The sequence below is a fragment of the Alligator mississippiensis genome, chromosome 15 (genome assembly GCF_030867095.1).
Source record: "Alligator mississippiensis isolate rAllMis1 chromosome 15, rAllMis1, whole genome shotgun sequence".
Lineage (NCBI taxonomy): Eukaryota > Metazoa > Chordata > Crocodylia > Alligatoridae > Alligator > Alligator mississippiensis.
The window spans coordinates 27,216,491-27,287,669 of NC_081838.1; the positions used below are offsets into that span (position 1 = coordinate 27,216,491).

The following is a 71,179-nucleotide window of genomic DNA, read 5'->3' on the forward strand; positions in this document are numbered from 1 at the left end:
ATGGAGTCTTTATTAGTTTGAAGAGAAAGAGAGAAAAAGAATGACTGCATATAAAAAACAATCTAGCAATACAAAGTACTAATTAGGGAGAGTGAGAGGGAAGAGGAAAGAGAGGTGAGGGGTAAGCAGGGAAGGAAGGGAGCAAAGGAAAAAGCACTGTCATAAGCCAGACCCAAGATCATTTTCTTCCTGTCCATTTCTCCAAGAGCGGTGAGAAGCTCCAGCAGAAAATGTGAGAGCCCTGCAGTAGGCGCTGTGGGATAATCTGCTGCTCCCCTTGGCATTAGAAGTGATTCTTGGTCTCTGCTAACTAGAGAGCAGTTTGAGCCCTAACTCATGAGCTTCAGTGCTCCTTCCACAAGATTTCTGCTATTATTATGTATAACCTGGCTCTTCCTGCTAACCATATAGATACCTATTGTGGGGATGTTACTATATTCTTGGACTTCATGGGGTCCTGTACTTTAATACTATGGGTGAACAATTATTTTACTTTATATGTTTTGCATTTTTTAACTTTGAATGTAATTCAATGCCTTCCTTTTCTTGCTTCTTGAACCAGAGAATATATGCAGAGAAAGAGATACAAAGACAGGGCAACAGAGAGGGAGAGACAGAATTTTATTTTTTTTTCTATCATTTTTTTGCTGTGTAAGAAGAAAAACATTTTTATGTTAAATATCTCTAGAGCCTAAGGCTTTGTGTAATTTAAAGATTAGTATATTCATGAAGCAAATACTTCATTTAAAAATAATGTTATCCACTCATGATCAATGCTGGCAGATCAGCTCCTTAGATATTTTTTGTCAAATCAAATACCTTTCCAGTTCAAGATATTACGGCGGGGCAGCAAACCCATCCAAATGTGAGTATGCTCTCTTAGAAATCAGTTTACTTCCCACGCAGTGTCTATTTCTACTAGAGGAAATGGACTCATAACATGACTGCACTTTTTAAATTAGTGATAGTACCACTAAAGTACTTGCTTGGTTCATTAATAGTACAGGGTTGCAGATAAAATGTTAGCAGTCCTAACCAAGTAAGGGATCTTTTCAAGCAGTGAGGATATAAATCATTCCCCTCTCCTTCCCCATATTTGCTCTCCATAGCTAGTCAGATTCACAAGTGAGAAATTAAGGATGAAAAAGAGTTCACAAATTGTCATTTCTCTTGGCCCTAGGAACTCAGTAAAGGACAGGCAGTGTGGGTGGACTATGCTCCATGCTTCAACCAATTATACAGGCAGAATATAGTGGGCTTGTAATAGTGGCATGAGATCTTAATCTGAAAACAGCGGATTGACATATAGTCTAATGACATAACGACTGTAAATTATTTCCCTGCTGATTAATTCACTAGGTTAAAACAGCAACTGATAATTCTGTGTCTCAACAACATTTGGGCTGAGGTATTTTGTCCCTTGCTGCATTATATATACTGAAACAAACTTTCACTCTTGTAGGACACTATTTATGCTTTCAGAACATGGAAAACCCAGCCATGGCACAAAGCAAATATAAAAATAATAGCACATTTCTTCTAGATCTTACGCTGCAAGTCAGGCTTCCTAGGTTCCACTCTCCATTCTGTAAATAGACTCTAGGGGCATTTGTACGTGGCATGGGGGGTTAATTCTCCCTAAATTGAAGCAGTGGTTCTTTAAAAACACCACTTCAATTTAGGGCAAAGTAAACCCTGTCTTGTGTACACCCATGTCAGAGCCCGACCCTTACCTGCCTTTCCAACAGCAGGGAGGGGAAAGCAAGCTGCTGGCAGGCATAGCAGTCCCTGAGCTGCGGGGGGTGGGGGGCTGGTGCTTTCCTCTGTGGCAGCGGCAGCCTCCCACCCCAGACAATCCCCTCCCACAGGCATGCAGCTCAGACACTCCTGGGGGGCACCACAGCTGCGGAGGGAAGCACCAGGCCCCCATGCAACTCAGGCAGGCAGGCTCCAGGTGGGGTGGAAATCAGACTCACTGCTTTTTTCTTTTTCCATCTGTGAAGCCTACCTTCCCAGGTTGCTGCCAGGCTGCCTGCATGGTCTGCTTGCACAGCCCCTGAGCCACAGTGCCCCAAAGTCATTTGCTGCATCTCAAAGTCATTTAAGGCACATTATGCACCCAGTGTGCTACAGCAGCTGGAATTAACGTGCAATATGCCGCCAAATGTGCAAACAGCAATGCCATTAAAGCAGTGCAAAAGGCATTTAACCCACTTCAAAGCCTCTTTAAAGTGTCATCTACAAATGGCCTAGCTGTTCTTAATGATGTGACTGTGAAATGACTTTTAGAAAATTCCCAACCCCTCCTCCTAGCACAAAGGAACTAGACACATAATTAAGTATGCTTGTTTGAAAATTCCAGTCCAGGACTCTATTTCCTTGCCACAGGGAGTAGTTTCTAATCTTTTAACCAGGAAAGTAGGAGTATGAATTTCTGGTTTCTACTCTCAGCATTGTGGAAACTGACTTACTATATAAGGTAGAACAAAGCAGATTCAAGGGGTGCATGAATGGAAAGCAAGAGCATTTTTAATTAGCATTCTATTTCCTTCCTGACTCTGCATACAGCCATTGTTTTGATCACCATTTACATGCCCAGAGGAATTATGTTTCTGGACACACGGTTCGTCACATGTTGACAACTATGTATGCAGACACTCATGGAGTAAACTATGAATCTGGGTTTCAGTCCCCAACATACCAAGCAGAGACTAGGATTTAGGTTTTCACTCATTTCCTGGAGCAGGGCTCTAGCCACTACAACACAGGTCAGCAGTTGTGCCCTTTTCCTGGCACTCCTTCTAAAGCTGGTCCACTAGCTAGCCCTGGGTACAAGATAACTGGGAGATAGGGGGCTGGGAAGAAGGCGCAAAGTCAGGGCAAGTCTACACATGTTGCTATGTTGCTGTAGCAATGCACTAAAGCAACATAGAATCAGAGTAAAAACCATGATGCCACTGCTAAGTAGCAACAGCAATGTTCTCCCTCGTTATAGTGCATTGCTATAGTGAACAGTGGTTAAAAAAAACTGTATGCCAGTGGCATGGTGCAGTACAGGCTGCTACTGTGCCATCATTTAGTAGCTCCAAAAGAAAGTACTAAATGACAGTACTAAAGTTCTAAAGTACTAAAAGAGAGTACTAAATGTAGGGCCACGTGTAGACGATCCCAAGGAATGCATGGCTCAGCAGAATGACTGCAGGCCTTGAAGGAATGCCCAGGTTCTGATTTGTTCTTAGTACGCTGTGCTTGGAAGTCAAAGAGGCCCAAATCCAATCTTCTCTAAATGGGGAGGCCTAAGACCAAAGGTCCTATTGCTTCCAAGATGAGTATCCAAAACAGTCACCTGCATGTGACAAAAAAGAAAAATGAATACTGAGTCTCCCAAAAGATCCTCTCCCTCATTATTTGCTGGTTTGCATTCATATCAATTGGTACTAGTTCTCTAAGGAAAGAATTCCTGTGGAATGTAAATGCCAGAAATGACCCCTTAGTTGACCAGTAAACAATAACTTGTAATTTCTCTTTCTTTACTTTATGGGCTTCAGCAGGTAAAAGGACCAAATGGGAAAACAAAATGATACCACTGTGATGGAATTCATTCTCTTGGGCTTCCCTGGATCCCTCTATTTGAAGGTCTCCATCTTTATCCTCTTCCTTCTCATGTACATCCTGACAGTGATTGGAAATGTCGCTATCGTAGCCCTTGTAATGGCCAACCACCACCTCCACACCCCCATGTACTTTCTTCTCTGCAATCTGTCTTTCCTAGAAATATGGTACACAACGACTTCTATTCCCAAGACCCTTGCAATTTTCCTAGGGAAAAGCAGAACTATCTCCTTCCACAGCTGCCTCGTGCAGATGTACTTCATTTTCTCCTTTGGCTGCACAGAATATTTCCTCTTGGCTGTCATGGCCTATGATCGCTATTTGGCCATATGTTACCCATTGCGCTATAGCTCTATTATGAGCAATACCGTGTCTATACAGCTGGCCATTGCATGTTGGGTGTGTGGTTTCCTGGTTATCTCAATACCAGCATCTCTGATCAGTAGGTTGTCCTTCTGTGGTCCTAATGTCATTAACCATTTCCTTTGCAACATAGATTCCTGGATAATCCTGTCTTGCACAGACACACACACAGTTGAGACAACAGCGTTCATCATCTCAGTGGTTGTCATCCTTGGCTCATGTATAATTACTCTACTTTCATACATCTATATCATCTCTACCATACTGAGAATCCCATCAGCCAAAGGACAACAGAAAGCCTTCTCCACTTGTTCTTCTCACCTTGCTGTTGTGATTATATGGTATGGCTCGACCATTTTTCTTTTTGTTAAGCCATCTGCCCGGAGCTCATTGGAGCTGACCAAAATAGTTACCATCCTGAACACTATTGTGACACCCTTGCTAAATCCTTTCATTTATGCTCTGAGAAACAGGGAGGTGAAGGAAACCTTGTACAATGTATTCCATGGGACATGAAGTTCTTTCATGTAAGTCAAGACGGTTGTGTTAACCGATCAAGCTGCAGCTATATGAAAGACCAAATATTAATCTCTGAACCACCATGACAGCTGCATTTCTCTGTGATAATGGAGTTCAAAAAGATCAGGGCAAAGTGTGTAAATAGGAACCAAGATCTTTTTGTAGGGAATTTTTATCTATGGAAAAAATCCAAAAGGATAATAAGTGAACATAGAGCCTGACCATTTGTAGGAAATATTATGAAATCTGCTTTGCGGGGGGAGGGGAGGGTTGTAAAAATCAGATTCCCTGCTCTGATATCCCTTCTATTATGAAAAAAAATCTAATAATAACAATCTAAAAAAAATCTAGAGGTGCACCAATATATCAGCTTTCTATCAGACTGGCACTGATAAAAGGAAAATTAACATCATTGGCTTTTTTGGCTGGTGCAGCTGATATTGTCACTGATAAACACCACATGCATGTGCACAGACATGGCATGCATGCAGCCCAGCAACTTGAAGAACAACATCCGGCCAGTAAGTCTGTTGGGGGGAAAAGGCGTGGGGGAGGGAAGGGGTGTGGGAGGGCAGATCCAGGCCCCATGGTAAGGGAGGGAGAGGGGCAGGGGCAGGAGTTTCCCAGACAGGGCAGTGAATGCAACCCTGGGAGTGGAACAGAGCCATGGCTTGTGGCTCATCTGAAGGGTGTGGATGGGTGGAGGTGGGGTGGCTCCCTGCTGCTGCATGCACCCCCAGGGGAGGCATGGTGAGCATGTGCCCCCCCCCCAGATTTGTGTGTGGGGCAAGGGTGGGCTGCCCACTGTGGTGTCAAAACCAGGGGCTCTTTCCAGCTGGGGGTGCTGAGCAGGGGCTGCACTTTGGGTGGGAAGGGTTGGGGCAGACGGCAGTGGTACTGGGATGGGTGGCTGGCTGGCTATGGGGTGGGCTATAGCCACCCAGAAATTCCCTGTATCCTCTCCATAACCACCCCTCCCAGTGCCACCACCACCCACCCCACCCCAAGTGCAGCCCTGGCTCAGCCCTCCACTGCAAAGAGGCCAGCACAGCCCCTGACCCAAAGCCCGCCCTCACCCCATGCACAAATCTGGAGGAGCACATGCTCCCCATGCCTCCTCTGGGGGGGTATGCAGTGGTGGGGAGCCACTCCCCCTCCCTACCACCCTCCGCTGCCCTCAGACGAGCTGCCAATGGGGTCACATTCACGATCATGGCTGGGCAGTGCCTGCCTCTGTCCATGCCCCACTCCCACCCTCATGGTGGGGTTGCAATATGCCCCCCATGCCTCTTCCATCCCCCCAGCCCCTTCCTCTCACAGACTTACTGGCAGAAGGTTGCTCTCCAAGCTTCCAAGCTGCATTCCTATAAATCGGCTATCAGATCAGTATCAGCTGATGTGGCTCGTTAATAATCAGCCATTGGTACTGGCCAAGAAAATCTTTATTGATGCATCCCTATTAAAATCCATAAGTTATCTCAAACAAAGTTAAACTGACAAAAGACAGACGTTCCAGAAACTCCATGAAATACATTAGTAACTTCTCTATTGCTACCCATTTTTACATGGGATCTGGCACCAAAATGATAGTTGGTGGGCACATCTACACAAGATGCTTTCTATGCAGTAGATTAGTTGACTGCACAGTAAAGCATCACCATCTGCAAGTGCAGGGGCTGCTCAGTAAGTTAGTCTACCACACAGTTAATTTTCTACCTGGAAATACAGGTAGCAAATTAACGGTGCCATTACTGTGCATTAGTGCATGTGTAGATGCCAGCTGAGAGCAATTTTGTTCCTAGTCAGCCCCACCACCAGGGAGCTACCCTCAGGCTATCCAAGGAGCCATGGGGCTCAGAGCTTCTCAAGCCCTAGGCTGGGGTGGCTCTTTGCCTGCCCCAGCCAGGTCTTTAAAACACTGTAGTGACCCCTGGAGCCTGTGTCGCCTGCTGCCTTCATTCAGCCAGTGGGTCCTGAAGCAATGGCTCCAGGCCTGTTGCAGCAGCCTGCATGGACTCTGGCAACAGCACCCCACCTAGCCCCACCCACCAGGTGCCTGTCTTATGCCATGACCCTGTGCCATGACCCTGTGCCCTGTGCCTGTGCACTGCAGGCACCTGCCTAGGCCCAGCAGACCCAAACTCTCACTGCAGCCCCTAAAGGTCATCGAGGGATGCATGCTGGCATCATCCCCAACACCATGTACTGCCTCCCAGGAAGCTAACTGGTCACCTCTTGCCCTCACAAGCTCCAGCTCCTCCCCAGAGGTGGCCCCTGCCTGGCCCCAGGAAGCCTGGTAGTATAGAATTATAACTTATGAAATACATCACAAAAAGAATTTAAATCCGTTAGAGGAAAGTCTCCCTGGATCTCTCATGTTCGTTTTTAACAGAAGTTGTAATACAGGGAGCTTCCAGAGGATTGGATGACAGATATTTTTGTGCCAGTATTTGAAAAGGCAGTAAAAAGCGACCTGAGAACAGTTAGTTTGTTTAGCTTGATATTCATGATAGTCACAAAAGTGGAATATGTAATATGGGACACTACTGATAATGAAACTATAAAAATAGAAATGTTCAAGTCCCCCCCCAAAATGTCAATGCAAAATGTTGGTGGTTCCTGGCACATTTTGGTGATTTAGTCTTAGTAGAATAGTTTTTGTAAACCTATTGAGCATGTCAGTGAACATGAGCAAGAATTTTTCTCACCTCGCCCAAGTCCTGAAAAATCAACTAATAAATCTACTTCTGTGATAGTCTTACTGGTAAGATCATAGTGTGAGTCATTAAAAAGTAGTAAGACAACATCTCACCCCCCACATCCCTTTTGCATTAACTGTATTCCAAAGTTTCAAGCAGCGTAGAACAGAATGACACTTATTAGAAATCTAAATTTATTTTCAAACATAATAGATGGAATGGATTTTAGCCCTATGCTTGTATGCCCTATAGACATGATCCACAGACATGACAGGTAAAACACTGACTCCGAAAGCCTCCAACATTGTCCATAGCTACAGTTAAATCAGAAAGTTAAAACTTAGTTGAATAGGAAGAACAAAATATGGTGCCAACAATTTTTAATTTGTTCAGGATTGTTGTCAATGGCCAATGAAGTACAAGGCCACTGGCCTATAAGATGAAGGACTGCATCCTCCAACCCAATGGATGTGTCTACACATGCATTTGATCTGGGAGCAGTTTAGTCATAAGAAAACTGCTCATGAGAAAATGCTCCTAGGCGGGCATCTACACATGAAGAAACTCGGAAGAAGATTTGGTGTTCATGACAGCAATCTCGTCCCACTGCTGCCAGCCCTGCAGTGGCCCCCTGCAGTAGCCAAGGGGAGCTCTCGGCTGCCCACTGGGTGCTAGCCCAGGGGCTGGCAGGGAGCATGGAGCCAGCTGTCCCAGCCACCGCCAGTAGACATTTCTCTCTGCCTCTGGGGGGGTTGCCTGGTGCTAATGTGGGCTCTGCCACTGGAACCCAGGTGGTGGACAATGTACCCTGCCTTGGCAGCAGGGAGCTCCTGGCCCCAGCTCCCCAATTATGGGTAGGGGACTTGGGAAGAGCTGCAGGGGAGGGGGAGGTCCCAGCCCCCTGCACTGATCCACTAATGTGGCAGCTAGCCGAGAGGCCCCAGCTGGATGGAGATTCCAAACCCAGCTGCAGGCCATAGGCAAGGCATGGGAGGGGGGGCATGTGCCCGCCCCCCCCCCCCCCCCGGAAATTGGCCACCTCCAAAGCTGCTGCTGGCTTCTGCGGGCGGTTGCCACCCCCCCACCCCCTGCCGCCAACACCACCATGGTCACCTGCAGGAGGTCCCCACTTGCCGCCACCATGCACCTGCCTCCTGCAGGTGGTCACCATGCCCCCCCAGCCACAGGAAGCATGTGTCATTCATGCTGGGGGCTTTCTACTAGCTGCACCACCAGTGGATTGGGGCGGAGGGATGGGACCTGCCCCACCTCTGAATCTCTTTCCAAGCCCCATGCTTCAATCACCCAATCAGGGCCTGAGGCTGGAACCTGCCCTTGACTAGGCCAGTTTACAGCCTTCACTCCATAATTGTGGGGTGGTAGAATACAGAATCTGTGCCTTGCCCAGGTCTGTGCCAGTTACCCACCCAGCTCCGTGATTTTGGAGCTGGGTAGGGAACAAGCTCCCCAGCCCCCATCGCACGATTGGGACGTTGGGGCTGAGAGATCCTCGTCTCCCAATGCCAATTCCACAGTCAGGAAGCTGGTGCTGGGAGATCCTTATCTCCCAAGTGAATTCAATTAATTGATGGTCACTAGGTTACCTTGTGTCTGTAGATTCCCTGTAGCCAATACCAAGTCCAGTAAGGTGTTTTCACTAGTGGGACTGCATACCTCTTGTGTTCGGTGAAGGTCCCATATGGAGCATAAGAACCTATGTGAATGGTTGGATCTAGCTGACTACTCCCCGCAGAGAAGCAGTCAGCTATTTTCTATTCTATTCTATTTTTAGAATATAATTTGGTATTTTTCTGGTTCTGAGATGGCAAAACCCCTTCCTGAAAGAAGTACTTCTGGGGGCAAGAGGAGGAACTTCTGGTGTCAAAGGTCAGCTGTTAGGGGGCAGAACTTCCAGTCACAAGATGGCAACCAGGGATCAGGGCATCCTCCATCCTTTGTAAGTCTGTCTTTTTAGATGAAGGAGGTCCGCTAGTTCCCTGCATAGCCAAGGGGACTGTTGTGCCCTTTTGCTGCCTTTCCTCTGAGATGAAATAGACTTCGCTTCTGCTTCCAGGATCACTCTCTTGAGGAGCAACCACTCATCCTAAACTCCCCTCTCCTTGGGGATGTAGCCCTTTTGGGCCTCCCTGACAAGCATCCTGAGCTTGTCAAAGTCAGCTTTCCTGAAGTCGAGGACTTCTGTATTACTGACTGACTTGCCAGCTTTACACCAGATGGTGAAGGTGATTAGCTCATGGTCACTGTCACCCAGCTTCCCTTCAATCATTAGGTTGCTGATTAGGTTGTCCCCCGTTTCCAGAACCAGGTCAAGCAGCACTTTACCTCTCATCAGCCCGTCGACTTATTGTGTCAGATAGAGCTCATCCATGCATGAGAGAAAGCTTTGTGACCACTTGGATTTGGTCAAGCGCTCTTCCCATGAAATGTCTAGGTAGTTGAAGTCTCCCATGACAACCATGCACTGGGAGCGCGCAGCCTCAGCCAATTCCCTGGTGAACTCCTGGTCAAGCTCTTGATCCTGGGTCGGAGGTCTGTAGTAGACTCCCACCATTGTGTCCCCTGTGCCATGTTCCCCATGGATTTTAACCCAGAGGATCTCTAGTCATCATAGGGGGTTAGGGGCTTACAGGACAAGCCCTGTGAGGAGAGACTGAGGGACCTGGACCTTTTCAGCCTCTGCAAGAGATGGCTGAGAGGTGATCTTGTGGCTGCCTACAAATTCATCAGGGGAATACAGCAAGGGATTGGAGATGCTCTGTTCACCAGGGCCCCTCTTGAGGTAACAAGGAATCAATGTCACAAACTGACAGAGAGCAGATTTAGGCTGGACGTCAGGAAAAACTTCTTCACAGTAAGGGTGGCCAAAATTTGGAATGGGCTCCCAAGGGAGGTGGTGCTCTCCCCTACCTTGGGGTCTTTAAGAGAAGGCTGGATAGGCATCTGGCTGGGGTCAGCTGAACCCAGCACTCTTTCCTGCTTAGGCAGGGAGTCAGACTCGACGATCTGTTTAGTGGCCTTCTGACCCTAGCATCTATGAATCTATGAACCCAGACATTAGTTTAGGCAATTAATGATTATTCAAGTACTAAATAAATGCACAGTAATCACTGTGCAGTAGTGTCTCATGTAGACATGCCCTGAGAGTGGTAATCCTGGTTCTCATACAACTATGTCCAATCAGTCCTTAGTTTCATAGTTTCTAGGGTCAGAAGGGATCTGAACAGATCATCAAGTCCGACCCCCTGCCCTGGGCAGGAATGAGTGTTGGTATCATACTACCTCAGCCAGATATCTCCTCTTGAAGACCCCCAAGGTAGGGAAGAGCACCATCTCCCTTGGGAGGCCATTCCAGAGCCTGGAGGCCTAACCGTAAAGTAGTGCCTCCTGATACCAAGCCTGAACCAGCTCTCAATCAATTTGTGGCCATTATTCCTTGTTATCCCAGGTGGTACCCAGGGGAACAGAGCCTCACCTATTTTCCGCTTGTCCTGCCTGGTAAGTTTATAGATGGCCACCAGATCCCCTCTCAGTCTTGTCTTGTGGAGGCTGAAATGATTCAGGTCCTTTAGTCTATCTTCGTAGGGCCTGGCCTTCTGCCCCCTGACCGTACTAGTGGCCCTCCTCTGGACCCTCTCAAGGTTTTCATAGATTTCATAGACATTTGGGCTGGAAGGGACACCGGAGGATCATTGAGTCCAGCCCCCTGCCCCAGGGGCAGGAAGTCAGCAGGGATCATAGGATCCCCGCAAGATAAGCATCCAAATGTGTCTTGAAGGCATTCAAAGTGGGTGCTTGAACCACCACTGGTGGCAGTCTATTCCAAACCTTGGGGGCTTGGACAGTGAAGGAGTTCTTTCTTATGTCCAGCCTGAATCAGTCATGGCGGAGTTTGTGACTGTTCGACCTTGTCACAAACTACTACAAGATCGTTTCAGGCTGGACATAAGGAAGAATTTCTTTACTGTCCAAGCCCCCAAGGTCTGGAACAGCCTGCCACCGGAGGTTGTTCAAGCGCCTTCATTGAACACCTTCAAGATGAAACTGGATGCTCATCTTGCTGGGATCCTATGACCCCAGCTGACTTCCTGCCCTTTGGGCGGGGGGCTGGACTCGATGATCTTCCAAGGTCCCTTCCAGCCCTAATGTCTATGAAATCCCTTGGGGCACTCTGGTGAACAGACGTTTCCCCAGATCCCCAGTGGCTAATCCCCCAGGTTAGCCACATCCCTCTTGAAGTGCGGCTCCCAGAACTGGAAATGGTACTCCAACTGTGGCCTGACCAGCGCCGCATAGAGGGGAAGGATCACCTTCCTGGACCTGCTTGTGGTGCATCTGTAGATGCACAACAAGGTGTGGTTAACCTTACTGACTGCTTCCTCGCATTGGTGGCTCACGTCCATCTTGGAGTCAACAACGACTCCAAGTTCCCTTTCCACCACTGTGTTGTTGAGAAGGGTGTTCCCCAGCCTATAGGTGTGTTGCTGGTTCCTTCTCCCTAGATGCAGCACCTTGCACTTTGTCTGCACTGATTTCCATTCTATTCTATTCTCATCTGCCCACCTCTGTAACCTGTCTAGATCTAGCTGGATTCTGTCCCTCCCCTCCAGTGTGCCCACTTCTCCCCACATCTTTGTGTCTTCAGCGAATTTAGACAGCGTGCTTTCCATACCCACTTCCAAGTTGCTGATAAAGATATTGAATAGCACAGGCCCAAGGATCGAGCCCCAGAGAACTCCACTGCCCACATCCCTCCAGGTTGAAAATGACCCATCTACCACCACTCTCTTGGTGTGATCATCGAGCCAATTTGCCACCCATCTGACTGTGTAGGCATCAATGCCGCAGTCGCCTAGTTTTTTTTGTGAAAATGGGATGAGAAACAGTGTCAAAGGCCTTCTTCATGTCTACGTAGATGACATCCACCTCAACACCCACATCCAAGGACTTTGTGACCTGGTCGTAAAAGGAAACAAGGTCAGTCCGGCAGGATCAGCCCGCAGTGACCCCGTGTTGGTTGCCCCTGAGCATTACCTCCCATGCTGGACCCCCACAAATGTGCTTCTTGATAATTTTCTCAAAGGTCTTCCCAAGGACTGAGGTGAGCCTAACTGGCCCATAGCTACCCGGGTCCCCCTTTCTCCCCTTCTTGTAAATGGGGACCACATTGGCCCTTTTCCAGTCCTCTGGGACCTGGCCAGAGCCCCACGAGCGCTCATACAGCCGTGCCAGGGGCTCTGCTATGACCTCTGCCAATTCCCTCAGTACCCTCGCATGAAGAGCATCTGGACCTGCTGATTTAAACACGTCCAGCCCCTCCAAGAGTTTCATAGTTTCATAATAGTTTAGGGTCAGAAGGGACCTGAACAGATCATCTAGTCTGACCCCCTGCCACTGGCAGGAGTACACGCTGGGATCACATGACCCCAGACAGGTGTTTGTCCAACTTCTTTTTGAATTTACCCAAGGTAGGAGAGTGAGGACCACTTCCCTAGAAAGTTGTTTCCAGATCTTAGCCACCTTAACAGTGAAATAGTGCCTCCTAATCTCCAACCTGAACCTCTTCTCCAGCAGCTTCTGGCCATTGTTCCTCGTCACCCCAGGTGGTGCTGGGGGGAATAGGGCCCTTCCTATTTGCTGCTGATCTCCCCTGACAAGTTTGTAGGCAGCCTCCAAATCCCCCCTCAGCCTCCTCTTGCTGAGGCTGAACAGGTTCAGGTCCCTCAGCCTCTCCTTATAGGGCCTGCCCTGTTGCCCTCCAACCAAACGGGTGGCGCTCCTCTGAACCCTCTCGAGGCAGGCCACATCCTTCTTAAAGTGTGGTGCCTGGAACTGGACGCAGTACTCCAATTGTGGCCTGACCAATGTCACGTAGAGGGGGAGTATCACCTCTCTGGACCAGCTTGAGATGCACGACAAGGTGCGGTGGGCTTTGCTAGCTGCGGTCTGGCATTGGCAGCTCATGTTCATCTTGGAGTCAATAATAATCCAAGATCCCTTTCCGCCTCTGTGCTCACAAGGGGGGAGCTCCCCAACTTGTATGTATGCTGTGGATTCCTTCTCCCCAGGTGCAGCACCCTGCATTTGTCTACATTGAACCCCATCCTATTACCATCCACCCACTTCTGAAGTCTGTCTAAATCTAATTGCAATCTCTCTCCCTTCAAGTGTGCCTAACTACGTAGGGATGATCTAGTAAGGCCTAACTAGATCATCCCTGACCCTAGGAATGGTGTCGTGTCCCCTGAACCTGTCCATAATCCTAGTGGGGGAGTTGTACCTGTCCCTGCTCAGAAATATGGAGCCAAAGAACTCACTGAAGAGATCAGCTTTTTCCTTTGCTGCAATCACCAGATTGCCAAGCCTGTCCTGTAGGGGCCCCACATTACCTGGTGCCTTCTTCTTACTCCCTATGTATTTGAAAAGGACTTTTTGTTATCCTTAATTCTGGTCGCTAGCCCTAGCTCCATCGCTGTCTTGGCCTTCCTAACCATCTCCCTGCAATCACAAGCAACGGAGGTGTAATCTTCATAAAGAAGCAAAAGAATGGTAGTCAATATTTATTTGAGCTTAGTACAGTACTGCCTTCATCCCACCACACAGAACAGCACCAGACTTCCTAGGTTCTCCCTCACAATATTGCTTAAAGGTCACTCTACTCCAGCACCTTGGTCTCTGGACCATCCTTCAGTGCTCACCAGCCCCCTATTATAAACCACCTAAATAGCATCCCTTCTAGAACAAAATGAAGCATTTCAGTTATGAATGGCCTGTATTGTACAAAAGCACTACAGATTCATGCAGGAACTAATACAATTCATGTGAATAGTTGTCCATACCCAACTTTATTTTTCAAAAAATTGGGATGTTCTTTGCCAAAACAGTGAATTTGTCTCAAATTGAACTAAATGAAACATGTTTCCATATTAAAATATATTCCTTTGCTGCCTGCTCTAGTTCTTCCACTGTCTTTTGTAGACAAGTCTGGAATTGGGAATATAGCCCATGGGAGATTTCAGCCCACAAGAGATGTTAGACTGACTCCATAATAATGCTAAGTTGTTGAAGTGTTCATTACTTCATAATCAGTGACACTATGCCCATCCTAATGAGAGTAGAGGTATTTCCTTTTTCCCTTTTTTATTTATTTCATCCTAATATTTCAATCTGAAACCTCTCTCTCTCTCTCTCTCTCTCATTTTTGGGGGTTGTTTACTTGCTTCTATTTATATTATGGCTTTGCCTGCACAGTTATGATTTCACATGCCATCAGCAGAAATGTCTGTTATATTATCAGCTTCTCCAAGGCAGGATAAATAATGATTTCAGGTAGAGACTGACATTGTGTAATGCCTATTCTGTGCATATGGACAAGAACATGGGTGAAGAACCACATGATCTTTCTGAGAATATGTGGGTCTCCTAAGTGGAAGAAACGATGCATCTGAAATGCATCAGGATAGAAAGTTGATGACAAAAGCAATACTTTGGTCTCCAGAATGAACATTGAAGGGACCACATCAGAGATTTAAGTTTTTCTTCACCCTTGCAAGGTAAATTTACATTTTTCTCTTCATTTCTTCAAATAATATATCATAGTATCATAGAATCATAGAAAATTAGGGTGGGAAGGGACCTCAGGAGGTCACATCTAGTCCAACCCCTTCTCAAAACAGGACCAGCCCCAACTAGATCATCCCAGCCAAAACTTTGTCTTTCCAGGTCTAAAAAACCTCCATGGATGGAGATGCCATCACTTCTCTGGGTAACTGTTTCCAGGATTTTACTACCCTCCTAGTGAGAATTTTTTTTTCCTAATATCTAACCTAAACTTCCCTTGCTGCAACTTGTGACCATTGCTCCTTGTTCTGTCATCTGCCACCACTAAGAACAGTCCAGCTCCATCCTCTCTGCAATCCCCTTTCAGGTAGTTGAAGACTACTATTAAATCCACGGTCACATTAAATAAGCCCACGTCCTCCAGTCTTTCCTCATATGTCATGTCTCCCAGTCACCTCACCATTTTTGTCGCCTTCCACTGGACTCTTTTCAATTTTTCCACGTCCTTTCTGTGGTGGAGGGCCCAAAACTGAACACACGACTCCAGAGGTGGCCTTACCAGTGCTGAATAGAGGGAAATAAATTCCCTTGGCCAGCTGGCAACATTCCTACCGATATAGTCCACTGTGCCATCAACCTTCTTTGCAACAAGGGCACACTGTTGGCCCACATTCAGCTTATTTTCTACTGTAACCCCCAGATCCTTTTCTACAGAGCTGCTGCCCAGCCAGTCAGCCCCCAGGCTGTACCAGTGCATGGGACTGTTCCATCCCAAGTGCAGGACTTTGCACTTGTCTGTGTTGAACCTCATGAGATTTTTTTTGGTCCAGTCCTCCTATTTGTCCAGGTCACTCTGAATCCAAGCCCTACGCTCCAGGGTATCTACTACTCCCCCCAGCTTGCTATCATCTGCACACTTGTTGAGGGTGCACTCTATGCTATCTTCCAGGTCATTGATAAAGACATTGAACAAAACCAGCCCCAGGACTGACCCTTGGGGTACTCCACTTGATACTGGCTGCCAGCTAGACATTGAGCCATTGATTGCTGTTCTCTGAGTCTAATGGTCCAGTCAGTTTTCTATCTTACAGCCCATTCATCCATCCCATACTTCTTTATCTTGCCTGTGAGAATGTTGTGGGAAACGGTATCAAAAGCCTTGCTGAAATCAAAGTATGCCACATCCACTGGTCTCCCCACATCCACAGAGCCCATCATCTCATCATAGAAGACAATCAGGTTGGTCAGGCATGACTTGCCCTTGGTGAATCCATGCTGACTGTTCCTAATCACCTTCTTCTCCTCCAAGTGCTTAGAAATGGATTCCTTGAGGATCTGCTTCATGATTTTTCCAGGGACTCAGGTGAGACTGACTGATCTGTAGATTTAAGGTGGGAGGTAGGGAGGTAGGTAAAGATTTGGATAGAAAAATAGAACTAATTTGTCCACTCATTAATGGAAATGCTATAATCAAACCAGTTCCATATAAATAATATTCTGAATGGATCTACAATTTATCAAACTATAATCAATATGGAAATGTAACATAGGCATTTGGACATTTTTATACATGTTATTTAACTTATATGAACAAAAAAATATTTTTTTTACATTTTACCCATAGTCCAAGACTCAGAGATGATGGAGAAGTGAAATATATAACCTGAATACTTCAACAGTAATATAGAATAGTACATCCAAAAAAGGAAAGACATTTTGTGTGTACATAAAAATAGTCATCCTTCAATTTCTGTTTTCTTTAATCCTATTTGTTAATTTCAGAACAGTTTAATCATATGTGATGTGATACAGGTTAAATAAGTTTTATAATAGTATGACATTTATTAAGCATCCAGGAATGTCAGCATCAATATGTAATCCCAGACAGTAAAAGAAATATAATTTCATGATATAATTGTAAGTGTTTAAAGGAATAAATCTTTCACACTAACTTAATTTGTGAGTTAAGAAAAAAGCAACTCGGAATAAAAAAAAGAGTCTCTCACAATAATGTTGGAATAATCCTAATGCTCTCTTGTTAGGAATTATGTGGATTCCAATATTGAATTATGTCCCCTTAATGCACCTTCAGTCACTTAAGTTCTAGATCTATCAGGCTTATATGATTGACAATAATAGTATTTCTTTTTACACTGAACTTTGAAAAGAGCTGAACAATTTTTTTTTCCCATTTGATTAGTTTCTAACAGAAAATGGCCCTTGTAAAATTTCCACTTAATTGAAATGGGCCATGATAGATTCACAGAATTGGAAGGGGCCTCAAAAGTTGTTCCCCTTCCAATTCTGTGAATCTATCACATGTCCATTTCAATTAAGTAGAATTTTTATGAGGGCCATTTTCTGTTAGATAATATTTTTTTCCCCATTGCCCTGGAGTTACCCCAACCTGATCATTATCTGGCATTCTAAATGGCTGTCATAGGGTGCACTGCACATTTTTGACCCAACCGAATATCTGTGTTTTAAGATAGCCATGTCCCCTTTCATTACTTTAGTTTGATCCTTGGCAACAGCTTAGAGGTCAAGGCTATTCGGTTAACATATGTTTTTGTACTTTCAGGGCAATTACCACTGTCATGCCAGGTGGATCCAGAGGTTGTCAAAGAGGTGTCTGCCATAGAGCTTCATTAACCAGGGTAAGAGTGCATAGGTTGGGACCAAAAGTTTTTAATGCCAGACATGGCAGCCCTTTATCATGCATGGATAATGATCCAGTTGGGGTAATTGGAAATCAGCCCCGCCATTTTAGCACCAGGCACTGATAGTGTTTTGTCTACTGCTGTAATTCAGGATGCACAAGGGTCCAGTTGCATCGCTGTCTTTGACAGCAGAGTACAGAACTAAACTAATGAACTTTCTACATTCAGTTCTCAGCATTATTTCAAAATACCTAGTCTGAATTACAGCAGTGACAGATGTACGTATTTTGTGTTTTTCTATAACAAGCTTCATTTGTAGGGAGAAAAACAAAGTTACTTCTTTTGTCAAGTGGACTGCTTTTTCAGTTAAGTCTCTGTCATGATTCGTGGAACCTGAGAAATACTTTACAAACCCGTGGGGTGGGCAGTACTTTGTAAAGCAGTAAGAGAGCATCCTAACAACCAGAAAAGCACAAAAGTCTGCCTTCTGTCTGCTTATGGGGAGAGAATGGGATTTTATTCTGACCCAGAATATATTCTTTAGTCTTTATCATGTACTAATTCTGGATTCAGAGAGATTACAGTGATCTAATATGACAAACCAAATTTATGTCATCAGCATTTATAGAAATGGATACATTGTTACTGTATCATGTATGGAGTGATTGGAATTTTTACCTGGAGTTCATGAAATTTAAACTTAAAACAGTATAATGGTTTGACAGCCATATTCTATAGCAGCACAAATGTAGAAACAATGAGAATACTATGAATGGGATTAATATTATGAGCTGTGTAACATTAAAACATACTTCATAACTATGCTGGACTATTCACCAACTATAGGGAACTTTGTAAGGCCAACCTCAATGGGTCATTTTCAGGGAACAGTAATCTCTTCAAAACTCAGGAGATGGGCTGATGCCATGGCATTCAAAGGTGCTTGTTTTCCTCTCATTATTTTGCAGAGCTGTATGGAATTCCTCCGATGCCATGGCAGATGCAGAAGTAGGAAATCAAACTTCCATCGCTGAATTTATTCTCCTGGGTTTTGAAATTCTGCCAGAGTTGCAAATGCTTCTCTTCCTGCTATTTTTCATACTCTACATTGCAACCATGGCTGGGAATGTCCTCATCATTGTGCTCATCATAGCTGTGCGGCATCTGCACACCCCCATGTACTTCTTCCTGGGGAACTTGTCCTGCTTGGAGACCTGCTATACCTGCACTATCCTTCCCAGAATGCTGGCCAGCTTCCTCACTGGGGACAGAACAATTTCATTATCTGGCTGCTTCATCCAATTCTTTTTCTTTGGTATGCTGGCAAGTACAGAGTGTTGTCTCTTATCTGTGATGTCTTATGATCGGTACTTAGCCATATGTAAACCATTGCATTATGCAGCCCTGATGAGTGACCGATTGTGTTTCAAACTTGCTGCTGGCTCATGGATCAGTGGATTTACAGCTGTCTCTATTATATCACTCTTATTCTTACAATTAACCTTTTGTGGACCCAATGAAGTTGACCATTTCTTTTGTGACTATGTTCCAGTGATTAAACTCTCCTGCAGTGACACCTATCAGATTGAGCTTGCAGCTTACAGTCTTGACTGCATAGTGCTTCTGCCCCCATTCCTTTTGACTCTTCTGTCCTATATCTGCATTATCACCACCATACTGAGAATCCCATCCACTAGCGGGAGACAAAAAGCCTTTTCCACCTGTTCCTCTCATATTACTGTTGTGACAATTTTCTACGGGATGCTGGTCATTGTCTATATGTTCCCAAGAACCAACAGTCTTAGAGCCCTCTACAAAATATTCTCTCTTTTCTACACTGTCCTGACCCCACTGGCCAACCCTCTTATTTACAGCCTGAGAAACAAAGATGTCAAGGAGGCTCTAATGACAGTTTTCTATATGTTTATGAATTGGAAAAGAAAGCACGCATCGCCAGAACTCTGTTAGCAACATCGGTGATGCATAGGGAGTGCATGCGGGTGCACATGCATCCCCTGAGATCGGCCATGCACCCCCTGGAAGCGCCAGCTGTGAAACCAGGAGTGCCACTGGAAGTGCACTTCTGGCTTCACCACTGGCTCAGCAATTGGCCACTGGGACACCGCCCTCCCCCTCCCCATCAGCAATCTGGTACCCCCCCCAGACACGGGAGGCACCAGTCACCCATGATTAGCAAGTTAAAGCAAAACAGAATTCAGAGCTGTGGAAAATAAATGGCTCTTGGCCCAGATGTTTTGGGGAAATCCTCACCTTATTCTAATGAAAGGATTGTCTTGACAACATATTGTTCATTTTAAAATTATTCCCAATAAGAATTGTAAATGGATTTACTCATATGAACGCTCTGTGGTTTAAGCCAGTATACATGCATTTTCTACAACTGGAGGCTTCCTACACTTAGACTCAGCTATACATTTGCTGTTAGGTTGTTCATAGTGGATTTATGCATGAGCAGTTACTGAGGAATGGCTAATGTGGTAAAAACCTAAACGCTTTTACTTATTGTTCATACACATGTATCCTAACCCTCGCACGGTTTAGTCTGTCCAGAAGAAGGTCCAGAACTGATTTGAACAGAGTATACAAGAGCCTGACTCCATCCCCATCTCACTGTCAAATAGTTCGTTTGTAAATATTTGTTTCACTTAATTCAGAAATGAACTTGTGTCAGTTTATACTGTGCTTTGGTGAACGAATGACAGAATCACCAGACTGGAAGCTTTGTGTATGAACACTGCCAGCCAGGAAATTGTGACTGATGTAGCTGTCATTCCATGAATAAATACTACATCTCTCTCTCTCTCTCAAAATGGAAATCATACTGCTGAACAAATAGGGGAATTTAAGTAGCTTAATTATCTGAAGTTGCATCTCAATCCACATAAGAAAAGTGGAAATGATGGGCTTGCCTGACTATCCTTTATCGTTTTGGAAGTGGTCTTTGCCAGACGTGGTAAATATCTTCTGTGTTATTTGCTTGCTTGTTGTAGTCTTGGCTAATATATTTGTGCTTAGATGTTAACCAAACTTTAGGAGTGTTGATCTCAGATCCTATTGGCATGGGCGACTAGTGCTTCCCGAGTCGGGGAGCAGGGACACCAGTGGGGCACGATTGGGGGGGAGGGGCGCTCACTGCTAGCTGCCCCACTGGTGGATCAGGGCAGGGGGCTGGAACCTACCCCACCCTTTGAAGTCGTTCCAAGCTCCATTCTTTGATTGCACCCAATCAGGGCACAGGGCGGGGACACAAGACTGTCCCAGGTAGAGGCAGTTACCAGCCCCTGGCTCTGCAATCATGGGGTGGAGGCTAGTTCCCTGCCCAGCTCCATGAGCATGGAGCTGGGCAGGCGACGGGTTAGAGAGATTGTTCCCCACTCAGTTCCACAAACTAAACATGCTCATGTCTCTGACACTCTTCTCATATGGGCTCCTTCCAAATGCTTTATCATATGTATCTCCCACCTTTGAACCTTCTAGCATTTTTCCATGTCCTTTCTAAAATGGACAGCTGATAACTGCACACAATACTCTAGATGAAGCTTAACAGCACTAAATACAGTGGCACTATCACCTCCTGTGTCTTACATCTAATATCTTATTTAATCACCTACTACATGTACCTTTTCCCCCCAAAAAATAGCCATCCAAAATTGAGGTGTCCATCTTAAGTGGGGAAGCTGATATGTGTGCTGGAATGGAAACATGGGGGTGTTGAAATGGTTGCCAAAGGCTATGCTTCTCTCTTAGACACAAGCAGCAAATTTAGAGTCCACTCTGGCATAACAGCTAGATTTTGAATCTTCTCACAGCTACTGCCTAATTGACTGTTCAGCCAAAAAATACTGATGATTTGGCAGTGGCTATGGGAGGGTTAAAAGTCTAGCTTTTTGCTGACAAACAGGGGAAGGATGAGTGGCGTTTAAAGAGGGGACTCTAACACTTAGCCTTCCTGATTTTTTCCCCTTCATGTCCAAGCAACAGTCATATTCATCACTAATGAGGAACAAAGTCTGCACTCTTTTAGATTTCTTTTCGATGTTCAACTCGTGGAAGAATTTGCTGTTAAGTCAGGCTGGTCCTCTGCTGCTCTTCTTACCCTTCCTTTGCATCAGGATAGCCTACCCTTCTGTCCATAATCTGCTCTATTTAAAGTAAAACCAGCTTTCCTGCACTTATTTTTCCATCAGATTACCTTCCATTGAATCCTGTTTACCAATTCCCTGAGTTTGTTATAATCTGATTATCTGAAAGAATATCTTTTTGCTGCTTCAGGTCCTCCTGAGAGAATAAAACAATCTCTGGTCTTAACCCCCATGATAAATTGTCAAGGAGTTGAGTTATAGTCAGCTTTGAGCTAGAGAGAATTAGCCGTCACTGGAGATAAAATATGAAGCATATGTTTTAATTTTGTCTTTTGTGTTCAAATCCGCTGTGGTGGTCCTGCACCTCTTCATTGGGAACCCTGCCTACCTGCTCCTGTCCTGGCTCATGTGGCCCTGCACTGGCCAGGTGGGTTCCCCCCAGGCCCACTTAAACTGCTGCCTGGGCCTGACCCACACCCTGGTGGAGCATTCCTTTGGTCATCTGAAGGGCCAAGGACAACCTCCCCCAGCTCATTGTTGCAGCCTGTGTGCTGCATAACATCTGCAAGGCCCGGGGGATCTCTTCCATGAGGCCCAGGTGGAGGAGGCATGGTGAGCAGAGACTACTTAGCAGTGGGAGCACCACCTGTGGTGGCAGCAGCAGCCACCCCAGCTAAGGCCCCAGGAGATCTGCACCCCTGGCAATGGGGGCCAGGGCGCCAGATGCAGGAGGTACTGGCTGCCCAGCTCCTTCAGCACTCCCTACTCTAGCCCACCTGAACTGATGCCCATGGACCTGGCACCCCCACCCCACCCCCAACCCCTAGCAACACACTCACTACAGACACGTCTCATAAGAACAAGTCTTTATTCCCCTCACATGAAACAGAGCAAGCCTCCCCCCTCCATCCCCCACAAACAGAGACAACCTCCCCTCTCCCTGCCCCACAAACAGAGTCCCTCTCTCCCCTCTCCCCAACAAATAGAGCCCCTCCACTACCCACACCACCCACCAACAATAAAACAACTTCTTCCCCATGAAAACTTTGTACAATGTCCTTTGTGTGCCAACCAAAGGTAGAGGGCCAAGGGATAGGGGTGCCTAGGGGACAGATCCCAGGGACAGGTGGCTAGCACCCCAGCCTTTGGCCATTTCTCCATGGGTACACATACTACAATGAGTGCAGCAGGTGAAGGGCTTGTCCAGGGGCAATGGCAGCTGCTTCTCCACCTCTGGCAGACAGCGTCCAGGCCAAGCAGGACCAGTGTGAGGTCCTGGCTCCAGTGCAGGCAGCTCTGACTCTGTGCCCATGTGCAGCTGGGATGAGTGGTGGGGCTGGGCCAAGGTGGGGTGGGGAGGGGACAAGTGGTGCCAGACCGAGAGTGGGGTCCTAGGCAAATGCTCCTGGCTGCTGGAGGTAGCACAAGACCTCGTTCCAGGCACAGATGGGGACCCACTGCTGGAGGGTGGGTGGCTGTCAGGGGGCAGGCAGGGCTGGGGTTGGGTTGGGTGGCAGGGCAGCAGGCAGCATGAAGATGACCATCGGGGCCAGAATAGTGTCCAGTGTACATGGCCTTCATGGCCCAGGCCAGGATGGCATTCTGTTCCTGCAGTGCCTCCACCTGCCTGTGCTCCAGGGCCAGAAGCTATGCCCAGAACTCCCTGTCTGCCTGATCCCATGCCTCCTTGCTCTGGTCCTGTGACTCCTCATACTGATCCCATATGTCCTTGTGGGCAATGTCCTCCACCTGCCACCTACCCTGGTGGGCCATATCTTTGGCCCACCAGGCCCAAGCATCCACCAGCTGTTTCTCCAATGCTGTGACCAGGCAGTCCAGGAGGAGGGTCTTGCTCAGTGTCCTTTGGAAGAGGTGGCACATCTGCTGAGCCTCAGCTGTAGGTGGTGGCAACCCTGAGGCTGCATCCCAACTTCCAAGTGCAGCCTCTCCCCCATGTGCAGCTGCAGGCCCTTTAGATCCATGTGAAAGAAGCTGTTTGTATGTGTTTGCAACATTTAAGAGATAAGATGCCCTGCACTAGGAGCCATGCAGAGCCCAGCCTCAGATCATTGGTCGGACGTGCATAGGTGCCGAGAGACCATGATAAGTCAGGTGGGTAGGCAGGTCTGGGCCCAGGCAGCCACCAGCAGATTCCCCTGTCCCCACTTGCTCCCCTGGGGCTGTTGAGTCAGTGGGTGCTGGCCACAGGCAGCCTGCCTCCACCCCACTCCCAGGGTGAGACAGGCTTCTGGGATCATCTGCTGCTGCAGCTCCAGACCCCGTTCCCCACCCCTTCCCATTTAAGCCAACCACTCTGCTATGCAACAGCCCAGCCCATGGCCCCTGGGCTCAAGGGCATGGTGCTCCCAGACAATTGGGACAAGGAGCTGCCTGTGCTCCCACACTCCCTGCAATGGGTCTCTCTGAGGAGGCATCCCAGGGCCAAGCCCTGCCCAGCCCCCACCCCCACATCACCACTGCTCTCCTGGGTCTGGGGCATGAGGATGTCCATTACTTGCCATATAAAGGGCAAGGACTTGCAGGCACTCCCTGACTGATGATTGTGGTCGGTGATGGCAACCCACTGTGCCTGCAAGGCCTTGGCCTTTATGTGGCACTGCCACACCCACCAGTTGTGGACATGCTCCTGCATCAGGCCTGACAGCCCTTCGTAGACATAGCTGTTGGAGCGGCCACACTGCTTGAACTGGTGCTGCACCTCTGCCGTGCCCCACAGCACCATAATGTCATTAGTCTCCTCCACAGACCAGGTGGGGCCCCATGTGATGTGCATGTCGTCAGTGATGACAAGGACCTCATGAGTCCCAAACCAGCTCTCTGGGCCTCTATGTGACTGTCCCTGTGCTGTCGGGCCTGGGCAGTCATCTGCAGTACCCAGAACAAGGGCCTGGCATGGGACTGGCAGCTACCCAGCAGAGGCAATGCCACACAGAACCTGCAAGCTCAGGGCAGGCTGCTGGGGATGGGCTGTGGGTTGGTGGAGCTGGCCCCAGCAGCCAGAAGCTGCCTGTAGCTGGGCCTGGGTGCTGGCAAGCCTGGCTGGAGCCTGCAGCAGTCTGCAGGCCTGAACAGCATGGGCCTGGCAGTGGCAGTGGGGTGCAGGCAAGCTGGGATATCTGGCCTGTGGCCTGCCCAGGGGGACATAGGGGCCTGGAGTGACCTCCAGCTCCCTGCTGGTTTGCCTCAGGGCTTAACATACCTGCAGGCTTTTAAAGGCCTGAGGCAGGGGCCCTGTGGCAGGAGAGGCTCCCAGCCCAGAGCCCTGGGGCTAGCCTCAGGCCGGTCCCCTAGTGGCAGGGCTGATATGGGAGCAAATTTGCTTTCAGGTCACATCTACGCGTGCATTACTGTGCAGTAACTAATTATAACAACGTTCCTGACTGAAACCCTGTTACTTGAGAGATCCTGCAGCTGAAAGCGATAATGGCCTGGCAGGGTGAGGAGACGTCCCACACCCACTAAGAGCCAATGGGACTCAGCGCCTAGAGATATGAAGAGGAGGACGCCTGGGGAAGGGCACCTTCAGGCACCACAGAGAGAAGAGGAGCCGCTGAAGACTCCTGAGAGAGAGAGGATCTGGTGAAGGGATCCATAACACGAGGCAAGTGTTGACCGAGGGACCCCGGAACCCGGGGCCGGCACCCCTGGTACTACTTACCAGGACCCTACAGGAGTTGTGGTGAGTCCGGAAAAGCCAAGACACTGAGCGGGGATGAGCTGTGGTTCCGTGCTAGGACACAGCTGAGTAATACTAAAGTGAAAAGGGGTCACAAGGCTAGACTCCGGAAGGGACACTGCCCATCACCCCACAACCGGAAGGGAGAGGGGAGCCAGGTCTGAGTTCCATGAGCCCGATGGCAGGAAGGATCCCAGAGTCGTGCTGGCAAAGGAGACTGGACAGCACCCGTAACAAGCAGCTAATGAGTTAATTGGCGGCAGGAAATCGAGACGCTCACCCTCACCATTTTAATTGAGTTGGCAGGGATCCTCTTCAGAGCACGTGGCTGATCCGAGGGACACTCTGACAAGCTGCTGCATTACGCTGGGTTCTCTGTAAAAAACAGAATAAAGCACCTGGATTGTAAATTAGACCAAGCGTGGTCCTTCCCCGAGTACTAATCATGGTAACATCTCTCCCCTCCCTATCTCTTTAATAAGATCGAAGTCGTGGCAGGAGCGAATCCAGGGATTATGCGGTACCCAGCACGGACATGCTAACAAACTGATGCATTGGCCGGGAACGTGGAGGGCATGATGGAAGTCATGGATACGCAGGTGCCCACATACTGGCAGCAAGCACATAATCTCACATTAAGACTCATCCAGGGCCAGCAGGCTCAGCTGGAAGAGATGGTGAGGATGCAGACCCAAGAGGCAGAAGCAAGGATCCAGCTGTTTGCACGCCAACAGGATCTCTGTGAAAAGATTGAATCGCAACAGATATCTCTGGTAAGAGAAGAGGGTGGCCTGGGACTGCCTTGGATATCAGTTGAAGATGATGTTGAAATCAACCTTTAAGCAGGCAGCGACGGCCGCAAAATGGGACCCAGGAAGCTAGGTGGCCAAGTTGGGGCCTCTCCTTATTGGGCCAGCCCAGGCCGCCTACCACGCCCTCAGTAGGGTGGAGGCATGGGACTATAAGAAGGTGAGGGCAGTGATTTTATATCAGATGGAGATTTCACCGGAGACATACTGACACAAATTTCGGGCCAAGAAGGGACCCGAGATGGGACGGCCTCGATTGCTAGCACAGGCCCTCCGGGACCTAGCCGAGTGATGGTTAGGCTGGAAGTGCACACCACCCAAGAGATAGTGGATCTGATAGTCTTGGAACAATTTCTGACAGACCTCACAGGGAGCGCCCAGAGATGAGTCCAGCGCCACCAACCAAAGACGATGGATGAGGCACTTCGCTTAGCTGAAGACTACACAGCAGCCGAAGGGGAGGGGGAGGCACCCAAGAAGGAGTGGGCTGGTGGCCCTACTCTCACTCCTCGACAGATCACCACGGCAACCCCTAGACGAGGACAGGCCATACGGAGGGAGGGACACGCAGGGGGCTACCAGAAAGTGGTCTGTTAGCAGTGTAGTGAGAAGGGCCATATATCCTGGTTTTGCCCTAGGCCACCCCACAGCCCCAGTCCCATGGCCAAGACGCATGACAAGAAGATGGATTGCAGCTTTGGATGTCACCGAGATCCAGGCCAGAAGAGCAAGCCCGTGGTGGAAGTTCGTATAGGTGACAAGATCATCGGCAGTTGTGGATACGGGCTGTTCCCAATCAATGGTGCATAGTGACTTGCTGCCCCTGCATCTAAGTAGCACAGGAACCCCAATCTCCATGATTTGCATGTCTACACATACCCACAAAGAAAGGTGGAACTCTCGGTGCTAGGGCAAACAGAAGAGATCCCAGTGGGGTTAGCCGAAACGTTACCCTGACTTATGCTGTTGGGTCTGGATTGGCCACACCTGAAAGAGGTCCTTCGCCAGATAATGGCGGACGTGCCACAGGGAGGCAAAAAGAGGCCCCAGACCCTTTTCTTCGGGGACTTGAAAGAAAGCCTGTATATCGATCAGATGACAGAAGAAGGAGATTTCCACCAAGAACAATGCCAGGAGCCATTGTTCAAGACCCTATGAAGATCCCAGCTCGAGGAACACGAGGGAGTGGCTGTAGCAGCCCCGAGACCCTCCCCCGCTGGACCCTGCACTATGAGGTAAGGAGGGGCCTGCTCTACAGGGTAGAAGACCTGGAGGAGGGAGGAGAGACAGCCCAAATCCTGGTACCCTGGAGATATTGGGAAGGCTTGTTATGGGTTGCCCATACCCTGCCCATGGGAGGACACCTCGGGAGAGATAAAATGAAGGCAAGGCTTAAACGCAAGGTCTTCTGGCCTGGCATATATAAGATGACAGAGAAATTCTATGTGGAGTGTCTGAAATGCCAGAAGACAGGAAGAGCAAAACCGGCTAGGGCCCCCTTAATACCCATGCCCCTGATTGAAAGGCCTTTTGACCATATTGCCTTGGACATAGCCGGGCCCTTCCCACATAGTAGGGCGGGATACCACTTTATCCTTGTAATCATTGATGATGCCACTCAGTTCCCCGAAGCTGTACCACTGAGGTACGTGATAGCCCCAGCTATAGTAATGGCATTACTACAGTGGATCGCCTGGGTGGGGATACCCCAGGAAATCTTGACAGACCAAGGGAAAAATGTTATGTCTAAGTTTCTAAAGGGGGTCTGTCAGGTGCTGAAGATTGAACAACTGTGCACCTCTGTGTATCATCCCCAGACTGACAGCCTGGTGGAACGGTTCAACCACACCCTTAAGGGAATGCTTAGGGCATGCATACAGGGGGATCCTCAGGAGTGGGATGCCATGCTACCCCCATTATTCTTTGCTATAAGGGAGGCCCCCCAGGCCTCAACAGGGTATGCCCCATTCGAATTAATTTATGGGCATAATACTCAAGCGTTATTAGACCTAATATGTGAAGAATGGATGCCAGCCGGGACTGACCCATCCCAACCCCAGGTGGTGGGGGAGTTCCAAGAGCAACTGCAGAAAGCTCAAGAAATAGTACAGAGGAACCTTAGTCAAAGCCAGAGAAGCAAAAACTCCTGATCTGCAGAAAGAGAACTTCAGGTAGGGGGCTGGGTGGTGGTATTGCTCCCCGACAATACCCGCAAGGTCATGGTCCGGTGCCAAGGGCTCTTTTGTGAGACATGACGCACAGGGCCTGTAAATTATGAGGTCTTACAAAGAACACCAACATGAAGGAGGCAGATATACCACATCAATACCACATCAATCTGCTGTGGAAGTGGCATCAGGGGGACAGGTGGCTGGTAAAGCCGGTGGATGAGATTGAGGAAGAGAATGGACCCACCCACCGTGCAAGACTTGACAGGAGCCCCAGAGAAGCCCCGAGTAGATGACCAACTAGACCCCAGCCGACAGCTAAAATGAAAACCCTGATTACTGAATTTCAGGATGTTTTCAGGGAAATACCTGGGGAAGCAAAGGGAGTCCACCACCATATTGTGACCCCACCAGGATGCATAATTAGGGATCATTGGAGGAGGCTACCACACCACCTGTGGCCTGTTGTCTGGCAAGAAATTGAACAAATGAAGAGACGAGGGATTATCGAAGAATCCAGAAGTCCTGGAGGAGCCCCATAGTGGTGAAGCCAAAACCAGATGGGTCAATCCACTTATGTATCGATTATTGGAAGCTAAACAAAGTTGCCACATTTGACGCTTTTCCGATGCCCCAGATTGATGACATGATACAGAAGGTAGGTCAGGCCTGATTTATATCCATGCTAGATTTCATCAAAGGGTACTGGCAAATCCCGATGGCAGAAGAAGATAAAGAAAAAACAGCTTTTAGAACCCCATGGGGGCTCTTCCAATTTAAGAGAATGCCATTTGGGCTACACGAGACCGTTGCCTCTTTCCAACGGTTAATGGAGCACCTGCTTGCCCCACATCAAGACTCCGTGGCGGCCTACATAGACGACATTATCATCTTTTCTCCCAATTGGGAAGCCCATTGCAAACATCTATGACAAGTACTGGGAAGCCTCTGACGAGCGGGGCTCACTGTGAACCCAAAAAATTGCGCCCTCGGGAAGAGGGAGCCGCAGTACTTAGGATTTTTAGTAGGCCAGGGAGTCATAAAGCCAATAACTGATAAAGTGGCAGCCATAAGACGACACCTCCTACCGAGAATGTTGAGGCGGCTCCGGTCCTTCCTAGGGTTCACCAACTACTACTGTCGGTTCATCCCCAACTTCTCAGAAAAAGCAGCCCCACTGATGGAATTAACTAAGGGGCACCACAGCCCAGTTTCATGGAACCCAGAGGCCCTCCAGGCCTTCGACCAACTGAAAGAGGCCTTATGTCATCACCCAGTCCTGTACACACTGGACTTTCAGAAAACCTTTTTGCAAACAGACGCCTCGGCTGTAGCACTGGGAGCAATACTATTCCAAAAAGAGCAGGGAACCGAAAGACCAGTGGCTTTTGCCAGTAGAAAGCTTAAACCCATGGAGATCTGTTATTCCACCATAGAGAGGGAATGTCTAGCAATGCGATGGGGCATAGAGCTCTTCCAATATTACCTGTTGGGCAGGGAGTTCATGCTCATCACAGACCACGTGCCCCTGCGATGGTTAAGAACGGCTAGATAGAATAACGCCAGGCTTATGAGATGGTCCCTGGCTTTACAATCCTTCTGTTTTTCAGTGGAACACCGAGCAGGATGAAGGAACAGGTAAGTAGATTTCTTATCCCATCTGGAAGATGCCCCTACCAAGGACACAAGACCCGTTGAAGACATGTCGGAAGGTCAAGTACCAAGCTAGGACCTTCTAACTCAAGCAAGAGTTGTCAAGGAGAGATTCTTTTCTCCTTTCTTTTGTTTGGGGTCAGTGCCTTTTCCCCATTTTTTTTTGTTTCCCACACAGAGCGCGGCAAAGGAGACTGGGCGGCGCCCATAACAAGCCGCTAATGAGTTAATTGGAGACGGGAAGTAGAGACGCTCCCCCTTACTTACCGTTTTAAATTGAGTTGGTGGGGATCCTCTTCAGAGCACGTGGGTGATCCCAGGGACACTCTGACAAGCTGCTGCATTACGCTGGGTTCTCTGTAAAAGACAGAATAAAGCACCTGGATTGTAAATTAGACCAAGCGTGGTCCTTCCCCGAGTACTAATCATGGTAACATCTCTCCCCTCCCTATCTCTTTAATAAGATCAAAGTCGTGGCAGGAGAGAATCCGGGGATTAGGCGGTACCCAGCATGGACATGCTAACACTAATCATGAGTAAATTTCATACTTGCATTTGCAGGTATCAAATTTACTCATAATTAGGGGGTTTTACTGAACTTAAGTATGTGCACATGTAGATGCACACACTTACTGCACAGTAAACTATGCTGCTGAGCAGTTAAGCATCTTGTGTAGATGTGCCCACTGATAACCACCTTGGTGCAGGGTCTTACCCCACTGTAGGTGAAACCTGAAACATAGCAGTTTACCCTTTTTTTAGAGAGGGTATAAATGATGACCTAGTGTCAGGACCAAGGTTCCATAGGCATTGAGGTGCTAAAATATTTAGGTAATCAGCTAGTGGGATTTAAACCAGCTCCTAAGCAAAGGGTACTAGCCAACCATCTTATGTAGCTTTTTAAATTCAACTGAGCATCTGTCTGTATCTGTGGGTGCCTTAAAACCTTTGTCAGTCTGTTCCACAGGTTACATACAGCTAGAAGCAGGGAACCCTGGGTGAAGCTTATGACCTGTGCCTTCTGGTAGGTCAAGCAAGAAATCTAAATATGTCCCTTTGCCTTTAAAAACTTTGAGTTCGAGGTTGTTTGCGTCTTGGCCTAGGCTTCTGAGCTATGCAGAGCTCTAGGGAATGAGTCCCACAATCCCTTAGAAGAGTGACACAAATAAGCCTGCTTACTTCAGCTTCGATTCTTTCACACCAGGAAGGCTCACTCTGCTACAGCTAGTTTATTTGTGCAGAGAAATAGGATTAAATCAAATAATCAGTGTCTTTGTCATCTAGAAATTACAGTAGTGGAGGAAAGAGAGATTAGATAAATTGAGAGTTGGGTGATGAGCAAAGAATCCAGTCAGTGGAAGATCAAATGCAGCAGAAGACTGTGAAGAAGACCCACAAAGAACAGCACAGTAAGTTGCTTGAAGTGTGAATACTAAGAAAGAAAAGCTAAGGGCATAAAGAAAGTCAGTGAGATTAGAACTCTGTGTTCTTGGCACCATTGCTGCAAAGCTGAATTGAAATGCTGCGAACAAATGAGCGTAGCATTGAAGTAATACAGTAGACTCCCTCCAGAACTCGGCTTCTGGTCCAGGTGCCAGTGTAACAAATGTGGTTACACAGAGCAGAAGTAACAGAGAGATAGTAGTATGCCCTTTTCACATAGAGATGACTATCCAACTGGTATGAGGCACCATATGTTAATTTGCAAGCAGGTGGCAGTCAGTCTATGTGCAAACCTTGGGTGTGGAATTATTACATCCAGGATGTGTCTACACATCACCATATGGTATGCGGAAGTACTAAAACACGGCACAGTAACCACCATACTGCAGCGAATGGGTGACACATGCTTAGATTTACCAGCTATGTTGCTGTAGTGGGGCACTAACTGGGGAGCACGCCACTACAGTGACATAGCTGGTGATCACGTGTAGACCCACGTGAACACTATGCTGCCGTAGCATACCATATGGCAATGTACCGCATTGCTACGTCACTGTAGGCTGATGTGTAGCCGCACCTACAAGCAGGGCAGGTCTAACCATTAGGTGAACTAGGAGGTCACCTAGGGTGCCAAAATTTTGGGGGGAGCCAAAATTATATGCAGAACAAAATAACAGAAACATCATTCTAAATAACAGCCCTGGCCAACTGTGGCTCCACCTTGGTCTAAGACCTTTGATCTGGTAAGGGGAGAAAGACCTCGGAAAAGATCTCAGGAAAGATCACTAGAATCGGGACTCCTACCTTTTCCACTCTCAAGTGGACTTATGACAAGAGCATACCACTGGCAACAGCATCCTAAAAGATGAACCCCTACTCCTATATCATTTTACAGCTCATGACACTGATTTCTTTCACTAAAATTTTTTGTTTTTATTGTTTTATTGTTCATTTTGAATATCAAATAAGTACATGTTCATTCTAGACTTCTTCTTTTCCTCTATATTGGAAGTGGTGGGGGCACTGAGGTACACAGTTTGCCTAGGGAGTCAATTATCCTTGACCAGCCCTGCCAAGCTGGTACTATGTGGTATATCCCCTGGAAGAAGGAAGGATGCTATATTGAAATATTAGTGTTACAGTTTTCTGCACAAGCTGTAAGTATGTTTTTCACGGTGGGGTTGAGACCTCCCTCCTATGACAGTAAAACTCAAGGTAGTTGTATTTTTCTCTTTTTTTTTTCTAGCTGAGTTTTGGTGTTCTCCTTGACTCAGCCTTGTGACCTCTACAGTCATTCTACCAAGTAACCCTTCTTTAATAATGAACCTGACTATGGCACTTATTTTCAAAGTGTGGAGAGTTTACACCTCCTAGGTGATAGCAATCATTTGATCTGTCTAGCAGTGCCTGCTGAATAATACTGTCTTTCAGCTTGGTGTACAAATCAGAACATGTCTTCAAAAGCAAACATTTCCCCTAGAAAAGGTTTTTCAAAAGTCAGTTTTTCAAAAGTCAAAATTTAAATAAAAAATGAACGTCGATTGAATATCTGGCAGCAGACAGACAGACAGTGTGTTTGAAAGCGAGTTTGTGAGATGCTTTTGACAGGAGAATCACAGCCACTCATATTTGTTTGTCTGATTGTGACTGCTGCTCCTGTTCTTTCCTCCACAGGCATCCCCCAAGGCACGGAAAAGGGCAATGGCCAACCAAACCACCGTCACTGGCTTTCTCCTCCTGAACTTTTCTGACAGCCAGGAGCTGCAGCTTTTATATTTTGCCATCTTTCTGGCAGCGTACCTGGCAGCTCTGGTAGGTAATCTCCTCGTTATCATGGTGGTAGCCCTTGACCACCACCTTCACACTCCCATGTACTTTTTCCTGATGAATTTGTCCATCCTAGACCTTGGAACCATCTCTGTCACTGTTCCCAAATCCATGGCTAATTCCCTGTGGAACACCAGGTCCATTCCCTACGCTGGATGTGTTGCCCAAGTTTTCTTCTTTTTTTTCTTTGCTACAGCCAACTTTGCCTTCCTCACCATCATGGCATATGATCGATACACTGCAATTTGCAAACCACTGTACTATGAGACCATAATGAGCAGGAAAGTATGTGTCCAGCTGACCATCAGTGTGTGGGTCACCTCCATTCTCTACTCCGCACTGCACACTGGTAACACTTTTCGGTTACCTTTCTGCCACTCCAATGTTGTCAACAAGTTTTTCTGTGATGTCCCCCAGCTGCTCCAGCTCTCCTGCTCTGACTCATATCTCAGTGAGGCAGGGATACTTGTCTTTAGTGCGTGTTTATTTTTTACCTGTTTTGTTTTCATTGTTGTATCATATGTTCAGATCTTCGGTGTGGTACTGAGAATCCCTTCCAAGCAGGGCCGCCATAAAGCTTTCTCCACCTGTACTCCTCACCTCATTGTGGTCTCTCTGTTTATTCTCAGTGGCATTTGTGCCTATTTAATACCTACTTCCAGCACCCCATCAGCTCTGGATTTCATAGTAGCTGTTCTATATGCCATATGGCCTCCAACGGTCAATCCCATCATCTACAGCATAAGAAATAAGGAGATCAAAGGTGCCCTTGGTAAAATTCTTGTCTGGAAATAATTAACTTGGAAGAAAGTGTCCATTTTTTTTTCATAAGTGTCATTTAATTATCTTTTTCTTCATAGATAAATATAACTGGTAGAAATGTTCACCACAGTAAGGCAGTGTTCAATCCATACCATTACCACTGAAATCAGTAAAATTCCTGTAGATTTAAATCATCTTAATTGCAATTAGATCTTCTATACTTAGAAATTTATACTATCTTCTTTCCCAGCCCAAAGGGGCTTGGTGACAAAGTGTTCAATATATTCTCCTATAGCTCCCATGAGTTAAGATGAAACTTTGTTCTGCACTTGTAAGCAATGTACTTGGTAAATAATCCTCCACAGTCAAAGCAGGGCAGCATACATGGTGGCAGTGCATGCCGCCCAAACCAGAGCCTGGCTTGCTGGAGACGTGCTCCAGCTGCTGGCCAGGCTTCCTGCCATGGCTGCTGCCCTAGGAGGCCCCCAGGATCCCATGTAAGGTTTCTGGGGCCAGCACAGGTGCTGACCCCAGCCTCCCCTATCCAACACAAGGTGTGCCACTGCTACTTGTCCCTGCGGAAACAAACATCCTCACTCATCTGGACATGCCCAGTTAGTCAGTCAGTGGGCTTTTTTTCTTCTGAACAGATACTTGGGAGTGATTGGGAAAATGAATGCATGGAGGGAGAAAATAGGGAATGTTTGCTTAAATGGACCTGTACATGAGTTCTCAGCTATTTTTTACACATATCTTTTTTTTTTCTTTTTAAATGGGGCATCCTGAGAGAGAGGAGTACTTTCTCTCCACAGTGATGTAGAATAGAAAGTGTCGGTGTTACTGAGCTCTTGTTGAAATGAATATTTTACTGCTGCTGGTATTACTCAGTTATTAAAACTGAGTGTTGCCATGTATAACCTCGACTAAGGGTTCTTTTATACCATGTTAAATAAAGAAATATATTATTCATGCAATGGAATTTCTGTACAGCTGAAGTCAGAATCCACTGGTAAGAAGCAGTTCACCCTATTATGCATTCCCCAGAGGGGCTCACTCTTGAGACCATACAACCTGAATGAATTTTCTCTGTGTACTGCTTGAAACTAACCCCAGGTATAGTTTATAGAGAGGTGACCATGTGGTTTTTCAAACTTTGAGACAAGGCTTTCCAGTTCCTACACTACCTGGCAATCTGCATAACCTCCACAAAAGGCAGAGTTGACTTTGCTCCTGGAGAGGCACTTTACCTCTTAAAGGGCAAAGAGTGCATATGCAGAAAGCAGGCATCCCTTCTTAAGCAATACACCGTTTATTGCTTAACTGCAATATAGCAGGTGGAGTCCTTTTCTCCATTGTGTAGATCATGCCAGCAGAAGACTTCCAGTCCGTCAGAAGGCCATGCTTTCTTTTCCTGGGAGACTCTGTCCTGCTTTCCTTCCATTTCTTCATCTTGGAGTCTGTGTTTCAAGGTATCTCTCACATTAGGGCTTTTATGGTGTCACCTTGGGTGCTAGAGACAGCAGGGAGACTTCTGGTGCTGGGGCCTGAATCCAGTGGTACCCCAGTTGTCTCTATATGTCAATACTCTATTATATTCTTGATTAGACACATTTGTGGAGGACAGGTTCATCGGGAGCTACTAAGTGAACAGTCACAGATATATTCTCTGACATCCATAAACCGGTGATTGTCAATTCCAGGAAAGGTATGAGACATGCCCAAACATGCCTGTTAAACCTCAACCCCACGTGAGGCCCAATGACTAGGGGAGCCAACGAATCAATTGCCCATGGGATCATGAGCATGACCACTTGTGGGGCAAACACAAGCACACAAGTTCAACAGCTTTATTGAAGTGGAGGCAACTTCGGGTGGGTCCCCACCAAACTGAGGAGCGACCCAGAACATCTTTGCGTTCATACATTTATACTTTCCAGTCCACACTCATTAGCATTAAACCATGTCCAGTTCCCCCCTACGACACCCACGGCTCCGCCCCTGCATTTACATGGAATTGGCTATGCATTAGCCCATTACCATGAAACTTTCCACTCTGCCTGCATGAGATCGTCACCCCTGCTGCCTTCAGTCACTTGCAGTTAACCATCTTAAAAGCCTACTTTTACATTTTCCCTCTTGATATACCACTGGTTTCCTCCCCTGTCTGGTTTGAGTTCCTCTATTCCACAACTAAACAAACAGTCAAATGATTAGACAAATGATTAACCATTTAAAGCCCTACATTCCCCTAAGTAAACAAACATGTAAAACAAACATAACTTTCTGCTAACTTTAGCATCTTGAGTGTTATGCCTGGTCAAATCTCCAACTTGGGCATAGGTAAGCAATGTAAGTATCAGCTGCAAGACTAAGACCTTTCAGTGTTCAGGCTCAGCACAAATCAAGGGAAAAGAGCGGGAGAAATAGCAGATTGCAAACAACAGGGGAAAAGGAGCAGGAAAAAAGGGCAGGAAAAAGCAAGCATAAATAAGCAGTGCATCAGCTTCAAGACCAATTCAAGGGCTTACCATAAATCAGCAAGAAAAAAGGGTGGGAAAATGCACAAGACACAGGGCAGGAAAATGCAAGGGTTTACCATCCTAACAATGCCCTTTCCAAATACTGTTTAACACATCTACTGCTTGATACTAGACAGACCGTTGGTTTGCCCTTGTAAGACACTTTTTATCTTCTCAACAAAAAAAATGTTGAGCGATGCCATTAAAATCTCCTCTGGTGATTATCCCAGCCTGGGCCCAGCTCAGCCAACCAGCCATGGCACAGATGTCCCTGCCCAGATCCATCCTGAAATGGCCATTTTTCCCTACATGGACCTGAGGGGCCTTGGGAACTCTTGCCTCTCCTGGCCAACCTCTCACCTATTATTGTTTAACTCAGAATATGGAGGAGTTACAGGCAGCTGTGGGAGGTAAACTGTCCTATTTATTGGTCATGAGCATCTTCAGTTCCTCCCACCCCCCACCACTAATACCCTGTTTTCTTCTGACTCAGTATCTTTATTAGTCAGTGCCTCAACACAGAAGGATTCCACAGGTCCACTGGGGAGTAAACCAAATAATTATGTACATAACACATCACTTTTTTTTAAAAAGAGTAATTCTTTCAGAACAATGTTGAAAGATCCTCAGAGGCTAAGCCTTGTCAACATGGCCATTCTTATCTAGGTAATGTCCTAACAGGCCATCTATTTTTGCCCCGTGAGCAAATGGTTCCACATGATGTTGGCATTTGGTGCCGAACATGATGCCTATTTTATATTTGAATGAAGAAAAGCCATAACAGATCTTCCCAGCACTAGCAATTTCTACCATGCAACTTTCCTAAGGGAAATGTAGATAAGACATTGTGAGTTTCCTGTCCTGCTGATTTCAATTTAGGGACTTCCAACACCATGACAGAAGTGACTGCTCCATCAGCTCATGCCCCCAACCCTTCCACCCTTCCATGCAGCTGGCAGGCTCCACTGAAGGAAAAAAAAAAGGGTGCCATAACTCAATCTGCACCTACCATGGGGTAAGACTATCCACACAGGTAGTAACAAGTACTCCTCCTATTTACTTCTGGGTAACTTACTTGTTTTCCTATGCTTTTATTTGTTTTCCAATGCTTTTAGAATTATAGTATAACTTGATAGCAAGACCCACCCCCCCAGGCACTGAAGAGAAGAAGTTAAGATAATTAGGACTTTGGAGATCTAAACCCAATGCTGCAATGAAGGCCAGAACAAGTTTTCCTACAATGATTCCTAAACACCTAAAATTCAGCTTCTGTACATGATCAAAAGCAATGCATTTTAATTGGCTAAGTAGGTGTTTCCTTTCTAGGTTCCACTAGGCACATCCACATGTGCATATTAATGCAACATAATAAACACCAGCTCTTATTGTGCCAAATTATTGCTCCCAGGTGACACGTTTACCCATGTGCCCAGGACCATAGTATGTTGAGCCTGGTTGGAGCAGTTCTGGCTGGCAGATAGTATTGGGGGGTCAACCTGCCAGATCAGGGCTGTTCTGACATGGATAAACTTGCTGTGGAGAGGCTGGCTGGAGCACGAGCGTGATCTAGTGTGAAGCTAGCTGGTAGACAGACCCCGTGCTGAAGCACCATCATGCCCCAGCCAGCCAGCTCAGCATATACACATGCACTATTTACAAGTCCCACTTTGCTCCAGATTTATTAGTTTACTCCAGCCTAATAGTTCTGCATGTGTAGACACCAAGGGTATGTGTAGATGACATGGGCATTAATGTAGAGCACCTGAAAATTTTAATGCACCTTTTTTGGTGTAGTACATTTTTGTTTGCACGACACAGCGTTCGTGTTCACATGAACAGTGCTTTCAAATGAGTTAAGACTCGTGTGTCATTCCCCGCAGACTTCTGTAGGGGGAGTCAAATACCAACTTACCTCCTAGAATGTCTTTTCTAATGTGTTACAGCAGGAGGCACATGTAAGCCACCCCGGCTCCCCAGTACCTGCCCCTGGACTCTCAGGGCACATCCGCACAAGCAACCATGTGAACTTGCAGCAGCTCAAATAGAAGCGGTGCAAATTTGAGCCAGGGCTTTTTGCCTTGGCGCACATGCTCAGACATGCACTTTGTTGTGGAGCAAATTGTGTCACTTGGGGCAAAATAACCCTGCCTGGCTCCTCCCGGATCTGCAGCCAGGGGGACCCAGCACCTGTGCTGTCCCCAGCAGTATAAAAGTCTGCTGCAGGGTTGGCCTGTGTGCGGCACTACTGCCATATGTGCCCCCTGCCTGGCCACCTGGGCAGCTACCGCCCAGAAGATGTTCCAGGTGTGGTGCCCTCTTTGAACTGTCAAAGCATGTCCTTCTGGCCCCATTTGGCCAGGAGGTCAATCATAGTCAGCTGGGTCCAAGGTGCCAGCTCTGAGCAGGCAGGGTCCTGCCACTGGCCTCCCTAGCAGGAATTCTGGTGTTCCCTATTGGAAAACTGAAAAATCCCTGATAAAAAAAAAATCCAAAAGTCACTGTGTAAAATACCCCAAAATTCATGTTCCTCCACAAGTAAAAGACTACTATAAAGAGAGAGAGTAAGACAGAGACACCAATCAGTTGGGCAATGTTTTATTGATGTATGTACAATGTTAAAGCACTGGCTGTTGCGGGGCTACGGCCACACAGTGGTTATGGCCCCCACACAGGGGTTATGGCCCCCAAACAAGGACTAAATGGCCCCCACAGGGGTTACTACCCCCATGCAAGGCCCACATGCCCCACACCAGCCCCCCAAGTGCTGCCCCACCTGGCCCCATCCCCTGCCAGCTGCTCCAGCCCCCCGATGGCTGCCCCACCAAGCCCAACCCCCGCCCTCTCCCAGACCCCAAAATGGCTGCCCCGCCTGACCCCATCCCCAGGGCCCCCAGGCCCCCATGGCTGCCCCTGCAACCCTAGGCACTGTCACTTAAAAAAAACCCAGAAAAAACCAGGAAAAATATGGGAAAAAAGCCCCTCCTTACCTTAGAAGCAGTGGCTGGGGGGCCTCCAGGGCCTCCTGGTAGAGCCCCCCAGGCAGCACAGGGCAGGAGGGCTGAGGCTGGGGCTGCTGGGGCAGTCACCCTGCCTCGCACTGTGTGGGTGGGGCCCCAGTGAGCCAGACAGCAGCTCCAACTGCCGGTAAGTGGTGGCAGGGGGGGTTCCTTTGTTTTTTACTTTGCCAATTCTGGGATGTGGGGAGCAGGGAGCGGGGGCCTCGGGGAGCTGGGGCCAAGCACGGCAGGGATCGGGGAGTTTGGGGGGCAAGCAGGGGGTAGGGTCAGGAAGAGCGGGGGTGGCAGGGGCTGGGGGAGCAAGCGGAGCTGGCGGGAGTAGTCATAGTCCCCTCTGCCCTCCTCCAGCCCCTCCAACCCCTTACTCACGGCACTGGAGCCCTGGTGCTGAACACGCAGCCTGGAGCCACGTGTTCAGCACCAGGACGAGGGGCCAACTATAGAGACACTCTGGCAGCCAGTGCATCTCCATAGAGGACCCAGCCTCCAGTTGCCTCCAGTCATGGTCCAGGATTATGCCCTGTCCCGCTTCTTTTAACTTCATTTTTTTTAGACTCCTTTAGACCCATGTTCCTGCACATGCCTCTTGCCCTGCCTCAGAGGGTTTTGAGACAGGGAGGGAGGCATGTACACACTCGTTTGGATGCACCCTCACTGGGTGGTCCTGAGTCTCACTGAGTCTCCCCAGGGCACGGTCATGGTCGCCCCAATATCCTTGTCACTTGCACCTGCCTATGCTCAATCAGTCTGGTCTCTCTCCATCAGTACATGATTCCAAAGACCCCATCCCGATCCCAAGGACAAGCCACATGGTAAGTAGTCTACTCCATGGTAAGCACCTTGTGTAAATGCACTGACTGTAATCCAGATTAATGCTGGAGGGGTGCCCAACCTTTTAAAGAAATTCAATCCAGTATGTGTACTCCAAGCATGGCTATGTAACTGTGGCAGTTCTGAACTTAGAGCAGCCTCTCTTGGCAGAAAAGCTTAGTGTCTGGAGCACGCACCCACAGGGTGGGAGACTTGAGTTACAGACCTTTCTGTAGTGGTGTCTGAGGAATCTGCAGAGGGCTTGAGTCAATGGTTTTGAGACAGAGGAACTCTCTTTGGCATCTGAATAGGATTCTACTCTTCAAACCTACTTCTTTGTGGCACTCGAGGAACCCACCCTCCAGTTTCATAGATTTCATAGATTTCATAGACATTTGGGCTGGAAGAGACCCCGGAGGATCATCGAGTCCAGTCCCCTGCCCCACGACAAGGAAGTCAGCAGGGATCATAGGATCCCAGCAAGATAAACATCCAAATGTGCCTTTAGGGCATTCAAAGTAGGTGCTTGAACCACCTCCGGCAGCAGTCTATTCCAAACCTTGGGGGCTCGGACAGTGAAGAAGTTCTTTCTTATGTCCAGCCTGAATTGGTCGCAGCAGAGTTTGTGACCATTCGATCTTGTCATCCTTTGGGGCACTCTGGTGAACAGACGTTCCCCCATATCCTGGCAAGCACCCCTGATAAACTTATAGGTGGCCACCAGACCACCCCTGAGCCTGCACTTTTTCAGGCTCAAGAGTCCCATGACTCTCAGCGTCTTATCATAAGGACTGTTTTCCTGACCTCTGATCATTAGCATGGCTCTCCTCTGCACCCTCTCAAGCTTCTCCACATCCTTTTTGAATTGTGGAGCCCAAAACTGGACGCAGTACTCCAGCTGCAGCCTCACCAAGGCCAAGCACAACGGGAGAATGACGTCCCAGGATTTGCTTGAGAAGCATCTGTAGATGCAAGCCAGCATTGTGCTTGCTTTACTAGCCACAGCATCACATTGAAGGTTCATGTTCATCTTGTGGTCAATCATGACCCCCAAGTCCCTTTCGTCCATGGTACTAACCAGTGTAGCCCTGCTGAGCCTATAAGCATGCTGCAGGTTTTTCCTCCCAAAGTGGAGAACCTTGCATGTTTTGGTGTTAAACACCATCAGGTTCTCATCTGCCCATTTCATGAGCCTGTCAAGATCTGCCTGGATCATCCTGCTGTCCTCAGATGTGGATGCTTTACCCCAGAGTTTGGTGTCATCAGTAAACTTGGCTAGTCCACTTCTGACACCAATGTCTATATCATTGATGAACATGTTGAAAAGTATAGGCCCTAGCACAGAGCCTTGAGGGATCCCACTGGTCACAGCACACCACGACGATTGACTTTTTGTCAACCACTACCCTCTGGGTCCTACTGCGGAGCCAATTCCCCAGCCAGCAGTTTGTGGTGAGGTCAAGGTCGCAGTTGGCCAGTTTTGCCAAGAGGCGATCATGGGATACCAGATCAAAGGCTTTTTTAAAGTCAAGATATATGACATCAATCTCTTCCCCCTTGTCCAGCTGATACATCACCTGGTCATAAAAGGAAATGAGATCAGTCAAGGAAGACCTACCCGCAATAAACCCATGCTGGGTATCCCTCAGGATATTGCCGTCAGCTAGTCTATTAAGGATTGCCTCTTTGATAATCTTTTCCAAGACCTTCCCCAGGATAGAGGTCAGGCTGATGGACCTGTAGTTTGCTGGATCTACTTTCCATCCTTTCTTGAAGATAGGCACTACATTGGCCCTCTTCCAATCTTTGGGCACTTCACCACAGCGCCAGGAGTTCTCAAAGATCCCTGCCAGGGGCTGAGCTATGGTGTTTGCCAGCTCTTTGAGTACCCTTGGGTGTAAACCATCAGGGCTGGCTGACTTGAAAGTATCCAGCCTGTCAAGGTGTTCCTTCATGAGGTCAGCATTGATGGAGGGTAAGGAATCTCCCTCACCCAGGCCTTCCTGTCCAGCAGTGGGCAGAGGCGTCCCATGGGACTGGTGAAAAACTGACACAAAGTACCCATTTAGCAAGTTTGTTTTTTCCTGGGCACCGGTTGTCAGCTGTCCCATCTGGTTTACCAGGTGTCCAATGTTGCCCTTGCTTTTCCACCGGCTCCCCACATATCTAAAAAAGGACTTTTTATTGTCCTCGATATTTGTAGCTAGCTAGAGTTCAGTTGCAGCCTTGGCTTTCCTGGTTTGCTCTCTGCAGGTCCGGACCAGAGCAGAGTATTCCTCCTTGGTGGTGGTTCCAGTCCTCCATCCTTTGTAGATCTTCCTTTTAAGATGCAGGAGGTCTGCTAGTTCCCTGGAGAGCCATGGGGGCTGCTGTGCCCTTTCACTGCCTTTCCTCTGAGATGGGATAGACTTTGCTTGCACATCCACTCCCTACAAGCACTCCCTCCTCTGCTCGTGCTTGTAGGGAGGCAGTTAGGCGGGCCAAAGCTACCATGGAGCTGAGGATGGCAACCCAAGTAAAGGACAACAAGAAATTGTTTTTTAGATATATTGGGAGTAAAAGGAAGGCCCAGGGAGGAATAGGACCCCTGCTAAATGGGCAGAAACAATTGGTGACAGACAGGGGGGACAAGGCTGAACTCCTCAACGAGTTCTTTGCCTCAGTGTTCCTAAGCGAGGGGCACGACAAGTCTCTCACTGGGGTTGTAGAGAGGCAGCAGCAAGGCGCCAGACTTCCATACGTAGATCCTGAGGTGGTGCAGAGTCACTTGGAAGAACTGGATGCCTTTAAGTCGGCAGGCCCGGATGGGCTCCATCCGAGGGTGCTGAAGGCACTGGCCGACATCATTGCACAGCCACTGGCGGGAATATTCGAATGCTCATGGCGCACGGGCCAAGTCCCGGAGGACTGGAAAAGGGCTAACGTGGTCCCCATTTTCAAAAAGGGGAGGAAGGAGGACCCGGGCAACTATAGGCCGATCAGTCTCACCTCCATCCTTGGTAAAGTCTTTGAAAAAATTATCAAGGCTCACATTTGTGAGAGCCCGGCAGGGCAAATTATGCTGAGGGGAAACCAGCATGGGTTTGTGGTGGGCAGATCGTGCCTGACCAACCTAGTCTCTTTCTATGACCAGGTTACGAAACGCCTGGACACAGGAGGAGGGGTGGATGTCGTATACTTAGACTTCAGGAAGGCCTTCGATACGGTATCCCACCCCATACTGGTGAACAAGTTAAGAGGCTGTGATGTGGATGACTGCACAGTCCGGTGGGTGGCGAATTGGCTAGAGGGTCGCACCCAAAGAGTCATGGTAGATGGGTCGGTCTTGACCTGGAAGGGTGTGGGCAGTGGGGTCCCGCAGGGTTCGGTCCTTGGACCGATACTCTTTAATGTCTTCATCAGCGACTTGGACGTGGGAGTGAAATGTACTCTGTCCAAGTTTGCAGATGACACAAAGCTATGGGGAGAAGTGGACACGCCGGAGGGCAGGGAACAGCTGCAGGCAGACCTGGATAGGTTGGACAAGTGGGCAGAAAACAACAGGATGCAGTTCAACAAGGAGAAATGCAAAGTGCTGCACCTAGGGAGGAAAAATGTCCAGCACACCTACAGCCTAGGGAATGACCTGCTGGGTGGCACAGAGGTGGAAAGGGATCTTGGAGTCCTAGTGGACTCCAAGATGAACATGAGTCGGCAGTGTGACGAAGCCATCAAAAAAGCCAATGGCACTTTATCGTGCATCAGCAGATGCATGACAAATAGGTCCAAGGAGGTGATACTTCCCCTCTATAGGGCGTTGGTCAGACCGCAGTTGGAGTACTGCGTGCAATTCTGGGCGCCACACTTCAAGAAGGATGCGGATAACCTGGAGAGGGTACAGCGAAGGGCAACTCGTATGGTCAAGGGCCTGCAGACCAAGCCCTACGAGGAGAGACTAGAGAAACTGGACCTTTTCAGCCTCCGCAAGAGAAGGTTGAGAGGCGACCTTGTAGCTGCCTATAAGTTCATCACGGGGGCACAGAAGGGAATTGGTGAGTATTTATTCACCAAGGCACCCCCGGGGGTTACAAGAAACAATGGCCACAAGCTAGTAGAGAGCAGATTTAGACGGGACATAAGGAAGAACTTCTTCACAGTTCGAGTGGCCAAGGTCTGGAACAGGCTCCCAAGGGAGGTGGTGCTCTCCCCTACCCTGGGGGTCTTCAAGAGGAGGTTAGACGAGTATCTAGCTGGGGTCATCTAGACCCAGCACTCTTTCCTGCTTATGCAGGGGGTCGGACTTGATGATCTATTGAGGTCCCTTCCGACCCTAACATCTATGAATCTATGAATCCAGGATTGCTCCGTTGAGGAGCAATCACTCGTCCTGAACTCCCCTCTCCATTGGGTTGTGGCCCTTTAGGACCTCACCAACAAGCCTCCTGAGTTTTTCAAAGTCAGCTTTCCTGAAATCGAGGACTTCTGTATTACTGACTGACTTGCCAGCTTTATGGCGGATGGTGAAGGTGATCAGCTAGTGGTCACTGTCACCCAGCTTCCCTTCAATCGTTAGGTCACTGATTAGGTCATCCCTGGTTGCCAGAACCAGGTCAAGCAATTCTTTACCTCTCGTCAGCCCACAGACTTCCTGCATCAGATAGAGGTCATCCACACATGAGAGAAAGCTTTGCGACTGCTCAGGTTTGGCTGAGCGCTCCTCCCAGGAGATGTCTGAGTAGATAAAATCTCCCATGACAAACATACACTGGGAGAGCGCATCTTCAGCCAATTCCCTGGCAAACTCCTGGTCAAGGTGTTGACCCTGGGTAGGGGGTCTGTAGTAGACTCCCACCATAGCATCCCCTGTGCCATGTTCCCCATGGATTTTAACCCAGAGGGTCTCAAGTCTTCCACCGTGGGTGCCAATGTCAGCTTCCAGGGACACGTAGCTTTCCTTGACATAGACAGCAACACCCCCACCCCTTTTCTCTACTCAATCTATCCTGTACAGCGTATAGCCGTCTATACCTGTGGTCCAGTCATGGGTAGAGTCCCACCAGGTCTCCGTTATCCCTATGACATCATAGTTATTAGCATTTAGCAGGAGGACAAGTTCCTCCTGTTTATTCTTCAAGCTCCTCGCATTTGTGTATAGGCACACAAGTGTCCCCTTGGGGGCCTTTGCCTTGCCTACAGTTCGTTCCAGGGCTGGGGCAGGGGTGGGCTCCCTTAAGTGCCATGGCCTGCTGGCTTTGCACGGGTTGCTCAGCAGGCCAGAAGTGGCGGTAGTCCCACCATACCCATAGTGGCAGGCCAAAGTGTCAGGGCAAAGTGTTTCAGTTCTCCCCTTGTCCTCACCTAAGCAGAGCCATTTTGGATGGTGGTTAGAACTGGGGGGGTCCATAATGCCCTCTGATTTCTGTTAGTACCTTACTGTTCCCAAGAGGTTTGCAACCTCCCCTGAGAGAGGAAAGGGCCCAATGCTAGTGTCAGAGCTTCTCTGGGAGGAGCACTACACTGCTGTCAGTTCATTTGAAGGTTAGTGGCGGGGCAAAGTGTTTCAGTGTATGTCCCCGCATTGTCTTCATGAAGCCTTAATGGTCACGAGAAGAAATGTTCATCTTTTCCAGAACGCCATGGGAACTGCCCTGTTCCACAGCTGGATCACTAGACAAAGAAGCACCAGCTGTTTACAGGAACCACTGTAAACAGTAAAGTGTACATTGCTAACATTTTACTACCTCATTGCTGAGCTGCCATTTTTTTGTGATGCAGTTCACAAAACTGAAGGCATCGGGGACAATGTACAGAGCACTGGAAGCTTAGGCGCGCTTGGGGAAGCTCAGGCTTGGCAGGCTTCCAGTGCCCCTTGCACTGTCTCTGACACCTCATCCAGCTGCCAGAACACCCACATGCCCTCCTTCCACCACCCAGGTGGCAGGGATTATGCATGAGGTGCTGGAAGCTGCCAAGCCCGAGCTTCCCTGAGCATGCCCAGGCTTCCAGCACCCCATGCACCCTTGGATCAGGTGGCTGCTGCCTCCAAGCTGGGGCAACAGCCACATAGCTAGAAGCTGCCCGGGGTGGCCCTGGGGGGCACTACCACTGTGGAGGGAAGCACTGGGCCCTCTCACAGCTCAGGGGCTGCACGACCTGGTGGCAGCTCATGAAACCATGCTCCACCAAGGAAAAAAAATAAAAAAAACAGTGCATTAAAAGCCATTCGGTGATGCTACTTGTGTAGCATCTTGTGTAGACATGGCCAATGAGATGCCTAAAGATTTGGGTAAGCAGATAGTGGGATTTAAAATAGCCCCTAAGAAAAGAGAACTATCCAACCAGTTCATATAGCTTTCTAAATTCAACTGAGCATCTGTCTGCATCTGCGGCTGCCGAAAAACCATTGCCACTCTGTCCCCCAGGTTGCATAGAACTAGAAACAGGGAATCCTGGATGAAACTATGACCTGTGCTGTACACAAGGTCAAACTAGAGAGCCACGATTGTCTCCTTAGCTTGAAAAGCTATTAATTCAGGATTGTTTTCCTCTGGGCCTCTGCTTCTGAGCTATGCAGAGCTCTAGGGAATGAGTCCCACAAGCCCGTAGACTACTGACACTGATAAATCACCTTACTGCAGCTTGTGATCTTTCATACCAGGGAGCTCAACGTCAGCTACGGCCAGTTCATCTGTAGACAGAAATAGGCTTGAATCCAATCATTGGTGTCTTTGTCATCTAGAAGGTACAGTGGCAAAGGAAAGAGAGATTAAATAGATTGAGGGCTGTGTAATGAGCAACGAATCCTAGCACGGGAAGATCAAATGCAACAAAAGCTTGTGGAAAAGACGAAACAAAACCCACACCAGTGCAGTAAGTTGCTTCAAGTCTGAATACATTAAATGGGAAGCCAAAGGCCTAAAGAAAGTCAATGAGATTGAAATTCTGTGTTTTTGCCATGCTGTTGCAAACTTAATCGAAGTGTGGTGAACAAATGAGCAGAGCACTGAAGTAGTTAACACTCTGCTTTTCGTCCTGGTGGCTATGAGACAGAGCTTGATTACACAGAGCACAAGCAATAGAGAGGTAGTAGTAGCACGCCCTTTTCACGTCGAGCTGACTATCCAGCTGGTATGAGGCACCGTATATTAGTTCGCAAGTAGGTGGCCGTCAGGCTGTGGGCAAACCTTGGGTGTGGGATTGGTACATACAACCTGGCACTATGTGGTATATCCCCTGGAAGAAGGAAGGATGCCTTGTTGAAATATTAGTGCTACAGAATGTGTTCACAGTGGCGTTGAGACCTCCTTTCTATGACTGTAAAACTAAAGGTTGTATTTTGCTCTATTTTTTTTTCTAGCTGAATTTTGGGACAGATGTTGTCCTTGACTCAGCCCCATGACCTCTGCACAAATTCTACTAAGTAACACTAGTTTAATAATGAACTATTGACAGACTATGACAATAGTCTAGACTATGACACTTATTTTCAAAAGTGTGGAGAGTCTACCCCTCCTAGCTGCTAGCAAGAATATGATGTGTCTAGCAGTGCCTGCTGAATAACACTCTTGTTCAGGTTGCTGCACCGATCAAAATATGCCTTCAAAAGCAAACACTTACCATAGAAGAAGTCATTATTTAAAATGCAAACATTTCAATCAGAAAAGATTTTTGACTCAAAATCTGGCACCAGTCAGATGCTGTGTGTGTTTGAAAGTGAGTTTGTGCGATGTTTTTGACAGGAGAATCCAAGATTTTATCCGTGCTTATCTGATTGTGACTGCTCCCCCTGTTCTCTCCTCCACAGGCATCCCCCGATGGACTGCAAACGCAATGTTCAACCAAACCTCTGTAACTGAATTCCTCCTGGACTTTTCTGACAGCCAGGAGCTGCAGCCTTTAATTTTTGCCATCTTTCTAGCAGCGTACCTGGCAGCTCTGATAGGAAATCTACTTGTGATCATGCTGGTGGCCCTCGACCACCACCTTCACACTCCCATGTACTTCTTCCTGATGAATTTGTCCATCCTAGACCTTGGAACCATCTCTGTCACTGTTCCCAAATCCATGGCTAATTCCCTGTGGAACACCAGGTCCATTCCCTACGCTGGATGTGTTGCCCAAGTTTTCTTCTTTTTCTTTTTTGCTACAGCCAACTTTGCCTCCCTCACCATCATGGCATATGATCGATGCATTGCCATCTGCAAACCATTGCACTACGAGACCATAATGAACAGAAGAGCTTGCGTCCAGATGGCAGTCAGTGCATGGGTCAGTGCCATTCTCTACTCCTCACTGCACACTGGTAACACTTTTCGGTTACCTTTCTGCCACTCCAACATCATTAACAAGTTTTTCTGTGATATCCCCCAGTTGCTCCAGCTCTCCTGCTCTGACTCATATCTCAGTGAAGTTTGGCTTCTTGTCTTTGGTACGTGTTTATATTTCAGTTGTTTTCTTTTCATCATTGTATCATATGTTCAGATCTTCAGTGTGGTACTGAGAATCCCTTCCAAGCAGGGCCGGCAGAAAGCCTTCTCCACCTGCATTCCTCACCTGCTTGTGGTCTCTTTGCTTATTTTCACTGCCGCAATTGCATACACGAAGCCCACATCCAACTCCCCATCAGCTCTGGATCTCATGGTGACTGTTATGTATGCTGTACTGCCTTCAATGGCCAATCCCATCATCTACAGCATAAGAAACAAGGAAATCAAAGCTGCCCTTGGGAAATTTATTGGACGCAAATTATTCACTTGGAAGAAAGTGTCCATCTTTTTCTAATAAGTGTCATTTAATTATCTTTTTCTGCATAGATGTATTTAGCTGGCAGATGTCGTCACCAAAGTTTGGTAGTGCACAATTCAGAGCAATTCCCAAAAAGTAAGTAATGTTTATGTAGATTTAATTCATCTTAATTACAATTAGACTTTCTTATCTTAGACATTTACATTGTGCCCTTTCCCATCTCAAAAAAGTTTGATGACAAAGTGCTCCAGGTGTGTTGCTACAGAGGGGGGCTCTCTCTCCACAATGATGAAGAGTGGAAAAGATGACTAGTAATTTTCCGCATCCCTGAGTGATGGCTAGAAAATGGCATTTAGAGGTTTGTTTTTGGGAACTGGCTTGCAGGTATATATATGTATATATTAGAATAATGCTTCAGAACAGTAGCAAGGGTTAATTGATTTCTAAAGGCCTGGTTTTCCCAAATTTTCACAGCCTTCAAGGCAGACAGGGTGTCTAGCCCAGGCAAGCAACAAGGCCAACAGATATACACATAGCCTGGAACATTGTGGACATGTACCACACCGTTCCATAACATGAGATAAGGTGGCACCAGCTCACAAGGCCAATAGTGAGGGGCCTAAGAGTTCCAGTTCTGGGGGAACAGACCAAATTAGGACCCTGGAAAGCCCGTATTAGGATGCGCGCATATGATGGGCCTGTGAAACCAAAGAATATGCTGACAGGCAATATTCCCTCTAAGGAGTAGTGGTCCATGAGTACTCTGCTTCAGTCCGTGAGCGCGCTGCTTTGGTCCCTCCTCTCCCTTCTGGTGCAGCGTGGTCCGCCAGTACATGTCCCAAAATGAGTGTCCAGTTGGGAGCAGGCAGGGTTCATCCACCACCTTTCTCCATGCTAACTGCTGCCCAGAGCAGCAGAGTGGAGTGCCTTGGCCCAGCCATGGGCCGGACACAATCAATCGATAGAATTGAGTCATGGGCCGGACAAATGGGGTGGGGATGGGGACAGAGATGGGGATGGGGTTCAGGATGGGGGCTGGCACGGGCTCCACCAGCACTGGGGAACTGCTCTGCTCCCTCGTATCACCTCAGGGAGTGAGGAGGCACATGGCATCAGAGCTGGGGAGTGGAGCAGTTCCCACTGAAGAGCCTGTGGAGGAACTCCCCGGAGCCGGCAGAGCCCACGCCAGCCCCAGCCCCTGTCCCCTGCCTCTGTCCCCGCCCCCACTCCACCCCCATCCCCATCCCCGTCTCTGTCTCTATCCCCGTCTCTGTCCCTCTCCCTGCCCCCATCTCAGGGAGAAGCTGCTGCCTGCCCTGTATGAGGAGCAAGGAGCTTAGCTTCAGTAAGTATCCCACACCAGCCCCAGTGCCTCCACCGCACTCTGCGCCCAGCTCCTCTCCACTTAAAAAGTTGTGCGCGGCCACACATGCATGCAGCTTAAAGTGAACACTGCTGACAGGACAGACTGTGCACAGTATAAAGACCACAGAAAGACCCATCAGTGATAGATATGGATGAAGAGTTATCAGGAGGGAAAAAGAATACAAAAGCAGAGACTTTAAAGCAAGAAAGGAGGACCCAGGGGGGCCCCCAAGGCCACATGGACAGATGGGTCCCTGAGATAGAGACCCAAAGACTTCATTCATAGAGGGCATGCCACCAACCCATCTAATCCACTCCCTGGGGAGGGGGGGGAGGGCTTGGCCTCTAACCTCCAGGCTGCTGATATCTGACATTCAACTGAGAACCTCAAAGTGAAGCCTGCATCCTGGCCAGATGTATCTTGACTCTGATGAGAGCCCTAGGATTGGTAGCTAAAGAATTACTTGTACTATTCTTTCCTGTTATCACTCTGCATTAATAAATTTGCCTATTATTGAATGGAAAGTTCATGGGAGGTCTGAGGGCTTTTGGTCTCCCCCAGAACAAGGCATCTGGGTCATTATCCAGTGTCAACACTGAGCTTTTACAGAAATTAATATTTTAATCCTGCCAGTCTTACTCAGTTGTTAAACTAGGTGTGCCCAATGTATAACTTTAGCTCAGCATCCTTTTTATCATGTTAGATAAAGAAAGAAATATGGTGTTTTTCATTAAATTATATTTCCGGACAGCTGAGCACAGAATCTACTGGTGAGCATCAGGTCACCCTTTTATGCTTTCCCTAAAGGGACTCTTTCTTGAGATCATACAACCATAACCCAGTTTCTCTGTGTACTGCTTGAAACCAATGCCAAGGGTAGCTTACACAGCAGGGGTGGGCAATTTTTTGGACATGGGGGCCACATAGGGAGTTTTCATGAGTTGTCACAGGCCAGATCAGCATGCCTCCGACTACAATAACTCACCAAATATCCCCAAGTGGGATGGGACTGCAGGTAGGTGTAGAGCAGTGTTCAGAGGTGGCATGAGAGGACAAGGCTGGGATCATGAGGTGGGGTCATGGGGTGGTGACAGCATGGGGCCAGGGCCAGAGCCTGAGGCAAAGCTATGATGTGCACCCTGCATGCCCCTGCACACAGATCGAGGCCCCCACAGAGGTGAATGGGACCCTGGGGCCAGGGTGGGTTCTGGGACACTCACTGTCCAGGCAACTCATCCAGGAGTGTGGGGACTCCCACCATTGCATGGACCCCTGAGGCACACGCACGGGGCATTTGCCCCCGCTCCAATCTGTGCTGTGTGCAGGGCAGAGGCAGCTGCCACTGCAGACTGCAATCCACACCACACTGCCCATGCCCCGGTAGCCACATAACACCACATGCATCCCACCACTGGACAGGTGGCACAGCTAATGCACAGGAGGCATGTAGCATTGCACAGCTGCTGGGGCATCTGCAGCAGGGTGTGGAGCACAGCCCACAGCAGCAGCTGCCTCCACCCCCGGGTCTACGCGCAATGGCAGAAGTACTCCCACGCCCCGAGATGGGCCACCTGGGCAGCGAGCATCCCATGACCTGACCTGGCCCCAGGGCCATATTGACCCCAGCCCCTGTCCCTGCCTTTGCCCCACTCCATCCCTCACCATGGGGCCTTGATATGCCCCCCTATACCCCTTCCTCATGACAAATTTACTTGCTTGGGTGGTGGGGAGGGGTGCATGTGTGTGCTTGTGTGCGCTTGCACTGAGCCCCCCCAAAGCATATTTTCTTCCTCCACCTATGCTCCTGGCTTCATTTCACCCACGCAACCTCCTGCCAATGGCTGCTCATCACTCCAGGAGGGCAAAGTGGGTGGAAGGCAACTGGGAGCTGGAGTTGGATCCCCATTAAGAGTTGAAAGCAGATCACTACATTCAAAGGCCACACAGTGACCATTCCACCATGGAGCTGACTAGTGCTCAGAATATTTATATCCGCACCTTTCTGCAGAGTGCAGACGCTCCACCCCTGCAGCCGCACCTACCGCCCAAGCCCAATGCCCGGGTAGGGCCTGGATACTGACACCACTTCACCCCAGCAACACCTACTTTAGTGGGTGCAGGGGCTGCCCAGCAGAGGCCTTGGGGAACATTTCTCTGTGTGTACCAAGACTCCTCAGAACGCACTGCCCACCCGATGGAATAGAGCAGCTTCTGGTCTGCCAGGGGGACTTCCCAGCTGAGAAGCAGGACCCGGCAGTGCCCTTCCCCACACCTGGACAGAGCTCAGCTCTGAGTAAATCCCACCAGCAGGAGAGTCAGGAACTCTGTTGCAGGGAAGTGCAGACACAGATGAGAGGCAGGTGTTGAGTGCTGTGAAGGGCACAGGGGATACAGCGCATTGGTAAATCATGTTCTTTACATTTAGAAAACCCTGGTTTCCATGCCCAGTGTCTCCACTGTTGCTGTGGAATCCCTTACCAGAGGGAGGCTCCATGCTGTTTCACAGTGCTGTTATACAGTTGCAGGATCATGGAAAGTTAGGGTGGCAAAGGACCTCAGGAGGTCACATCTAGTCCAACCCCCTGCTCCAAGCAGGACCAGCCCCAACTAAATGATTCCAACCAAGGCATTGTCTAGCTGGATCTTAAAACCCCCAAGGATAGAGATCCTACCACACCTCTGAGTAACCTGTTCCAAGGCATTACTACCCTCCTAGTGAGAAAGCTATCTGACTTAAACCACCCATGTTGCAACTTGAGCCCATTGCTCCTTGTTCTGTCATCTGCTTTGGGCAAAGGTCCAACAAACGAGGGACCTGCAGTGAACATTAGTTTTTTCCATATTTATACACCTTGGTTCATGCTCATTAACATTTACTCCACCTTTGCCCCTCCTTTGTTCCACCCATATCTCCTCCTATCTCATGCTCCACCTTGTTTACTGTTTACTTCATTAGCATGGAATTGCATTTCATTCAATTACATGTCTTTTTGTTATGAACTGCTTGCCTAAGCATTTTGCAATATTACTTTTAATATATCATTCTGCCTTGTGATCAGCAGCTTTGCTGAGCCACAGATAAAAGCCTTTATTCAGCTGCAAATCCAATGCTCCCCAAGATCCAACTACAGTCACCCTAACATCCACATGCCACAAACTTCGTTGGGAAGTCTTCTTCTGGAAGCAGCTATTATGGCTTACAGGTGGCAGAGGGCTGACTGGAGGGTGAGAAATAGATTCATTCAAAGATTCATATTTGCTAGGTGTCACTGGTAGGTGTTGTAAGGCTTCAGCCCCTTTCTGGTTGATGCCTTCCTCCCTAGCGACATCAGGGTGAGCGCGCACCCTGGGGCCACCTAGATGGTTCTGAGCACCGCCCCTACTCGCCTGCCACAACTTCAGTGTTGATAGATGGGGAGGCAGTTCCCTGTTGGTGGTCCCAGAGAGGTCGTGGCCCTGGTCTTTTTTCATGGGGCTCCAAACCTCCCCTTTACTGCACCCTTACCACATCCACAGCCTAGGAGGGCTCTGCTCCCTTTAATTTTCCCTGGGATGATCTCTTCTCACCCACGAGGCCCGCCCAAGCAGGGTTGGGTATGTTCAGCCATCAATCACTCCTGAATCGATCCTTTATCTTCAGACCAACCCATGGATAACTAAACACAGCCCAGCCTGGGGTAACAATAACTTAGAAGATTCTTTGCTCAAGGCAAAGGCGTTTGGCATCTGCCGATGAAGTACAGGGGACTCCGGCTCCCCAGGACCCCTCTGCCTCCCTAGGATGGGAGAAGGAATTTTCATCTGTCCCTCTGGTTACTTTCCCCAGGGACCAGCAGGTAGGAGTGAATCACTCCTGTTCCCACCACCTGGTGGGAGTCTCCCCTTTCCCCCGGGCTCTAAGCCAGTCACTGCCTGCTCCTCCCTCTTCACCCGGTTGCCCACAGGGTCTTGCTGTCGCTCACCACCCTTCCCCACTGGGGTACCTGAATGCTCCAGCGCAGCCTGGTCTTCACCCATGATTGTGGGGATGACCTTCTTCTCCCTGCCGTGCCCCTCCAGCCAACTTCGTCTCCCCAAGCCCAGACTCATGGTTTTCCCCACCAGACTTCCCTGGTGGACGCTTGGCTTCTTGCTCCACCCATTCATACCCAGCTCCACCACCTGTGTCTCCCAACCAGCATCCTGCTTCTCCCCGCCAGCATTTCGTTTCTCCCCACTCGGCTCCGCCGCCTGCCTCTCTCTGGTGGTGTCCTCTTCTCCCTCTGAGCAACTGGGGGTCTTCCTAGCTGCCTTTTAAGCAGCCTGCTTTGCTTTCAGGCCCCGTAGGCTCAGGCAGCTGCAAAACTGCCAAGCCTGCATCAGCGTTTTCTCCCAGCTGCTGCTCATCCTGATCCCTGCGGTGAGTAACGGAGCTCATCAGGTAGGGTCCCGGGACATGTTGGCAGGGGGGCTTCTGCCTCCCCTCCCACACATCCCTGCCTCAAGACACCACCAGGCGCTCTTCTATTATTACCTGGTGTCGTAGTGGCGCATGGCAATGCCGTGTCTTGGGGATCTTGCTGTTCCTCTGGTGAGTCTCTTGAATGGCAGCAGGACAAAAAAAAATCAGCCACCGCATTATTTTCCCTGATTTATATTCTATAGACAACTCGAATGGCTGCAATGCCAAGGCCCAATGTATTATCTTGGCAATATCGGTTTTGGCCAACTTAAGCCATTTCAAAGGGCTGTGGTCAATGATGACTGTAAATTCCCGTCCCTGTAAGTAGTATTAAAAATAATCTACCCCCAACTTTAGGGCCAAACACTCCCTTTCTATGGTGGCATACCTCCTTTCTGGGTCACTGAGCTTCCTACTGGCATAGGCCACTGGTCTTTCCGCCCCCTCCACCTTCTCAGATAAGACCACTCTCAATGCCTGGCCTGATGCGTCAACCTGCAGGACAAAGGGTACCAAAAGATCTGGCGTGTGTAGCACCACCTCCTTGCAAACTGCCCATTTAACTGCCTTGAAGGCCCTTCTCTGTTCTTCTTCCAGCTTAATGACTCTGTTCCCCTTCCCCTTAGTTGCCTCTGTGAGAGGGGCTGTGAGCTCTGTGAAGTGGGGAATGAACCGCCTATAGTAGCTGGCCAGGCCTAGGAATGCCTGCATTTGCTTCTTCATTTGTGGGCCGCATACCTCTATATAGCATTCACCTTATCAGCCAAAGGTTTGATTTGGCCTTGCCCTACTAAGAATCCAAGGTATTTCATCTCTGATTGGCCTAGCATGCACTTCTTAGAGTGGGCCATCAGGCTGGCTTGCCTCAACTCTTGTAGCACCTAGACTGCCTGTAGGTCCTGGTATCAGTGGTGGGATACCAGTATCCAATCCATCAACCTCTGAAAGGTTGCTGCCGCCCCGCTGAGGCCAAAGGGCATCCTACAAAACTCATACAGGCCCCATGGAGTCCCCCATGTGGTCTTGGCTTGGTCTTCTCACCTCAGGGGTATTTGCCAATACCCCTTGGCCAGGTCAAACATGGATATGAACCAAGCCTGCTCTATCCTTTCTAGTAATTCCCCTACCTGAGGTATAGGGAAGGCATCAAACTGGGTTATCACATTGAACTTGCGGAAGTCAATACACAACGGCAACATGCCATCAGCGTTAGCGACCATAACTATAGGGCTATGGCAGGGGCTCCTAGACTCTTGGATGACCCCTTGTTCCATCATTTTCCTTATTTCTTCCTTGACCACAGGATACCTGTGGTACGGTAAACAGAGCTGTCTCTTCCTTCCTGAATGGTTTCCAAATATTCTGGCTCATTTAAAGCTTCTGAATGATACTGATAGCGTACAACCACTCAGATTCCTTTTACTTCAACTGTCCTTAGACTGACCAATTAGCAGTACAAACCTTGCATTTCTTTGATAAGGTAATTTTAACTATGCCACAGGGCCTTACTACTTCAAGACTTTGCTAAATTTACTAGGCCTTACTTTATATAAGGCCTCGCTACATCTTAAACTTTAATTAGGCTTTTAGCAACAACATAAAGCTTAATATCTAAACAAACACAGAAAAACACTTGGTTTAATCTTCATAGAGCCTTCAGCAAGCACCTTTATCACACACACATAATTTCAGTTGTCACACTCCACCCCTTGCTTGCTGAAGCACTATGATAGCTACAATTAAAATGCTACAGCCATATGCACTACATCGGGAAATGGGGAGGTATCTATAAATTTAACTTGCATAGCATTAGCAGATTTACAACTGTGCGGGCCGGGCCCCGATCCCGCCGCCATGCGCGAGTCGGGAGGGGCGATCCGCGGCCCGTCTTTTGCGCACGCGGGCTGTGGCCAGCAGCCCGGGCACGCGGGGTCGGAGAGAACCGGCGGCGAGCTAGAATTAGTTACAAACGCGTAGTGGTTGATTAAAAAGATTGTTTACTTACACCCAAAGATGGTAGTGGTGTAGGCTGGACAGGTTTCCAGGCTCAGCTCTGCTTAGATCCTCGCTAGAGGACCACGACAAATTCGATTGCTCCCACGGAGTTGTTTAGGCTCCGCGGGTCCAGTTCGGTTTCTTGGTTCCCCGGAGTTATTTAGGCTCCGTGGGTTCGAAGTTTGGGTTTACAGGAAAGGGATACATCTGGGATTGCGATCAGCGACATGGAGAGGCTAGAAGCGAAAGCTCCGTAGGTTCGGTTATTAAGCCTCTATTGCCTGCTTAGGAGAGGCGCGTTGGGTCCGTGAGGGTCCGCAGCGCTTGGAGATCTTCACACAGCTCTCTCTCTCTCTCTCTCCTTCCGACTTGGGCAGAGGCTACCCAAGCCTTTTGTACGGCTAGCAAGCCAATAGCTAGCCGCCACGTGTGCCTACATTTGGAACTGGCCAATAATGTGGCGCGAATCCAAATACAAATGGCGGGAACTCCTTTGCAACGTGCATCACTAGTATGCAGCAAAGAAATGCACCCTGCAAAGAAGCTGTAATTTGGCAGGAAATCCCCCGTTGCACCAGAGTTCTCTCCCGCAGCAGAGAGCTCTACCGTGCAAAGAAAGCTACAATCGGCGGGAAAATAATTTAGCGGTGCCGAAGCACACACACAAACAAAAACCACAACTTTGGGTTGTGACAACAACAACAACAATGATTAAAACACCATTTAGCTGTTGCCACTAGGGCAATGCAGAATACTATGATACTCAAGATGGTTAGCCATGTAGTTGAGGTGACACTTGGTGACACCCGAATAGTACACATTACATCATACCATTTACAAAGCTCGGGCACGTTGACAGCTAGACTGATGATTCGTCCACTCTCTCAAGCAAGGAGAGCCAATTGAGTGCCTTGCTGAGGCTTTGCCTCAAGGCTTTGCAGCTTATTTTTCACTTCATTCCAGTTTTCTAACCGTGGCATGTCTACATCTGATACCCATGAAGTGAGTATCGTAAAGTTGAGAGGTATAGTCTCAGAGGAAATTTCTGGCCATTTTAGGGCAATAGTACGGTTACTTAATTGGAGTAGAGCAACGGCTCCGCCTTTAGCTCCTAAGCAACACAAATTGTACAAAGTTCAGGGGGTACCATTTTCATGCAGCAAACTTGGTCCTTCCCAACAAACATGCTGCCCTATTGTTACATATGACACATTAGGTAACTCGTATACTCAGGTCGTGTTAGGTGGGCTGGGATTTTAACTTGTGACCTCCACCAGGTTGTGGAGTTATACACAGGTGGTGTTGGGGCCTCCTGTGGGGGAACGGCCAGAGATAGTAGTGAACACCCCATTTTTTCACAGATCACATTTATCTTTCCTTTTTTGGGGAGCCTGTAACCATGCTTCACTTCCCAGAGAGCAAAAGAGCTCTCACTGTCGCTCATGGGGACAATGCTGTATCGGGGTAATGAAACGGCACTGCTCTGGCAGAATCATAGCACTAATTTGCTTTAGGAACTTCACTGGTATAAAAGGATGAGGACTTGCAGATACAGCCTATTTCTGGTTGTATTAAAGTGGGTACCATTCCACCACACCTCTGTGTAGGTATGATTCACAAACCATATAATAATTTTGTTCTAACCTGTGATGCGCTCTCCCACCTGGTGGGCTTTACACCATTGCTGGAGAGTGTTGTCAACCATAGGAATGGGAGGGGGCAGATTCTCCCATAAACGCAGTAGCTTGAGAGGCTGAGCAGATGCAGAATGCACTATTGGGGACACAAACTCAGGGGCGTTGAGCTTAACGGGGCTCCCCTCAGGAAGTATGTAACAAAAAATTCTCAAATGAGCAAAACTACAACAATCACCTCCCCTCCCACAGTTAGCCATTCAGTTAGCTTTCAGGTAGGGAATGAACTCAAGATAATAACTGGTGCCACAGGTGCACTGACAGTTACCACCTCGCCAGTCAACTATCCTGTTTCTTCTACTTAGAGACCAGGACTTCACTTGCTCCGGGGTGGCGGGTTTCTTCCAATATGGATACTGCAGCTGGACCACGTGAAGGCCAGCCATCTGAACGCATTTTTGGGGGATGCTCTTAAGAGTCAGGCTACTCTCTGAGGTCTTCAGGAGCAAGTTCATTAATATCTGGGTAATAAGAAGGATAGTAGACATGCCCTACCCAGGAAACACAACAAGGCGTTAATAAAAAGAGTACATTCATAACAGTTCACCACTTCATGGTGCCAGTCAATTAGAAATGGTTTTGGCTGCACTTGTGGACAGATCCAATCTGTAGGAACAAGACAACAAGGAGCTTGGCTCCCGCTAGGTGAATCTGACTTAAATACCCACCATGTATTATGCATACCTTTTGCTAATAGCGTCCCCCCCCATATATCTCCTTGAGGATGCTTTACCGCTACTCGATCTGCCTGGAGCTTTCCTGGGTCACCACCCCTAGGTAGCTCTACTGCCAGCTTATGGGGACCACCCAATTCAAAGGCCTGCTGCATAGGGCTACTTCCCGGATGGGGCCAGTTATTGGCCCAATTGATAGCTCGATCCAGGTGCAAGTCCCAGTCTTTAAGAGCTGGGCCAGCGGCCAACTGCAAATTGCATTTGAGGAAGCCATTAGCTTGCTCTACCAATCAGTTAGACTGCGGATGGTATGGGATGTGATATGTCCATAACATGCTATGTTTCACGGTCCAGTCATACACAAGATGATTGTGGAAGTGAGGGCCATTATCGCTGTGTAGTTCTGTAGGTGGTGGATACACAGCTAGCAGAGTTTCCAGTGCTGCACAAGCATCCTGGGCTGTAGCTCTTGCTGAGGCGTGGGCAAACATCATTCCTGTAACAACTTCCACAGCCACAAACACATACTGTCGCTTTCGGGAAGTCCGAGGGAGGGGGCCTATGAAATCACATTGCCATACCTGCCACGCTACCTTTCCTTCACGTAATGGCAACAGAACAGTCGGGCAAGGTTTTAATCACATTTTTACCTCACAGCAAGTGATGCATGCATCAACTCTTTCTTGGGCTTCTTTCTTAGTTACATGAATGCCCCAAGATGCGGCCAGGCGGGCGGTTCCGTCACGCCCGGGGTGTCCATGTTGTCGATGTAGCCATTCTGCGGCTCATTCCCCAGGTGGGCAGTGGGAGGAGGAGTTGGGTAACGATGGATTAGCCACTTTATCTTTTTCTTCAACATACAAGGTTTCTGCACTCTCTTCTCTTGTTAGCTGATCAACTCATCTATTCCACTTTGCCTCTGGGCCTTCTCCTGCCTTATTTCCATGTGCTGCACTCACGTGTCGGATGTGTAGAGGAAGTTTATTTTGGGCTAACTCCCATAAGGCTTTCCACTTTTCGTGGCTCCAAATGTCTTGTCCTCATCTTTTAAAGTCCTCTTTTTTCCATAGGGGTATCCATTTAGTACATCCTTCTACTACCATCCAGGAGTCACTATAAATATAGATGGGCCTTCTAGGATGCGGACCTTCCATTAATTCCCACACAGCCACACCGAGCACTGCTTGGAGCTCGGCATACTGCGCTTTTTCCGAGGCCGTGTGATACTATTTGCTTTCCATCTCGAATCCTCAAGGCAGCTGCTCTCCAGGCATGACCTCAAGCAGACCCATCTGTGACCAGACTTCAACATCGGCTGAGGTCTCCATTTCAGGTGAGAAAGGAGGTGCTTCTTTGATGGGCGAAGGTTCACTGCAGCTTGTTTGATCAGGATAAACATTAATTGTACTTTCAGTGACTCTTTCAACTGATGCAGGGCGTCCCTTTGGGGTTACTTGTTGGACTTGGCTCAAAATGTAATAAATCCACTTTTGGACCGCGGCGTCTTGGGCTCTCCCCCCAGGTGGTAGCTGGCAATCTGACAGAGCTATTCCGAGGATAGGTATCGGAGTAGTGATAACTGTGGGCAATTCCCCTCTCAGTGCTTCTGTGGCTTCCAGGGCTGCTGTTGCGGCACACAACATGTTTTAAGAGAGTACACCTTGCTTCTGCCCCTCTCCAGCCTCGGCTCCAGAATCCAAGGGGTTTTCCTTCTGCTTCCGAGGACTCTTTCTGCCACAGGCTCCATCGTGGTCCTCTTTCTGAGACACCTATATGGAGCCAAAGCTCTCCTTCGGGACGTCATGCTGCTAGAGAGGCATGAACAGTTACTGCTTCTTTAAGGGCTTGTAAGGCATATTTATGCTCAGGACCCCATTCCCATTTAGTTCTCTTTTTACACAGATTATACAAGGGACGAGCCAAAACACTAAACTCAGGAACATGCATACGCCAGAAATTTAGTGCTCCCAATTGGGTTTGCAGTTCTTTCACATTAGTGGGAGTCGAGGTCTCTACTATATTTCGCAGCTCCTCAGCTGGTGTTGTGGCCCCCCATTCTGCCACGCTGTTCCTAGAAATTCACACTGGGGCCTGACCTCTTGGATTTTTTGTTCATACAGTATGGATCCAAAGGTAAGCACTTTTTCTTTCAATGATTCAAAGGCCTTGAGGGCAGCCTCTCTGTCTTGACTGCCTACTATGACGTCATTTATGTAATGCCACATGCGTACGTCAGAGTACTTTTCTTGAACTTCATGAACTATTGTAGCTAAAACTCCATGAGCCAGGGTGGGGCTGTGTATCCATTCCTGGGACAACACGGTGTAGGTATACTGCTGCCCTATCCACATAAAAGCAAATACTGGCCAGTGGCTCTCCTGGATGGGAAAAGCAAAAACATGTCTTTGATATCAACGGATCCCATTTACACGGGTCCATAACATCGGATGCTTTCTGTCAAGGCTGGTAGTGATGGGACAGCAGCTGTTAAGGGGTCAGTATTAGCATTCAAAGCTCGAAAGTCAATAGTCAATCGCCACCCTCCATTTGGCTTGCGCACTGGCCCCACTGGATTGTTATACAGGGAGTGGGTTCAGATAATAGTCCCATCTTCTAACTGCTGACTTATAATACACTGGATAGGCTGTGTGGCCTCAGGGGGAGTTCAATACTGGGGTCTGTGTACTCCTTTCATGGGAGGCAGGGTTAGTGGGATCATGCTACATCGAGTTACAGCTATTTCTTCTGTTTCTCGGTGAGACACTACACACTTGAACTGCTAATTCTCTTGATCAAGGGCAAACCGCTGTCCTTGTAGTACATTAAGTCTCAGTAAGCTTGGTCCCCCTTTAAGTATTACTGCGGCCGCCGTTACCTTAGAGCCATTAGGTAATGCAGAGGTTGTTCGGACTAGATGTCCTGGTTGTCTGGTGCCTCCGACTCCAATTACTTGATAAGGGGTTCCTTTCTCCCCTTTCCAATCTGTGGAATCTAAAATGCAAATCTGGGCACCCATGTTTAATAGCATATCAATTGACTTTTCACCTTTACTTAATTGAATCTGTACAGTATCCGAATTAAGGGGCTAATATTAACTTTAGATACCGGTCCTCAGCCTGCTACTACCCGCATTGTGGCTCCTTTCTTTGGGGGTTGGGCTGGCTGGACTCCTTAGGCCATGTGATCAGGCAGGGTAAAAGCTGGTGGCCCCGCATGTGCCTGGGAAAATGTTGACAGTTTTGCTCTCAAAGCAGAGAATCTCTCCGGTGACACTGTTGGTGGCACAAAAGGCTTTGCTTTTGGTCTTGCCCTTTTGGTACAGTATTTAGCCTTCAGCCCTTGCAAGGCATTGATGGGCAATTTATTGATTTGCACCTCATTGTAACAGGCAGCTAACAAGTCTTTCCACATTTTTGCTTGCGGAGTCTTGGGCCTGCCTTTTCCGGCTTTTCTCAACAATTCAGGGGGATCGGGGGGATTATCTTTTACTGAGGCCACTGCCATGGCCTTGGCAGTTTTCATCGGCTTGGTAAGCCTTGGCTTCTGCAAAATGGGTAGAAGCTGCACTAATTGCTTGATCACATCTCTTACCGAGTGATTCACCGCATCTGGCTCCAAGGCCAACAAGGCCAAGGTGCACTTTGTTGGTGGTTGCTGGCAAAACCTCCTCCACAGCAGTGCTATCATGACTTCTGCATCTGGTGTGTGAGTCCAAACCGCTGTACGAATGATTTCAGTTAGTGATAATAGATACAAGCAGCGGACAGCCTTTTTAAAATTGGCCCATGCCCAAGAGGCAGGGTTAAGCTCTTCTTTTATATTACCATAACTGGCTGCAATGGCTTGGAGCGCAGCAGAAAACAAAGTAACATTTTCATCACCTTTTGCAAACTGATTTAACTGGAGCTCAGGGCACAGAACTATTTGGGCTGCTTCGGCTCTATTCACTGAAATAGCAAACGCCCCTTCACTATACATTTGAACTAGCCAGTCTATTACTGGTTCTCCTGGCTTGCATTCATGCTCCTTTTGAATATTTTTAATCTTTGCACAGGTAAAGGAATGCAGCTCTGTTCGGGGATTCTCTCCTTGCAGCCTTGAATGAGTTATAAACCTTGGGAAAAACTTGGCTGAGTTTCTCCCTCGGGGCGAGGAAGGCCTGACTAGGTTCCTCCCTCTGGGCAGGAACATACGGGGGTGTTTCAGAACCAGGCTTGTCATAAATCTCCTCCTTTCCATCAATCTCTTCCCTTTGATCTTCCCAGAGCTTAACTTTTGGTTTATCTCTATACAGACACTTGTGGGAGGATCGCTCCATAGCCTGCGCTAACTGCACTTTCTTCTGGAGGGGAGCAGCCACACGTGGAACCATAATTTTTCCTTTCTTCTGTTTTAATGTTTCCAAGCAGCTCTGCGTAGTTCGCACAGCCGTGTATGCCACGCTGTTGGAATTGTTTACATCTTTTAACCCCTTACTCAGCCAGGTGACTTCTTCCTGGACCTGGGCATTCTCTTCAGCCCCTAACCGCAGGCATGTTGCCAGCAGCCATGACAGGCACCCCTTCTCGGGTTTACCCCGGGCAGCAGTAGCAAACCTAGCCCAATGATCGGGTACAGTTCCCGGGTCACTCCAGGCAGGTCTCAACCTATCCTTAACCCACCCAGGATTCTCCATCCCCATTACCTCCTTAAGCAAAGCTACTAACGGGGCCCACGCAACTCCCTCCATTCCGACCTTTCTCTCTGGACAAGAGCCTCTCAATCCTGTTCGTGACACCAATTTATGTCCCAGCCACAGCCTGCAGAGGGTTCGGGATTGAGAGTATGGTCGGGGGTAGAAAAGTAAGAAAGATTTATTGACTTAACAAAAACACAACTACACGTAGTAACAAAACAAACAATGACAGACAAAAGCAATTAGCATCAGCAACTTATCGGCAGTCCCCTCTGATGCCTGATACACAGCAGCTTCTTTTCCTCAAAGTTCAGTGAAGTCAGGCGTCCCCGAATGACACTGTCCAAAGGGGTACCATGAAGGACCCTGGGATGCAGTTCTTGGGCTCCTCGAGGTCCACGGGCCCACTGATCCAGGCAACAGCTACTAATCCTTTTCACAGAGCTGTATCTTCCTTCTGACTGGTTTCCAAATTTTCCAGCTCATTTAAAGCTTCTGAATGATACTGATAGCGTACAACCACTCAGATTCTTTTTACTTCAACTGTCCTTAGACTGACCAATAGCAGTACAAGCCTTGCATTTCTTTGATAAGGTAATTTTAACTATGCCACAGGGCCTTAGTACTTCAAGGCTTTGCTAAATTTACTAGGCCTTACTTTATACAAGGCCTCACTACATCTTAAACTTTAATTAGGTTTTTAGCAACAACATAAAGTTTAATATCTAAACAAACACGGAAAAACACTTGATTTAATCTTCATACAGCCTTCAGCAAGCACCTTTATCACACAAACACGATTTCAGCTGTCACACATGCCATGGGCCTTTCCAGGGATCTCTGGTGATCTCTGTCTCCCAGATGGCCTGAAAAGCAGGTTTCTCCCATTGGGCCTCCTGGAAATGGACTCCACTGATGATGACTCGAGATCCCATAGGGTCCCTATCTCCTTGTCTTGATCGGTCAGCGTCTCTTCTCCCACCAGCCCTGATCTCCAGTCCCTCTGGGTTGTTGGTTCTCCAGAATAATGTAGGTTTCTGGCCAATCCCAGCTGAGGATCATCGAGTCAGGTAGGTCTGCTGCCATTCCCACTGATGTCACCCTGGTGACCCCTTGTACACTCACTTGAATTCTCCACCTGGGGTATACTGAAGCTTCCCCACACAAGCAGAGCATCTTGATGGGGTTGCTCCTTGCCCCTTCCTCATGCAGCACCAGGCCCGCTCTAACTAGCATCTGATCACACCCCGTATCTAGAATGGCATGGACTGCCATTATTAACTGCACAAGACACTGGCTGGCACTTACCTTGAAGATTTCGCAGCCAGAGATCCCGTCTCAAGCCCAAGGTGCTCATGGCCCCATCCTACCAAGTGCCCGCATGCACCACCTTCAGTAAGATGGTGGTAACCTCCCTATATGAGGCATGCAGGGAGTACATTGAGGGAGGAGCTGCACAAGGCAAGACCACAGGTAGCCTTGCACTTCACCTCTGACATCTGGAGCTGCCAGAGTGGGGGTCACACCTACCTCTCCTTCATGGGGCACTGATGCAATCAGTCAGGCCATCAGTGGGATCTTCTCCAAGTTGAGGTGCTGAATGAGTCCCACATGGCAAGGGAGATCACGGTGGCCATGAACCACATGGTATAGGGGTGGCTTGTTGGGCAGGCTGAGCTCATCCGCAGGTTCATGGTCACCGACAATGGGGCCAATATGGTCAAGGCTGTCCATGATGCCGACTTTGTTGGCATCTGCTGTGTGCCACACAAGTTCCACCTCATAGACAGAGACACCTTGGAGGGGGACAGGGCTGCCAGTGATGAGCCAGCTAATTTTAAAACGCAGGAAGGTGGCAAGCTACTTCCACCACAGCATCAAGCGGAACAAGATGCTGTGGGAGAAGCAGGCAGAGCTGAAGAATCCCGCAGCACAAAATCATACAGGATGTGGAGACTTGGTGGAGCTCCATATACCTGATGCTCAAAAGGCTGGTGGAGAAGCAGAAGGCCATCCATGTGATGGCCTTGCTTGGGGAGATTGAGATCAGCAGCCCCATGAAAGAGCTGAGTGGGGTACCATCTCCCAGATCTTGGTGGTCCTCAAGGCCTTCTTCGAGGCCACCAAGACCCTCAGTGCTGGTGATGCCCTCCTCAGCCAGGTGATCCCCACAGTGAGGGAACTTGAGAACCAAATTAAAAGTCTTTTCATTCCACCCAGGAAGAGCGCACACCAACTGCTGAAACTTCCTTAGCCTGACGAAGGGGTTTTGAACCCGAAGGCTTGCTTAATAACTTTTCTCCAACTATTTGGGTTGGTCTAATAAAAGATATCAAATTCACCCAAGGAACCTTGTCTACAGTGTTAATGCACTGGCTGTTGCAGGGCCATGGGCACACAGGGATTATGGCCCCCCAGCAGGGGCTATGGCCCCAACACAAGGGCTATAGCCCCCCAACAAGTGCTAAATGGTCCCTGCAGGGGACAACCCCCCCCCCCACCACAAGGCCCACATGCTGAACCCAAGGCCCCCAATTGGTGCTCCATCTGGCCCCATCCCCTGCCAGCTGCTGCAGCCCCCCCAATGGCTCCCCCACCCAGCCCCAACCCCCCACTCCCCCAGACCCCCCAATGGCTGCCCTCCCCAATCCAGGCTCCGTCACTTAAAAAAAAAAATGGAAAAAATGGAGAAAAGGCCTCTACTTACCTTAGAAGCAAGGGCAGGGCGGGGGGCTCTGGTGCCTCCTGGCAGAGCCCCCCAGGCAGCACAGGACAGGAGGGCCGAGGCTGGGTCCTCTGGGGCTGTCACTCCTCTGCACAGTGTGTGGGCTGGGCCCCAGTGAGCCAGACAGCATCTACAACTGCCAGGAAGCGCTGGGGATTTTTTTCCTTTGTTTTTTTCCTTTGCCATATGCCGGGGCAGGCAGGGAGTGGGGGCCTGGGGGGGCTGGGGAGGAAGGGACCCAGCACAACAGGGATCAGGGGGGCTTGGGGGCAGGCAGAGTGTGGGCCTGGGCAGAGCAGGGGTGGGGAGGGTGGGGGGGCGAGGCCAGCGGGGGTCCCCTCATTAATCCCCTCCACCCTCCTCCAGGCCCCCTGACTCCTTACTCATGGCACTGGAGCCCTGGTGCTGAGCATGTGTCCTGGGGCCACATGTTCAGCACCAGGGTGAGGGGCCAACCATAGAGATGCTCTGGCAGCCAGAGTGTCTTCATGGAGGACCCAGCATCCGGTTGCCTCCGGGCGCAGTGTGGGACCGTGCCCTGTCCTGTTTTTTTTAACTTTGTGTTTTTTAGACCCCTGGATATTCAGGGGTCTAATTTTCTGCAAGTTTCCAGCATTCCCACATGTGCCTCTTCCCCGCCTCAAAGGGGTTTGAGATGTGGCAAGAAGCACGTGTGCACTCATCTGGACAGTCCTGAGTCTCACTGAGTCTCCCCTGGGCACGGTCATGGTCCCCCCAATATCCTTGTCACTTGCACCTGCCTATGCTCAGTTGGTCTGGTCTCTCTTCATCAGTACATGATCCCAAACACCCCATCCCAATCCCAAAGACAAGCCATGTGGTAATTAGTCTACTCCACAGTAAGCATCTTGTGTAGATGCACTGAGTGTAATCCAGATTAATGCTGGACGGGTGTCCAATCCTTTAAAGGAATTCAATCCAGTGTGTGTACACCAAGCATGGCTATGTAACCGTGGCAGTTCTGAACTTAGAGCAGACTCTCTTGGCAGAAAAGCTTAGTATGTGGAACGTGCACCCACAGGGTGGGACACCTGTGTTACAGGCCCTCCTGCAGTGGTGTCTGAGGAGTCTGCAGAGGGCTTGAGTGAATGGTTTTGAGACAGAGGAACTCTCTTTGGCATCTGAATAGGCTTCTGCTCCTCAGACCTACTGCTTTGTGGAGCCCAAGGAACCCACCCTGCAGTTCTGCCCTTGTCCTCACCTAAGCAGAGCCATTTTGGATGGTGGTTAGAACTGGGGGGGTCCATAATGCCCTCTGATTTCTGTTAGTACCTTACTGTTCCCAAGAGGTTTGCAACCTCCCCTGAGAGAGGAAAGGGCCCAATGCTAGTGTCAGAGCTTCTCTGGGAGGAGCGCTACACTGCTGTCAGTTCATTTGAAGGTTAGTGGCGGGGCAAAGTGTTTCAGTGTATGTCCCCGCATTGTCTTCATGAAGCCTTAATGGTCAGGAGAAGAAATGTTCATCTTTTCCAGAACGCCATGGGAACTGCCCTGTTCCACAGCTGGATCACTAGACAAAGAAGCACCAGCTGTTTACAGGAACCACTGTTCACACATAACAGTAAAGTGTACATTGCTAACATTTTACTACCTCATTGCTGACCTGCCATTTTTTTGTGATGCAGTTCATTCTGTTGAGCTGACATATACAGGCCCTTGTACATGTGATGAACGGCCCTTGTACATGTGAGTTAATTGCTCCTTTTAGTGGTGTAATTGTCCTTTTTAATGATTTAATTGCATAACAGTGTACACGTTTGGTGGCATATTATGATTAAAATTGTAACAGTGTACACCTTCAGCAGCGTATTTCAATCTAAATGATTTTTCACATAGAAAACTGAAACACATCCCATGTCTTTTAGTTTCCTATTCAACAAATTACAGCAATATTCGTCATGCGTACAAGGGGCCTGTCTGGAGAAGGCATCGGGGACAGTGTACGGAGCGCTGGAAGCTCGGGCGTTCCTGGGGAAGCTCAGGCTTGGCAGGCTTCCAGTGCCCCGTGCACGGCCCCCGACACTATATCCAGCTGCCAGAACACCCACATGCCCTCCTTCCACCTTTATGGGGAAGCCAGCCTATTCCCTGGGGTGGTCCCAGGTGATGATGCATGGGGTGCTGGAAGCCTCCTGCCAAGCCCGAATGTCCCCGAGCACGCCCAGGCTTCCAGCGCCCCATGCACCCTTGAATCCTGTGGGCGCTGCCTCCAAGCTGGGGCAGCACCCAGGCAGGTAGCAGCCACCCCGGGTGGCCCTGCAGGCACTACCACTGTGGAAGGAAGCACCGGGCCCTCTCACAGCTCAGGGGCTGCATGACCTGGTGGCAGCTCATGAAACCATGCTCCACCAAGAAAATAAAGAAAAAAACAGTGCATTAAAAGCCATTCGGAGATGCTACTTGTGTAGCATCTTGTGTAGACATGGCCAATGAGATGCCTAAAGATTTGGGTAAGCAGATAGTGGGATTTAAAATAGCCCCTAAGAAAAGAGAACTATCCAACCAGTTCATATAGCTTTCTAAGTTCAACTGAGCATCTGTCTGCATCTGCGGCTGCCGAAAAACCATTGCCACTCTGTCCCCCAGGTTGCATAGAACTAGAAACAGGGAATCCTGGATGAAACTTATGTCCTGTGCTGTACACGAGGTCAAACTAGAGAGCCACGATTGTCTCCTTAGCTTGAAAAGCTATTAATTCAGGATTGTTTTCCTCTGGGCCTCTGCTTCTGAGCTATGCAGAGCTCTAGGGAATGAGTCCCGTAATCCCTTAGACTATTGACACTGATAAATCACCTTACTGCAGCTTCTGATCTTTCATACCAGGGAGCTCAACGTCAGCTACGGCCAGTTCATCTGTAGACAGAAATAGGCTTGAATCCAATCATTGGTGTCTTTGTCATCTAGAAAGTACAGCAGCAAAGGAAAGAGAGATTAAATAGATTGAGGGCTGTGTAATGAGCAACGAATCCTGGCACGGGAAGATCAAATGCAACAAAAGCTTGTGGAAAAGACGAAACTAAACCCACACCAGTGCAGTAAGTTGCTTCAAGTCTGAATACATAAAATGGGAAGCTAAAGGCCTAAAGAAAGCCAACGAGATTGAAATTCTGTGTTTTTGCCATGGTGTTGCAAACTTAATCGAAGTGTGGTGAACAAATGAGCAGAGCACTGAAGTAGTTAAAACTCTGCTTGTCGTCCAGGTGGCTATGACAGAGCTTGATTACACAGAGCACAAGCAATAGAGACGTAGTAGTAGCACGCCCTTTTCACATCGAGCTGACTATCCAGCTGGTATGAGGCACCGTATGTTAGTTCGCAAGTAGGTGGCCGTCAGGCTGTGGGCAAACCTTGGGTGTGGGATTGGTACATACAACCTGGCACTTGTACATAGAAGCCAACATTTCAATCAAAAAAGATTTTTGACTCAAAATCTGGCACCAGTCAGATGCTGCGTGTGTTTGAAAGTGTTTGTGCGATGTTTTTGACAGGAGAATCTGAGATTTTATCCGTGCTTATCTGATTGTGACTGCTCCCCCTGTTCTCTCCTCCACAGGCATCCCCCGATGGACTGCAAACTCAATGTTCAACCAAACCTCTGTAACTGAATTCCTCCTGGACTTTTCTGACAGCCAGGAGCTGCAGCCTTTAATTTTTGCCATCTTTCTAGCAGCGTACCTGGCAGCTCTGATAGGAAATCTACTTGTGATCATGCTGGTGGCCCTCGACCACCACCTTCACACTCCCATGTACTTCTTCCTGATGAATTTGTCCATCCTAGACCTTGGAACCATCTCTGTCACTGTTCCCAAATCCATGGCTAATTCCCTGTGGAACACCAGGTCCATTCCCTACGCTGGATGTGTTGCCCAAGTTTTCTTCTTTTTCTTTTTTGTTACAGCCAACTTTGCCTCCCTCACCATCATGGCATATGATCGATGCATTGCCATCTGCAAACCGTTGCACTACGAGACCATAATGAACAGAAGAGCTTGTGTCCAGATGGCAGTCAGTGCATGGGTCAGTGCCATTCTCTACTCCTCACTGCACACTGGTAACACTTTTCGGTTACCTTTCTGCCACTCCAACATCATTAAGAAGTTTTTCTGCGATGTTCCCCAGCTGCTCCAGCTCTCCTGCTCTGACTCATATCTCAGTGAAGTTTGGCTTCTTGTCTTTGGTATGTCTTTATATTTTAGTTGTTTTCTTTTCATCATTGTATCATATGTTCAGATCTTCAGTGTGGTACTGAGAATCCCTTCCAAGCAGGACCGCCAGAAAGCCTTCTCCACCTGCATTCCTCACCTGCTTGTGGTCTCTTTGCTTATTTTCACTGGCACAATTGCATACACGAAGCCCACATCCAACTCCCCATCAGCTCTGGATCTCATGGTGACTGTTATGTATGCTGTACTGCCTTCAATGGCCAATCCCATCATCTACAGCATAAGAAACAAGGAAATCAAAGCTGCCCTTGGGAAATTTATTGGACGCAAATAATTTGCTTGGAAGAAGGTGTCCATCTTTTTCTAATGTGTCATTTAATTATCTTTTTCTGCATAGATGTATTTAGCTGGCAGATGTCTTCACCAAAGTACAGTAGCGCACAATTCAGAGCAATTCCCCCA

The 71,179-nt window shown here is 48.4% G+C and overlaps 5 protein-coding genes across 5 annotated transcripts in view; all 5 read left to right on the forward strand.

The window, feature by feature from the left end:
- The first annotated feature begins 3,564 nt into the window (after window positions 1-3,564).
- Window positions 3,565-4,491, forward strand: LOC102567039 (olfactory receptor 6F1-like). Its single transcript, XM_006277307.1, has one exon. It carries the CDS (start codon window positions 3,565-3,567, stop codon window positions 4,489-4,491), a length of 927 nt encoding a protein of 308 aa, XP_006277369.1.
- A 13,920-nt stretch (window positions 4,492-18,411) lies between these two features.
- LOC106740096 (olfactory receptor 6F1-like) lies at window positions 18,412-20,276 on the forward strand. The gene has a single exon (XM_019492868.2). The coding sequence runs from the start codon at window positions 18,425-18,427 to the stop codon at window positions 19,397-19,399; it is 975 nt and encodes a 324-aa protein (XP_019348413.1). The 5' UTR covers window positions 18,412-18,424; the 3' UTR covers window positions 19,400-20,276.
- A 12,714-nt stretch (window positions 20,277-32,990) lies between these two features.
- LOC132245842 (olfactory receptor 14A16-like) lies at window positions 32,991-33,949 on the forward strand. The gene has a single exon (XM_059718972.1). It carries the CDS (start codon window positions 33,006-33,008, stop codon window positions 33,924-33,926), a length of 921 nt encoding a protein of 306 aa, XP_059574955.1. The 5' UTR covers window positions 32,991-33,005; the 3' UTR covers window positions 33,927-33,949.
- Window positions 33,950-46,476: 12,527 nt separating this feature from the next.
- Window positions 46,477-48,999, forward strand: LOC132245548 (olfactory receptor 14A16-like). Its single transcript, XM_059718128.1, has 2 exons — window positions 46,477-46,504; window positions 48,023-48,999. The coding sequence occupies exons 1-2, from the start codon at window positions 46,477-46,479 to the stop codon at window positions 48,997-48,999; spliced, it is 1,005 nt and encodes a 334-aa protein (XP_059574111.1).
- A 20,191-nt stretch (window positions 49,000-69,190) lies between these two features.
- LOC132245802 (olfactory receptor 14A16-like) overlaps window positions 69,191-71,179 on the forward strand; it is a 3,337-nt gene continuing 1,348 nt past the window's right edge. The window contains exon 1 of the mRNA XM_059718758.1: window positions 69,191-71,179. This exon is cut by the window's right edge and continues 1,348 nt beyond it. Coding sequence (XP_059574741.1) covers window positions 70,134-71,051 — 918 coding nt within the window. The 5' untranslated portion in view covers window positions 69,191-70,133 and the 3' untranslated portion in view covers window positions 71,052-71,179.

What these genes read in the sequence shown, in the direction of transcription:
- LOC102567039 (XM_006277307.1), top strand. Translation starts at nt 3,565, where the DNA reads ATGGGAAAACAAAATGATACCACTGTGATGGAATTCATTCTCTTGGGC.
- LOC106740096 (XM_019492868.2), top strand. Translation starts at nt 18,425, where the DNA reads ATGGCAGATGCAGAAGTAGGAAATCAAACTTCCATCGCTGAATTTATT.
- LOC132245842 (XM_059718972.1), top strand. Translation starts at nt 33,006, where the DNA reads ATGGCCAACCAAACCACCGTCACTGGCTTTCTCCTCCTGAACTTTTCT.
- LOC132245548 (XM_059718128.1), top strand. Translation starts at nt 46,477, where the DNA reads ATGGCCAATGAGATGCCTAAAGATTTGG. An exon ending in TGAGATGCCTAAAGATTTGG is followed by an intron (nt 46,505 to 48,022) that starts GTAAGCAGATAG and finishes TCTCCTCCACAG; the next exon opens with GCATCCCCCGATGGACTGCA.